This window comes from Cherax quadricarinatus, unplaced genomic scaffold (genome assembly GCF_038502225.1).
Source record: "Cherax quadricarinatus isolate ZL_2023a unplaced genomic scaffold, ASM3850222v1 Contig1289, whole genome shotgun sequence".
Classification (NCBI taxonomy): Eukaryota; Metazoa; Arthropoda; class Malacostraca; order Decapoda; family Parastacidae; genus Cherax; species Cherax quadricarinatus.
Genome location: NW_027196315.1, coordinates 3,908 through 67,500, shown reverse-complemented (window position 1 = coordinate 67,500; position 63,593 = coordinate 3,908). Strand labels below are relative to the sequence as shown.

General features: G+C 42.8%; 1 protein-coding gene across 3 annotated transcripts; it reads left to right on the top strand.

Moving 5' to 3' along the window:
• The first annotated feature begins 5,662 nt into the window (after positions 1-5,662).
• Positions 5,663-31,765, top strand: LOC128704762 (crustacean calcium-binding protein 23). 3 transcript variants are annotated; one of them, XR_011391313.1, is made up of 5 exons: positions 5,663-5,793; positions 16,686-16,863; positions 25,262-25,471; positions 29,352-31,246; positions 31,305-31,765. XR_011391313.1 is itself a non-coding variant. In XM_053799896.2 (4 exons), exons 1-4 carry the CDS (start codon positions 5,669-5,671, stop codon positions 29,451-29,453), a joined length of 615 nt encoding a protein of 204 aa, XP_053655871.2. In that variant the 5' UTR covers positions 5,663-5,668; the 3' UTR covers positions 29,454-31,765. The 3 variants fall into 3 exon arrangements, 1 of the variants encoding a protein (XP_053655871.2); XR_011391312.1 differs by having other exon boundaries at positions 29,352-31,275; positions 31,334-31,765; XM_053799896.2 differs by having other exon boundaries at positions 29,352-31,765.
• Positions 31,766-63,593: the final 31,828 nt, after the last annotated feature.

Below are 63,593 nucleotides of genomic sequence, written 5' to 3'. Positions count from 1 at the left end.
TAGCATATGAGAAGTTTTTACAAAGTAGAAGTGATGCAAGGAGGGAAGAGTATATGGAGAAAAAGAGAGAAGTTAAGAGAGTGGTGAAGCAATGTAAAAAGAGAGCAAATGAGAGAGTGGGTGAGATGTTATCAACAAATTTTGTTGAAAATAAGAAAAAGTTTTGGAGTGAGATTAACAAGTTAAGAAAGCCTAGAGAACAAATGGATTTGTCAGTTAAAAATAGGAGAGGAGAGTTATTAAATGGAGAGTTAGAGGTATTGGGAAGATGGAAGGAATATTTTGAGGAATTGTTAAATGTTGATGAAGATAGGGAAGCTGTGATTTCGTGTATAGGGCAAGGAGGAATAACATCTTGTAGGAGTGAGGAAGAGCCAGTTGTGAGTGTGGGGGAAGTTCGTGAGGCAGTAGGTAAAATGAAAGGGGGTAAGGCAGCCGGGATTGATGGGATAAAGATAGAAATGTTAAAAGCAGGTGGGGATATAGTTTTGGAGTGGTTGGTGCAATTATTTAATAAATGTATGGAAGAGGGTAAGGTACCTAGGGATTGGCAGAGAGCATGCATAGTTCCTTTGTATAAAGGCAAAGGGGATAAAAGAGAGTGCAAAAATTATAGGGGGATAAGTCTGTTGAGTGTACCTGGTAAAGTGTATGGTAGAGTTATAATTGAAAGAATTAAGAGTAAGACGGAGAATAGGATAGCAGATGAACAAGGAGGCTTTAGGAAAGGTAGGGGGTGTGTGGACCAGGTGTTTACAGTGAAACATATAAGTGAACAGTATTTAGATAAGGCTAAAGAGGTCTTTGTGGCATTTATGGATTTGGAAAAGGCGTATGACAGGGTGGATAGGGGGGCAATGTGGCAGATGTTGCAAGTGTATGGTGTAGGAGGTAGGTTACTGAAAGCAGTGAAGAGTTTTTACGAGGATAGTGAGGCTCAAGTTAGAGTATGTAGGAAAGAGGGAAATTTTTTCCCAGTAAAAGTAGGCCTTAGACAAGGATGTGTGATGTCACCGTGGTTGTTTAATATATTTATAGATGGGGTTGTAAGAGAAGTAAATGCGATGGTCTTGGCAAGAGGCGTGGAGTTAAAAGATAAAGAATCACACACAAAGTGGGAGTTGTCACAGCTGCTCTTTGCTGATGACACTGTGCTCTTGGGAGATTCTGAAGAGAAGTTGCAGAGATTAGTGGATGAATTTGGTAGGGTGTGCAAAAGAAGAAAATTAAAGGTGAATACAGGAAAGAGTAAGGTTATGAGGATAACAAAAAGATTAGGTGATGAAAGATTGAATATCAGATTGGAGGGAGAGAGTATGGAGGAGGTGAACGTATTCAGATATTTGGGAGTGGACGTGTCAGCGGATGGGTCTATGAAAGATGAGGTGAATCATAGAATTGATGAGGGAAAAAGAGTGAGTGGTGCACTTAGGAGTCTGTGGAAACAAAGAACTTTGTCCTTGGAGGCAAAGAGGGGAATGTATGAGAGTATAGTTTTACCAACGCTCTTATATGGGTGTGAAGCGTGGGTGATGAATGTTGCAGCGAGGAGAAGGCTGGAGGCAGTGGAGATGTCATGTCTGAGGGCAATGTGTGGTGTGAATATAATGCAGAGAATTCGTAGTTTGGAAGTTAGGAGGAGGTGCAGGATTACCAAAACTGTTGTCCAGAGGGCTGAGGAAGGGTTGTTGAGGTGGTTCGGACATGTAGAGAGAATGGAGCGAAACAGAATGACTTCAAGAGTGTATCAGTCTGTAGTGGAAGGAAGGCGGGGTAGGGGTCGGCCTAGGAAGGGTTGGAGGGAGGGGGTAAAGGAGGTTTTGTGTGCGAGGGGCTTGGACTTCCAGCAGGCATGCGTGAGCGTGTTTGATAGGAGTGAATGGAGACAAATGGTTTTTAATACTTGACGTGCTGTTGGAGTGTGAGCAAAGTAACATTTATGAAGGGGTTCAGGGAAACCGGCAGGCCGGACTTGAGTCCTGGAGATGGGAAGTACAGTGCCTGCACTCTGAAGGAGGGGTGTTAATGTTGCAGTTTAAAAACTGTAGTGTAAAGCACCCTTCTGGCAAGACAGTGATGGAGTGAATGATGGTGAAAGTTTTTCTTTTTCGGGCCACCCTGCCTTGGTGGGCCACCCTGCCTTGGTGGGCCACCCTGCCTTGGTGGGCCACCCTGCCTTGGTGGGCCACCCTGCCTTGGTGGGCCACCCTGCCTTGGTGGGCCACCCTGCCTTGGTGGGCCACCCTGCCTTGGTGGGCCACCCTGCCTTGGTGGGCCACCCTGCCTTGGTGGGCCACCCTGCCATGGTGGGCCACCCTGCCTTGGTGGGCCACCCTGCCTTGGTGGGCCACCCTGCCTTGGTGGCCACCCTGCCTTGGTGGCCACCCTGCCTTGGTGGGAATCGGCCAGTGTGATAATATTATATAATATAATATCTGGAAAAAATTCTTTTGTTGTTAATTAATATCTGGAAAAAATTCTTTTGTTATTAATTAATATCTGGAAAAAATTCTTTTGTTATTAATTAATATCTGGAAAAAATTCTTTTATTAATTAATATCTGGGAATTTTTTTTTATTAATATCTGGGAAAAAATTCTTTTGTTATTAATTAATATTTGGAAAAAAATCTTTTGTTAATATCTAAAAAAAAATATTTTGTTATTAATATCTGAAAAAAAATACTATTTTGTTATTAATATCTGGAAAAAATTCTTTTGTTATTAATTAATATCTGGAAAAAATTCTTTTGTTATTAATTAATATCTGAAAAAAATTCTTTTGTTATTAATTAATATTTGGAAAAAATTCTTTTGTTATTAATTAATATCTGGAAAAAATTCTTTTGTTATTAATTAATATCTGGAAAAAATTCTTTTGTTATTAATTAATATCTGGAAAAAAATCTTTTGTTATTAATTAACATCTGGAAAAAATTCTTTCGTTATTAAGTAATATCTGGAAAAAATTCTTTTGTTATTAATTAATATCTGGAAAAAATTCTTTTGTTATTAATTAATATCTGAAAAAAATTCTTTTGTTATTAATTAATATTTGGAAAAAATTCTTTTGTTATTAATTAATATCTGGAAAAAATTCTTTTGTTATTAATTAATATCTGGAAAAAAATCTTTTGTTATTAATTAACATCTGGAAAAAATTCTTTCGTTATTAAGTAATATCTGGAAAAAAATCTTTTGTTATTAATTAATATCTGGAAAAATTATTAATTAATATCTGGGAAAAAATTCTTTTGTTTTTAATTAATATCTGGAAAAAAATCTTTTGTTATTAAAAATTAAGAAGATATTTTAAGTTTTATTAAGAATGTGAAAGGACAGAATTTTTTCAAGCTTAATTAATGAAGATTTTTTTTAAGATATTAAAAGAATACTTTTCATCAGATATTTATTAAAATAATATTTTTCGTAAGATAGTTATCAACAAGAATATTTTTCGTCAGATATTTATTAACAAAAGAATATTTTTCGTCAGATCTTTATTAACAAAAGAATATTTTTCGTCAGATATTTATTAACAAAAGAATATTTTCCGTCAGATATTTATTAACAAAAGAATATTTTTTGTCAGATATTTATTAACAAAAGAATATTTTTCTTCAGATATTTATTAAAGAATATTTTTCGTCAGATATTTATTAACAAAAGAATATTTTTCGTCAGATATTTATTAACAAAAGAATATTTTTTGTCAGATATTTATTAACAAAAGAATATTTTTCGTCAGATGTTTATTAAAGAATATTTTTCGTCAGATATTTATTAACAAAAGAATATTTTTTGTCAGATATTTATTAACAAAAGAATATTTTTCGTCAGATGTTTATTAAAGAATATTTTTCGTCAGATATTTCTTAACAAAAGAATATTTTTCGTCAGATATTTATTAACGAAAGGATATTTTTCGTCAGATATTTATTAACAAAAGAATATTTTTCGTCAGATATTTATTAACAAAAGAATATTTTTCGTCAGATATTAACAAAAGAATATTTTTCGTCAGATATTTATTAAAAGAATATTTTTCGTCAGATATTTATTAACAAAAGAATATTTTTCGTCAGATGTTAACAAAAGAATATTTTTCGTCAGATATTTATTAACAAAAGAATATTTTTCGTCAGATATTTATTAACAAAAGAATATTTTCCGTCAGATATTTATTAACAAAAGAATATTTTTCGTCAGATATTTATTAAAGAATATTTTTCGTCAGATATTTTTTAAAGAATATTTTTCGTCTGATATTTATTAACAAAAGAATATTTTTCTTCAGATAATAAATATGTGAAGAAAAATATTCTTTTGTTCATAAATATCTGACGAAAAACAGTCAGATATTTATTAACAAAAGAATATTTTTCGTCAGATGTTAACAAAAGAATATTTTTCGTCAGATATTTATTAACAAAAGAATATTTTTCGTCAGTTATTTATTAAAAGAAAAATTTTCGTCCGATATTTATTAACAAGAGAATATTTTTCTTCAGATATTTATTACAAAAGAATAATTTTCGTCAGATATTTCTTAACAAAAGAATATTTTTCGTCAGATATTTATTAATGAAAGAATATTTTTCGTCAGATATTTATTAACAAAAGAATATATTTCGTCAGATATTTATTAACAAAAGAATATTTTTCGTCAGATATTTATTAACAAAAGAATATTTTTCGTCAGATATTAACAAAAGAATATTTTTCATCAGATATTTATTAACAAAAGAATATTTTTCGTTAGATATTTATTAAAAGAATATTTTTCTTCAGATATTAACAAAAGAATATTTTCCGTCAGATATTTATTAACAAAAGAATATTTTTCTTCAGATGTTAACAAAAAAATATTTTTCGTCGGATATTAACAAAAGAATATTTTTCGTCGGATATTTATTAACAAAAGAATATTTTTCGTCGGATATTTATTAACAAAAGAATATTTTTTTTTCAGATATTTATTAACAAAAGAATATTTTTCGTCAGATATTTATTAACAAAAGAATATTTTTCGTCAGATATTAACAAAAGAATATTTTTCGTCAGATATTTATTAATAACAAAAGAATTATATCATTAATAATTTATAAAGTGTGATCCACTGTTTATAACATTTTTATTAAAGTTTGGATCAATTCTTATTAAAGTTTGGATCAATTCTTATTAAAGTTTGGATCAATTCTTATTAAAGTTTGGATCAATTTTTATTGAAGTTTGGATCAATTCTAATTAAAGTTTGGATAAATTCTAATTAAAGTTTGGATCAATTCTTATTAAAGTTTGGATCAATTCCTTCATCATCCAATAAAAATCTGGATTAATATTTTTTTTGTCAATTGTGAAATCTGGGTTAATCTTCCATTATTAGCGATGTCGAGAATATTTCCTTCATTCTTAAGTAAATCTGAACTTATCCTGCTATTCTTAAGAAGGTTTGGACAACTATTTCTTCCACTTATAAGAAATCCTTAACAAACCTTTCTTAAATTTTTTACCAAAATCTGGACTAATTGGTAAATCCTGGACAATTCCTCTTCCTATTCTATATAAATCCTGGACGGATTCTTCTTTCATTCCTAATTCGGGATTAATTATTTTTTCCATTCTTATAATGCGTGGATTTAATCACTCATGAGGATTTATTCTGACAGAATGACTCGGGAAAGTGACATGAAGGAAGCAGCCGAGGCAGCAGCCGGCGAGTCTTCCTCAGCCATGGAGAAGCTTCAGAATCTTCTGTTGACACATGGGTACAACGGTATCATGCGCTTTGGCAGGTGGGTACAGAACCTTCTGTTCGTAGCTACATTTGGCAGGTGGGTACAGAACCTTCTGTTCGTAGCTACATTTGGCAGGTGGGTACAGAACCTTCTGTTCGTAGCTACATTTGGCAGGTGGGTACAGAACCTTCTGTTAGTTCGTAGCTACATTTGGCAGGTGGGCTCAGAACCTTCTGTTAGTTCGTAGCTACATTTGGCAGGTGGGTACAGAACCTTCTGTTAGTTCGTAGCTACATTTGGCAGGTGGGTACAGAACCTTCTGTTAGTTCGTAGCTACATTTGGCAGGTGGGCTCAGAACCTTCTGTTAGTTAAGAACATAAGAACGAAGGAACACTGCAGAAGGCCTACTGGCCCATGCGAGGCAGGTCCAAGTCTCCTACCGGCTTAAGCCAATGCACCCAACCTAGTCAGGTCGTAGCTACATTTGGCAGGTGGGTACAGAACCTTCTGTCAGTTCGTAGCTGCATTTGGCAGGTGGGCTCAGAACCTTCTGTTAGTTAGTAGGTACATCTGGCAGGTGGGTACAGAACCTTGTGTTAGTTCGTAGCTGCATTTGGCAGGTGGGTACAGAACCTTCTGTTAGTTCGTAGCTACATTTGGCAGGTGGGTACAGAACCTTCTGTTAGTTCGTAGGTACATTTGGCAGGTGGGTACAGAACCTTGTGTTAGTTCGTAGCTGCATTTGGCAGGTGGGTACAGAACCTTCTGTCAGTTCGTAGCTGCATTTGGCAGGTGGGCTCAGAACCTTCTGTTAGTTCGAAGGTACACTTGGCAGGTGGGTACAGAACCTTCTGTTAGTTCGAAGGTACATTTGGCAGGTGGGTACAGAACCTTCTGTTTGCAGGTACAACAGTAACAAGCATTTTGGTAGATCTAAAGACAACGTTCTGTTGGCTAGCGGCTACAACACTACCTTGTTCCATGCCAGGTGGGTCTTGAGTTCTGTTGGTTTACAGCCGCAACAGAAGAATTCGTCAGGCAGGTACTGGTGGTAGTAGGTTGGTAGACAGCAACCACCCAGGGAGGTACTACGTTGAAGTCCTGTGGTGCAGTAGGTTGGTAGACACAGTCAACCAACCACAGGGAGGTACTACAGTCCTGTGGTAGTAGGTTGGTAGACAGCAACCACCCAGGGAGGTACTACAGTCCTGTGGTAGTAGGTTGGTAGACAGCAACCACCCAGGGAGGTACTACAGTCCTGTGGTAGTAGGTTGGTAGACAGCAACCACCCAGGGAGGTACTACAGTCCTGTGGTAGTAGGTTGGTAGACAGCAACCACCCAGGGAGGTACTACAGTCCTGTGGTAGTAGGTTGGTAGACAGCAACCACCCAGGGAGGTACTACAGTCCTGTGGTAGTAGGTTGGTAGACAGCAACCACCCAGGGAGGTACTACCGTCCTGTGGTAGTAGGTTGGTAGACAGCAACCACCCAGGGAGGTACTACAGTCCTGTGGTAGTAGGTTGGTAGACAACAACCACCCAGGGAGGTACTACAGTCCTGTGGTAGTAGGTTGGTAGACAGCAACCACCCAGGGAGGTACTACAGTCCTGTGGTAGTAGGTTGGTAGACAACAACCACCCAGGGAGGTACTACAGTCCTGTGGTAGTAGGTTGGTAGACAGCAACCACCCAGGGAGGTACTACAGTCCTGTGGTAGTAGGTTGGTAGACAACAACCACCCAGGGAGGTACTACAGTCCTGTGGTAGTAGGTTGGTAGACAACAACCACCCAGGGAGGTACTACAGTCCTGTGGTAGTAGGTTGGTAGACAACAACCACCCAGGGAGGTACTACAGTCCTGTGGTAGTAGGTTGGTAGACAACAACCACCCAGGGAGGTACTACAGTCCTGTGGTAGTAGGTTGGTAGACAACCACCCAGGGAGGTACTACAGTCCTGTGGTAGTAGGTTGGTAGACAACAACCACCCAGGGAGGTACTACAGTCCTGTGGTAGTAGGTTGGTAGACAACAACCACCCAGGGAGGTACTACCGTCCTGTGGTAGTAGGTTGGTAGACAGCAACCACCCAGGGAGGTACTACAGTCCTGTGGTAGTAGGTTGGTAGACAACAACCACCCAGGGAGGTACTACCATCCTGTGGTAGTAGGTTGGTAGACAGCAACCACCCAGGGAGGTACTACCGTCCTGTGGTAGTAGGTTGGTAGACAGCAACCACCCAGGGAGGTACTACAGTCCTGTGGTAGTAGGTTGGTAGACAACAACCACCCAGGGAGGTACTACCGTCCTGTGGTAGTAGGTTGGTAGACAGCAACCACCCAGGGAGGTACTACAGTCCTGTGGTAGTAGGTTGGTAGACAGCAACCACCCAGGGAGGTACTACAGTCCTGTGGTAGTAGGTTGGTAGACAGCAACCACCCAGGGAGGTACTACCGTCCTGTGGTAGTAGGTTGGTAGACAGCAACCACCCAGGGAGGTACTACCGTCCTGTGGTAGTAGGTTGGTAGACAGCAACCACCCAGGGAGGTACTACCATCCTGTGGTAGTAGGTTGGTAGACAACAACCACCCAGGGAGGTACTACCGTCCTGTGGTAGTAGGTTGGTAGACAGCAACCACCCAGGGAGGTACTACCGTCCTGTGGTAGTAGGTTGGTAGACAACAACCACCCAGGGAGGTACTACCGTCCTGTGGTAGTAGGTTGGTAGACAGCAACCACCCAGGGAGGTACTACCGTCCTGTGGTAGTAGGTTGGTAGACAACAACCACCCAGGGAGGTACTACAGTCCTGTGGTAGTAGGTTGGTAGACAGCAACCACCCAGGGAGGTACTACCATCCTGTGGTAGTAGGTTGGTAGACAGCAACCACCCAGGGAGGTACTACCGTCCTGTGGTAGTAGGTTGGTAGACAGCAACCACCCAGGGAGGTACTACAGTCCTGTGGTAGTAGGTTGGTAGACAGCAACCACCCAGGGAGGTACTACCGTCCTGTGGTAGTAGGTTGGTAGACAGCAACCACCCAGGGAGGTACTACAGTCCTGTGGTAGTAGGTTGGTAGACAACAACCACCCAGGGAGGTACTACAGTCCTGTGGTAGTAGGTTGGTAGACAACAACCACCCAGGGAGGTACTACCGTCCTGTGGTAGTAGGTTGGTAGACAACAACCACCCAGGGAGGTACTACTGTCCTGTGGTAGTAGGTTGGTAGACAGCAACCACCCAGGGAGGTACTACCATCCTGTGGTAGTAGGTTGGTAGACAGCAACCACCCAGGGAGGTACTACAGTCCTGTGGTAGTAGGTTGGTAGACAGCAACCACCCAGGGAGGTACTACCGTCCTGTGGTAGTAGGTTGGTAGACAACAACCACCCAGGGAGGTACTACAGTCCTGTGGTAGTAGGTTGGTAGACAGCAACCACCCAGGGAGGTACTACAGTCCTGTGGTAGTAGGTTGGTAGACAGCAACCACCCAGGGAGGTACTACAGTCCTGTGGTAGTAGGTTGGTAGACAGCAACCACCCAGGGAGGTACTACAGTCCTGTGGTAGTAGGTTGGTAGACAGCAACCACCCAGGGAGGTACTACAGTCCTGTGGTAGTAGGTTGGTAGACAGCAACCACCCAGGGAGGTACTACTGTCCTGTGGTAGTAGGTTGGTAGACAGCAACCACCCAGGGAGGTACTACAGTCCTGTGGTAGTAGGTTGGTAGACAACAACCACCCAGGGAGGTACTACAGTCCTGTGGTAGTAGGTTGGTAGACAGCAACCACCCAGGGAGGTACTACAGTCCTGTGGTAGTAGGTTGGTAGACAGCAACCACCCAGGGAGGTACTACTGTCCTGTGGTAGTAGGTTGGTAGACAACAACCACCCAGGGAGGTACTACAGTCCTGTGGTAGTAGGTTGGTAGACAACAACCACCCAGGGAGGTACTACTGTCCTGTGGTAGTAGGTTGGTAGACAACAACCACCCAGGGAGGTACTACCGTCCTGTGGTAGTAGGTTGGTAGACAACAACCACCCAGGGAGGTACTACCGTCCTGTGGTAGTAGGTTGGTAGACAGCAACCACCCAGGGAGGTACTACTGTCCTGTGGTAGTAGGTTGGTAGACAGCAACCACCCAGGGAGGTACTACCGTCCTGTGGTAGTAGGTTGGTAGACAGCAACCACCCAGGGAGGTACTACCGTCCTGTGGTAGTAGGTTGGTAGACAGCAACCACCCAGGGAGGTACTACTGTCCTGTGGTAGTAGGTTGGTAGACAACAACCACCCAGGGAGGTACTACCGTCCTGTGGTAGTAGGTTGGTAGACAACAACCACCCAGGGAGGTACTACTGTCCTGTGGTAGTAGGTTGGTAGACAACAACCACCCAGGGAGGTACTACAGTCCTGTGGTAGTAGGTTGGTAGACAGCAACCACCCAGGGAGGTACTACTGTCCTGTGGTAGTAGGTTGGTAGACAGCAACCACCCAGGGAGGTACTACTGTCCTGTGGTAGTAGGTTGGTAGACAGCAACCACCCAGGGAGGTACTACTGTCCTGTGGTAGTAGGTTGGTAGACAGCAACCACCCAGGGAGGTACTACTGTCCTGTGGTAGTAGGTTGGTAGACAGCAACCACCCAGGGAGGTACTACCGTCCTGTGGTAGTAGGTTGGTAGACAGCAACCACCCAGGGAGGTACTACTGTCCTGTGGTAGTAGGTTGGTAGACAACAACCACCCAGGGAGGTACTACCGTCCTGTGGTAGTAGGTTGGTAGACAACAACCACCCAGGGAGGTACTACAGTCCTGTGGTAGTAGGTTGGTAGACAACAACCACCCAGGGAGGTACTACAGTCCTGTGGTAGTAGGTTGGTAGACAGCAACCACCCAGGGAGGTACTACCGTCCTGTGGTAGTAGGTTGGTAGACAGCAACCACCCAGGGAGGTACTACTGTCCTGTGGTAGTAGGTTGGTAGACAACAACCACCCAGGGAGGTACTACAGTCCTGTGGTAGTAGGTTGGTAGACAGCAACCACCCAGGGAGGTACTACTGTCCTGTGGTAGTAGGTTGGTAGACAACAACCACCCAGGGAGGTACTACTGTCCTGTGGTAGTAGGTTGGTAGACAGCAACCACCCAGGGAGGTACTACAGTCCTGTGGTAGTAGGTTGGTAGACAACAACCACCCAGGGAGGTACTACTGTCCTGTGGTAGTAGGTTGGTAGACAGCAACCACCCAGGGAGGTACTACAGTCCTGTGGTAGTAGGTTGGTAGACAACAACCACCCAGGGAGGTACTACAGTCCTGTGGTAGTAGGTTGGTAGACAGCAACCACCCAGGGAGGTACTACAGTCCTGTGGTAGTAGGTTGGTAGACAGCAACCACCCAGGGAGGTACTACCGTCCTGTGGAAGTAGGTTGGTAGACAGCAACCGCCCAGGGAGGTACTACAGTCCTGTGGTAGTAGGTTGGTAGACAGCAACCACCCAGGGAGGTACTACCGTCCTGTGGTAGTAGGTTGGTAGACAGCAACCACCCAGGGAGGTACTACAGTCCTGTGGTAGTAGGTTGGTAGACAGCAACCACCCAGGGAGGTACTACAGTCCTGTGGTAGTAGGTTGGTAGACAGCAACCGCCCAGGGAGGTACTACAGTCCTGTGGTAGTAGGTTGGTAGACAGCAACCACCCAGGGAGGTACTACCGTCCTGTGGAAGTAGGTTGGTAGACAGCAACCGCCCAGGGAGGTACTACAGTCCTGTGGTAGTAGGTTGGTAGACAGCAACCGCCCAGGGAGGTACTACAGTCCTGTGGTAGTAGGTTGGTAGACAGCAACCACCCAGGGAGGTACTACAGTCCTGTGGTAGTAGGTTGGTAGACAGCAACCACCCAGGGAGGTACTACAGTCCTGTGGTAGTAGGTTGGTAGACAGCAACCACCCAGGGAGGTACTACAGTCCTGTGGTAGTAGGTTGGTAGACAGCAACCACCCAGGGAGGTACTACTGTCCTGTGGTAGTAGGTTGGTAGACAGCAACCACCCAGGGAGGTACTACAGTCCTGTGGTAGTAGGTTGGTAGACAGCAACCACCCAGGGAGGTACTACAGTCCTGTGGTAGTAGGTTGGTAGACAGCAACCACCCAGGGAGGTACTACAGTCCTGTGGTAGTAGGTTGGTAGACAGCAACCACCCAGGGAGGTACTACAGTCCTGTGGTAGTAGGTTGGTAGACAACAACCACCCAGGGAGGTACTACAGTCCTGTGGTAGTAGGTTGGTAGACAACAACCACCCAGGGAGGTACTACAGTCCTGTGGTAGTAGGTTGGTAGACAGCAACCACCCAGGGAGGTACTACCGTCCTGTGGTAGTAGGTTGGTAGACAGCAACCACCCAGGGAGGTACTACCGTCCTGTGGTAGTAGGTTGGTAGACAGCAACCACCCAGGGAGGTACTACCGTCCTGTGGTAGTAGGTTGGTAGACAGCAACCACCCAGGGAGGTACTACTGTCCTGTGGTAGTAGGTTGGTAGACAGCAACCACCCAGGGAGGTACTACTGTCCTGTGGTAGTAGGTTGGTAGACAGCAACCACCCAGGGAGGTACTACTGTCCTGTGGTAGTAGGTTGGTAGACAGCAACCACCCAGGGAGGTACTACCGTCCTGTGGTAGTAGGTTGGTAGACAACAACCACCCAGGGAGGTACTACAGTCCTGTGGTAGTAGGTTGGTAGACAGCAACCACCCAGGGAGGTACTACTGTCCTGTGGTAGTAGGTTGGTAGACAACAACCACCCAGGGAGGTACTACCGTCCTGTGGTAGTAGGTTGGTAGACAACAACCACCCAGGGAGGTACTACCGTCCTGTGGTAGTAGGTTGGTAGACAGCAACCACCCAGGGAGGTACTACCGTCCTGTGGTAGTAGGTTGGTAGACAACAACCACCCAGGGAGGTACTACCGTCCTGTGGTAGTAGGTTGGTAGACAACAACCACCCAGGGAGGTACTACAGTCCTGTGGTAGTAGGTTGGTAGACAGCAACCACCCAGGGAGGTACTACCGTCCTGTGGTAGTAGGTTGGTAGACAGCAACCACCCAGGGAGGTACTACCGTCCTGTGGTAGTAGGTTGGTAGACAGCAACCACCCAGGGAGGTACTACCATCCTGTGGTAGTAGGTTGGTAGACAGCAACCACCCAGGGAGGTACTACCATCCTGTGGTAGTAGGTTGGTAGACAGCAACCACCCAGGGAGGTACTATAATCCTGTCCTGTGGTAGTAGGTTGGTAGACAGCAACCTTAATAAATCCCAGGGAGGTACTACAGTCCTGTGGTAGTAGGTTGGTAGAAACTGACCCTATGGAGCTAATAATTGGTCTGACTGGATTCCCTGGTTTGTGTGTTTTTATTAGTCCATACATGTAAGGTAAAGATGGATTAGTGGAAGTAAATTGTTTGACTAATTCATCTTTGCCTTTCAGTAGAAGTTTTATTGTTTTATTGAAATTGCTGTTAACGGTTTCTAGGGGATTTTTCCTAAGTTTAGAATAGGTTTCAGTATCATCTAAGAGATTATTCATTTTTTCTTCGTAATCATTTTCTTTCATAATTACTAGTCCCGAGTTCATAGATGAGGAAATATCCAAAATTTATGAAATAGGTAATGATTTAAAATACCCAAGAAATGTAATTGATAAATCTTTTAAAGTTGCTAGAAATACTTTTTACAATCCAAAAAGGGACAACCAGCCTTATTCAACTAAAAATATGTTGGTTCTCCCTTACCATGAAAACTTGGTTGATATGCCTTCTCTTCTTAAGACTTTTAATATTAAAGTTGCATTTAAAAATCTTGATACAGTAAAAAAACTTTTGATAAAGAATTCCCCCGAAAATGCTGATGGATGTGTCTATAAGATTCCTTGTAAAATTTGCGATAAAGTTTATTACGGTCAAACTGGTAAAAATCTCGAACTAAGATTAAAACAACATAAATATAGCATTAGAACTGGACAAGATTCCAATGCTCTATTTGTTCTTATGAGAGATTTTAACCATCCAATTGATTTTCAAAAAGTTGAGAAAGTAGTATCAAGCAAGTCCATGGTCGACAGGAATATAATTGAATCTTGTTTCATAAAAAGCAGTTTTGACAATAATATGAATATTTCCTTTGGTTTATATAAATTAGATCCATTTATAATTAATAAAATTTGGGAAGAATTTTATAATACACTGGACAAATAATAATTTTTAAAATTTTCTTGGGTAGAATAGTTTGTTGGTGGGTTGTGCAAAGGACCTGTCAAGTTGGGCCGGCGCGCGTCAGGTGTTTAACCGTTGTGGGATCTGATAGTGAGGTGCTGGCCAGACCCCTTATATAGCTTCCTTGGATGCTTTACTTTCATAGTTCCTTGATAATGTGAGTAGTCACGAAAGCGCTTGGAATTTCTCTATTCTTTCAGAGTGGTTGTTTTGCATATATATATATATATATATATATATATATATATATATATATATATATATATATATATATATATATATATATATATATAAAGCTCACACACTCATTTGGTTTTCTTCTATTTTCTTAATAGTTCTTATTCTTTATTTTCTCTTATCTCCTGGGAGAATTAGAAAAGAACTCTTCCTCCGTAAGCCATGTTTTCATAAAAGTTGACTAAAATACCGGGAGCAAGGGGCTAGTAACCCCTTTCTAATAAATACCAATTTTAAAGCCAAATCGAAGGGGTATTCTTTAGGTACCCCAAAGATATCCGTGTCCCAAAATCTGCTAGCACATTAAGCCCGAATCATGAAAACCAGTATTTAAGTTCAGATTATTTCATAAATGCAAATTAGGACCTACGTAAACCAAATCAGTCCATATATTCTTCTATGCAAGATTCCCCAGATTTTGTTTCAAAAATAATAAAAAAAATTTAATTTAATAATAATAATAATAATAATAATAATAATAATAATAATAATAATAATAGTAATAATAATAATAATAATAATAATAATAATAATAATAATAATAATAATAATAATAGTAATAATAATAATAATAATAATAATAATAATAATAATAATAATAATAGTAATAATAATAATAATAATAATAATAATAATAATAATACTCTTTATTTCTTTACGGTTACATAATATAATTGATGCAGGAATAGTTGATTTTTTCGACATTATAGGAAATTCCTGGTTATGTGAAGTATTTAGAAGAAATGGTTATATCTATGACTAAAATTTTTCTAAGGGTGGACCAGTAAGCCAGTGGAAGGCCTCGGTCAGGTGACCAAAAGGTCCAACGGCGGGTCATCATCTGAGTCCCACTTCAGGAAACACTTGTCCTGTTTCCTGACAAACCTAACCTAATCTAATCTAACCTAATCTAATCTAATCTAACCTAACCTAACCTAACCTAACCTAACCTAACCTAACCTAACCTAACCTAACCTAACCTAATCTAACCTAACCTAATCTAACCTAACCTAGTCTAATCTAACCTAACCAAATCTAATCTAATCTAATCTAAGCTAAGCTAATCTAATCTAACCTAACCTAACCTAACGTAACCTAACCTAACCTAGTCTAGCCTAATCTAACCTAACCTAACAAACCTTACCTAACCTAACCTAACCTAACCTAACCAAGTCTAATCTAACCTAACCTAATCTAATCTAATCTAATCTAAGCTAATCTAATCTAACCTAACCAAACCTAACCTAATCTAATCTAATCTAATCTAAGCTAATCTAATCTAACCTAACCAAACCTAACCTAACCTAATCTAATCTAACCTAATCTAACCTAACCTAACCTTACCTAATATAACCTAACCTAACCTAACCTTACCTAAAGTATTTATGGCAACCTTAAGATTTCATAAATACAGACATTTGTAAGGTTAAGTTAGTTTAATTGAATGTTAATGTTTATAATCCCTGACATAATTAGTCTATATAGAATTTACATCAGATGAAGATAGTCAATTGTTTATACATAATGGAGAGCAATCAATAAACATTCATAATTGTAGGCTTCCCTAAGACAGTTGGCCCCCACTTATACGGCAGGTTAGGTTCCAGGGTGTTCCACTTTACGGCTATTTCCGCCGTAAAGTGGAACACCCCTTTTTTTTATTAATGTATACAAATGCTAGATAACAAGTTTACACTAACATATTTTAGCAATTGAACTAGCCTGGTTGATCAGGCTTTGATCCACCAGGAGGCCTGGTTACAGACCGGGCCGCTGGGGCGTTGACCCCCGGAACTCTCTCCAGGTAAACTCCAGGTAAGCATTAAAAAACAATAAAAAGAAGTAGAATACACATATAGTACACTCATTACTTACCTTAAAATATTTGTAGTCTTAATGTAGGGTGAGAGGTGAGTAAAGGAGATAAAACGAATTAAAGAGAGAGAGAGAGAGAGAGAGAGAATGAGTAAATAAGAGAGGACAGAGATGTGGAGAATATAAACAGATGTACACGTCTGGTTTTGGCTCATACAGGTTTGTATTATACCATAATACAAACACTCTACATTGTGTACAAGTTGTACACTTATAACGATAAATATTTCCAGAGTACACACTGTATTGGCTCCAGTGAGACATATAAATTATATAATATGCAAATAATTAATTAATGCATCGTACTTTGTATTTAGTTTAATTCTATTAACATGTAAAACTTATCTGAGAAAGTTAGAACCTAGAACTTGTTTAGAGGTAAAGAACGAAAGGTATAATAGTGACTGGAACAATACGCAAATAACCCATTTACAAAGATTTTAGGTCTTGTGTACTATTCCAGTTGTGGTCAGTAGGTAAACGAACGTAATGTTCACTCACAGAATGTGAGGCTGCCTAATCAATCTAAAAACAAATCTAGCTCCTAGTAGGATAAATAACTAATTTGACATGTTTCTAAGGATGTTCCGGATCGCTGATGATGACGGAAGTCGTACTCTGAACCAAGAGGAACTAGGCGAGGCCATTCACAACTTCGGACTGCACTTGGATGATGAGGAAGTGGGTGAGATCTTCTCCACCATGGATGAGGACGGTACTGGAACCATCAACTATGAAGAGTTCCTCGATAAACTTAGGGTAATGTGCTTACTTTAATATAGAAGTAATGCAATTGGTTTATAACCCAGAGTTCCGGGATCCGGAGCTTATCTTCTTGATTTGCCGTTACTCTCCCGGCCCGGGTCTTTTCCATATGGTGACCCGGCCTTGGCTCCCTCTCTTGGGAGTGTCTGAGACCTGTTTGCCATGGGATGAGGTACAAGTACCTCCTCATCTTCTGGGACCAACTGTCCCCAGGCCTAATCCCATTTCCCGTCCTCACAGGGCTCGTAGGGAGAAGCTAGGCCTCTGGTCTGTCATCTTCCCCAAGGGGGCTCGTGGGAGTGACAGTATCGTGAACTGCAGGTGATAACAAGTTGTGTATTAGGTGAGTGTTGTGCACTGCGTCCAGGGGTGTTGTGCACTGCGTCCAGGGGTGTTGTGCACTGCGTCCAGGGGTGCTGTGCACTGCGTCCAGGGGTGTTGTGCACTGCGTCCAGGGGTGTTGTGCACTGCGTCCAGGGAACGATGCAACGTGTTGACAAGTATCCTTAAACTTACTATCGTTATTCAAATAGCAGTAAATTAATCCACTGCCGAGGGTGACATCCAGTGTTGGATGCGACGTATGGATGAGTCTCCGTACACTTGTCCCTGGGGTGAGTTGGCTGTTGTGGGTGACATCCTGGGCAGGGTGAGGCGCATAGAGAAATCTCCTGCTGAGGATTGCATCTTAGGGAAGGGGAGATGAATGGGTAAATCTCCATATACCCTCTACCCGCCCCTGTTCACCTAGCAGTAAATAGGTATCTGGGTGTTAGTTGACTGTTGTACCTGGAGTTTACCTGGAGAGAATTCCGGGGGTCAACGCCCCCGCGGCCCGGCTTGTGATCAGGCCTCATGGTAGATCAGAGCCTGATCAACCAGGCTGTTACTGCTGGCTGCACGCAATCCTGGTCAGGAACCGACTTTAGGTGCTTGTCCAATGCCTGCTTGAAGACTGCCAGAGGTCTGTTGGTAATCACCCTTATGTATGCTGGGAGGCAGTTGAACAGTCTCGGGCCCCTGACACTTATTGTATGGTCTCTTAACGTGCTAGTGACACCCGTGCTTTTCATTTGGGGGATGTTGCATCGTCTGCCAAGTCTTTTGCTTTCGTAGTGAGTGATTTTCGTGTGCAAGTTCGGTACTAGTCCCTCTAGGATTTTACAGGTGTATATAATCATGTATCTCTTCCGCCTGCGTTCCAGGGAATACAGGTTCAGGAACCTCAAGCTCCGTGAAGGTTCTCTGTCAGCAATTTCACCTGCCTTGAATACATGTAAGTCCCCTTACAAGTTTTTTCCCTGTTCATTTTTATAGAGCTATATGACCCTTGTGGGTTTAGCGCTTAACTTGATAAAAAAATTTCCCTGTTTATCATGCGATAATTAGGTACCTGGGTGTTAGTCGAATTATGTGGATAGAATTCTTGCCAGAGTGAAACGTGTGGACAAGTTTCCGTCCACCTACTGTCTCTCTTCACCTAGCAGTAAATAGGTACTAGGGTGTTAAGTGTCTGCTAGGGTGGCATTCTGGGTAGGATGTGAATGAACAAGCCTTCATACACCTACTGCCCCTGCTCACCTCAAAGAAAATAGGCACCAGGGTGTTAGGGGAATGTTGAGGGTGGAATCCCGGAAAGAGTAAGGCGTAGGAGCAGGTCTTTTTGCACCTTATGTCCATCTTCTCCCAGCAGTAAATAGGTAGCGGGGTGTTAGCTGAATATTATGAAGGGTGTCCTGAGCAGGGTGAGACGTATGAACAAATCTCCCAATACCTGTTGGCCCTATTTACCTAGCAGTAAATAGGTACCTGGGTGCTAGTTGACTCTTGAAGGTTGCATCCTGGGCAGTGTTACTTATGAACATGTCTTCTTGCACACACACTGTTCAGGATGAAATATATGGGCAAAATTAATTGTACCTGCTTTCCCTGTTCACCTAGCAGGAAATAGGTACATGGATATTAGTCGTCTATTGTGGGTGGCATCCTAGGCAGAGTTTCCTTACACCTACTTCCCTATACAGATGTTAGTTCACAGATGTGAGATGCATCCTGGACAGAGCGAGACGTAGGAGAAATGTTTCTTACACCTGCTTCCATTCTTCACGTTGCAGTAAATAGGTACCTAGGTATTAGCCGACTGTTCTGTTACCATCATAGGCAAGGTGAGACGAAACAAGTGTTTCCTGACGCTGGACATAGTCATATAATTACCCGCCATTGGAGCTTATGGTCATCTGACCGAGGCCTTCCGCTGGCTCACCTGTCCACCATTCTTCTTATGGCGATAAATGGTATAAAATATTTATACAATGGAAAAATAGATGTATCAATAAAGAAACGCATTACACTGCATTTGTGTCTAAGTTTCCAAGGTGAGAAATATGGATAAGTCTCCCTTTTATCCCTGTTTATCACGCATTAGTTACTTGGATGTTAGTCGATTGCTGTGGATGGCATCCTGGGCAGGCTGAGATGTATGCGTTAGTCTCTTATACACGTGATGTCCTTTACGTAGCTGTAAATAGGTACTGTTGTGGGTGGCATACTGAGTATTGTAAGATGTATCAGCAAGTCTCTACATCTGAGGTCTTTGTTCGTGTTGAGGTAAATAGGTACCTGGGGTTTAGTCAGCAATTGTAGGTGGCATCCCGTGCAGAGTGAGACTAATTAGCAAGTGTCCTCACACCTGATCTTATTCATGTAGCAGTAAATAGGTACTTAACTGCTAGGCAATGGTTTTGGGTGGCATCCTGTAGTGCGTGAGACATTGGTTCAAAATTTCCTTACATCTGCTTTCCCTGATCACAAAGCAGAAAGCAGGTGGCATCCTGGGCATTGTGAGTCATATGGGCAGATGTCATTACATCTGCTGTACCATTTCATATTAAGAACGTGTTAGTTGACTGTTGTTGGTGGCATCCTAGGCACGGTGAGACCAATGTGTACGTCTTCCTTCACCTACTGCCCCTGTTTACCTAGCAATAAACAAGAAAGTGGATAAATATACAGGAATGAACATGGACTCTATAGTCCTGACTGGTAGCAGCAGGTTCAGTGCTGCACCACTGAACCACGAGGCTTCTGAGACATGTTAGAGGTCACTGGCTGTGACCCAAGTGACCTTCCCACAGACCCAGAATAGTACATCTATTCTCATACCCTCCAGTACTTTTCAGTGACCTTCGATACAGAAATACCATGGAAGTGTTGTCTGTAAAGCATTCCTATTGCAAGCCTCTTAGCTCAGTGGTACAGCGCTGGACCTGCTATTTGTCAGGACCATGGTTCGACTCCCGATCCATTATTCAGTTTATTCATTGACAGTCGTTCATTACGACTTTCCTTGAGTTCAGGTACCTAGAATTTTGCTAACAGGTGAGAGTGGTATTCAGTGGATGGTAAGGCATATAGGCAACATTCCTTGCTCATACTGTATACCTTGCAGGAAATAGGTGGCATCCTGGGGGGGTGAGACTTATAAGCAAATCTCTCACGAGCCACCCCTATTCACTTAGCAGTAAATAGGTGCATGAGTGTTAATCGTCGGCAGCAGGTGGCATCCTGAACAAGGCGATACGGCTGGACAAATCTTACATCCGCTGCACCTGTTCACTAAGCATTATTAGGTACTTAGGTGATATGATAAATGGTTTAAAACCGACAAGTTGAAGATTGAGACACATATCCAACATATGGGAATCTTTATTAAGGAAACGTTTCGCCACACAGTGACTTCATCAGTCCAATACAAATCAGGAAGGTGTAAAGAGAGGAGGACTTTGAGATCAGACACTGCGTCATCATGGGATCTTGATACAAAGAATTCTTTAACACTTGTCCAACGTTTGGACGAAGACCAACTTCGACTAGTGGATGGTACTACTATGACCCCGCCTCCTCCTGCTTCACCTCACCTGACTACTTCATGGTACTACTATGACCCCGCCTCCTCCTGCTTCACCTCACCTGACTACTTCGACTAGTGGATGGTACCACTATGACCCCGCCTCCGCCTGCTTCACTTCACCTGACTACTTCGACTAGTGGATGGTACCACTATGACCCCGCCTCCTCCTGCTTCACCTCACCTGACTACTTCGACTAGCGGATGGTACTACTATGACCCCACCTCCTCCTGCTTCACCTCACCTGAATACTTCGACTAGTGGATGGTACCACTATGACCCCACCTCCTCCTGCTTCACCTCACCTGACTACTTCGACTAGTGGATGGTACTACTATGACCCCGCCTCCTCCTGCTTCACCTCACCTGACTACTTCGACTAGTGGATGGTACCACTATGACCCCACCTCCTCCTGCTTCACCTCACCTGAATACTTCGACTAGTGGATGGTGCTACTATGACTCCGCCTCCTCCTGCTTCACCTCACCTGACTACTTCGACTAGTGGATGGTACCACTATGACCCCGCCTCATCCTGCTTCACCTCACCTGACTACTTCGACAAGTGAATGGTACCACTATGACTCTGCCTCCTTCTGCTTCACCTCACCTGAATACTTCGACTAGTTGATAGTACCACTATGACCCCGCCTCATCCTGCTTCACCTCACCTGACTACTTCGACAAGTGAATGGTACCACTATGACTCCGCACCTCACCTGAATACTTCTAGCCACTATCCCCGCCTCATCCTTCACCTCACCTGACTACTTCGACAAGTGAATGGTACCACTATGACTCTGCCTCCTTCTGCTTCACCTCACCTGAATACTTCGACTAGTTGATAGTACCACTATGACCCCGCCTCATCCTGCTTCACCTCACCTGACTACTTCGACAAGTGAATGGTACCACTATGACTCCGCCTCCTCCTGCTTCACCTCACCTGACTACTTCGACTAGTGGATGGTACCACTATGACCCCGCCTCCGCCTGCTTCACCTCACCTGACTATTTCGACTAGTGGATGGTACCACTATGACCCCACCTCCTCCTGCTTCACCTCACCTCACTACTTCGACTAGTGGATGGTACCACTATGACCCCGCCTCCTCCTGCTTCACCTCACCTCACTACTTCGACTAGTGGATGGTACCACTATGACCCCGCCTCCGCCTGCTTCACCTCACCTCACTACAGTATATAAGCCACGTCTACGGCCCTATGCTCTACATTCTACAAGATTGATGGACTGAACACATCGACTCCAGGTTGAGGGACTGATTACCTCAAACTCCTCCTCTCCTTACACATTTCAGATTTTTATTGGACTGATGAAGCCACTGTGTGGCGAAACGTTTCTTCAGTAAAGATTCCAATATGTTGCATAAGTGTCTCAAACTTCAACTTAGTTGAAGGGTAACATCCCGGACCAGGTGAGATAATAGGCAATTCTCCATCCACGTCTTTAATAATTTATCTTATTTTTTGATAAATTTCCAGTGATTCTACACTGTTTATTTCCCAAATCATTCCAGTGGTCGCCCACCTTGTTTACAAAAGAATGTAAGAAAGAAGGAGCACTGCAGCAGGCCTACTGGCCCATGCAAGGCAAGTCCAGTGGTAGTAGTAGTAGTAGTAGTAGTAGTAGTAACAAAAATAATACAATATGGAAGAGCAAACACTGAGTGAACACTGAAACAAGCTGCCTCTTTCCAGTCTATATTTGTCCAACCTATTTTTATGTTACCCAAGTAATAGCTTTTATATCCTTTTACTCATGTACGAATTAATTGCTCTTCCATATTGTATTATTTTTGTTACTACTACTACTACTACTACCACTACTACTACTACTACTACTACTACTACTACTACTACTACTACTACTACTACCACTACTACTACTACTACCACTAGTGAAAATCGAAATGTTACCTCACTAGTATTGCACCTCACTCTGAGCCTTTATATACCCTCTGTGTCCATGTATTGTTTGTAATGGCTTGATAAAGCTCCTGGAGAGCGAAACGTTGCCACAATAAATGTCACATTAGTTGCACTTGTGTCCTTTTACTTTACATATTGTCGGTAATTCTACCAACTTTATTACAAGGCAAGTCCAGTTCTCCTACCGGTTTAAGCTAATGCCTTGACCTTGTCAGGTCAGCCACATTTCGATGATAATCGTTCCAGTGTTCCTTCAGTTCCATTTTTCCTCAGTTCATATTTACTGCAGTTGGTAAGTTATCATATTCATCAATTTTCTAATGTCCCTTCACACCCTTGTACGTGGCTATCATGTCCCTTCGCTCCCTTGTACGTGGTTATCATGCCCCTTCACACCCTTCACGAGGTAATCATGTCCCTTCACAACCTTGTACGTGGCTATCATGTCCCTTCACAACCTTGTACGTGGTTATCATGTCCCTTCACAACCTTGTACGAGGTAATCATGTCCCTTCACAACCTTGTACGTGGTTATCATGTCCCTTCACAACCCTGTACGAGGTTATCATGTCCCTTCACACCCTTTACGAGGTTATCATGTCCCTTCACAACCTTGTACGTGGCTATCATGTCCCTTCACAACCTTGTACGTGGCTACCATGTCCCTTCACAGCCTTGTACGAGGTTATCATGTCCCTTCACAACCTTGTACGTGGTTATCATGTCCCTTCACAACCCTGTACGAGGTTATCATGTCCCTTCACAACCTTGAACGTGGCTATCATGTCCCTTCACAACCTTGTACGTGGCTATCATGTCCCTTCACAACCTTGTACGTGGTTATCATGTATCTTCACAACCTTGTACGAGGTTATCATGTCCCTTCACAACTTTGTACGAGGTTATCATGTCCCTTCACAACCTTGTACGAGGTTATCATGTCCCTTCACAACCTTGTACTTGGCTATCATGTCTCTTCACAACCTTGTACGTGGCTATCATGTACCTTCACAACCTTGTACGTGGCTATCATATCCCTTCACAACCTTGTACGTGGCTATCATGTCCCTTCACAACCTTGTACGTGGCTATCATGTCCCTTCACAGCCTTGTACGTGGTTATCATGTCCCTTCACAACCTTGTACGTGGTTATCATGTCCCTTCACAACCCTTTACGAGGTTATCATGTCCCTTCACAACCTTGTACATGGCTCCCTTCACAACCTTGTACCTGTCCCTTCACAACCTGGCTATCATGTCCCTTCACAACCTTGTACGTGGCTATCATGTCCCTTCACAACCTTGTACGTGGTTATCATGTATCTTCACAACCTTGTACGAGGTTATCATATCCATTTACAACCTTGTACGTGGTTAGCATGTCCCTTCACAACCTTGTACGAGGTTATCATGTCCCTTCACAACCTTGTACGTGGCTATCATGTCCCTTCACAACCTTGTACGTGGCTATCATGTCCCTTCACAACCTTGTACGTGGCTATCATGTCCCTTCACAACCTTGTACGTGGCTATCATGTCCCTTCACAACCTTGTACGTGGCTATCATGTCCCTTCACAACCTTGTACGTGGCTATCATGTCCCTTCACAACCTTGTACGTGGCGTATCATGTCCTCTTGTACGTGGATATCACAACCTTGTACGTGGCTATCATGTCCCTTCACAACCTTGTACGTGGCTATCATGTCCCTCCACAACCTTGTACGTGGCTATCATGTCCCTTCACAACCTTGTACGTGGCTATCATGTCCCTTCACAACCTTGTACGTGGCTATCATGTCCCTTCACAACCTTGTACGTGGCTATCATGTCCCTTCACAACCTTGTACGTGGCTATCATGTCCCTTCACAACCTTGTACGTGGCTATCATGTCCCTTCACAACCTTGTACGTGGCTATCATGTCCCTCCACAACCTTGTACGTGGCTATCATGTCCCTTCACAACCTTGTACGTGGCTATCATGTCCCTTCACAACCTTGTACGTGGCTATCATGTCCCTTCACAACCTTGTACGTGGCTATCATGTCCCTCCACAACCTTGTACGTGGCTATCATGTCCCTTCACAACCTTGTACGTGGATATCATGTCCCTTCACAACCTTGTACGTGGCTATCATGTCCCTCCACAACCTTGTACGTGGCTATCATGTCCCTTCACAACCTTGTACGTGGCTATCATGTCCCTCCACAACCTTGTACGTGGATATCATGTCCCTTCACAACCTTGTACGTGGCTATCATCTCCCTTCACAACCTTGTACGTGGCTATCATGTCCCTCCACAACCTTGTACGTGGCTATCATGTCCCTCCACAACCTTGTACGTGGCTATCATGTCCCTTCACAACCTTGTACGTGGCTATCATGTCCCTCCACAACCTTGTACGTGGATATCGTGTCTCGCCTTTTCCTCCTTCTATTGTGGTCAACTACTCTTTTAAACCTGATGGGGATGATATGTTGAGATGTAGGCACATTAATTTTCACTTCAACTCTGCTCTCTCTCCCACAGCCTGAAATGACGGAGGAACGCAAGGCTGTGGTGGCGGAGGCTTACAGTGTCCTGGATGAGTCTGGAGACGGAGTGGTTACCTTGGAGGATCTTAAAGACAAATACGATGCCTCGGGACATCCTAGCGTCCTGGCTGGAGAAGCTACCGAGGATGATATCCTTCTTAAGTTTCTGGGAAGGTTTGAGGGTAACACCAAGGAAGATGGAAAGGTGAAGTGTGCAAAGAACAGAGAGAGAGAGAGAGAGAGAGAGAGAGAGAGAGAGAGAGAGAGAGAGAGAGAGAGAGAGAGACAGACAGACAGACAGACAGACAGACAGAGGGAGGGAGATACAAACAGACAGAAGACAGACAGACAGACAGAAGACAGACAGAGAGTCTAAGCACTTAACACCCACTCCGCTAGCACCTCCTAGTTCCATACATTTGCGTGAGACTTATCATACCTATTATTAAAGCTATTTATGGATCCTACCTCGACATTTTCGCTGACTAGGTCATTCCTTTTCTTGACTACTCTAAAACTAAAGAAATATTTCCTAAAATCTTTTTGAATCATCTGTGTTTTCAATTTTCAACTGTTTCGCCGAGTGTCTCACACCCGCCTTGAGAAAAGACTCGCCCTGACTACCATGTCAGTTCCTCTCAGTATTTTGTACGTCATAATCATATCACTTCTAGGCCTTCTGTCCTCTGGTAATGTTGGGTTTAGCTCCTCACACCCTTCACCTCTGTAACTAAATTCGATGCAAAGGCGTCCCACTGCGGTATGAAGGAGTATCTGTGATCTTTCACCCTCCCCCTTTTTTCTCTCTCAACTCTCCTGTCCCAGGAAGGATATATGTACGTGTAGTATTTCTGTTCATTTTCCGTACTGTTCCTGAATTGGCATTGTTCTTGATTTTACTGAAAATACCTCCTTGCAAATACTGCTCTGTGTGTGTGTGTGTGTGTGTGTGTGTGTGTGTGTGTGTGTGTGTGTGTGTGTGTGTATACTCACCTAATTGTACTCACCTAATTGTGGCTGCAGGGGTCGAGACTCAGCTCCTGGCCCCGCCTCTTCACTGATCTCCACTAGGTCCTCTCCCTCTCTGCTTCCTGAGCTTTGTCATACCTCTTCTTAAAACTATGTATGGTTCCTGCCTCCACTACTTCACTTGCTAGGCTATTCCACTTGCTGACAACTCTATGACTGAAGAAATACTTCCTAACGTCCCTGTGACTCGTCTGAGTCTTCAGCTTCCATTTGTGACCCCTTGTTTCTGTGTCCCCTCTCTGGAACATCCTATCTCTGTCCACCTTGTCTATTCCCCGCAGTATCTTGTATGTCGTTATCATGTCTCCCCTGACTTTTCTGTCCTCCAGTGTCGTCAGTCCGATTTCCCTCAACCTTTCCTCGTACGACATTCCCTTGAGCTCTGGGACTAGCCTTGTTGCAAACCTTTGTACTTTCTCTAACTTCTTGACGTGCTTGACCAGGTGTGGGTTCCAGACTGGTGCTGCATACTCCAATATGGGCCTAACATACACAGTGTACAGTGTCTTGAACGATTCCTTATTAAGGTATCGGAACGCTATTCTCAGGTTTGCCAAGCACCTGTATGCTGCAGCAGTTATTTGGTTGATGTGTGCCTCCGGTGACGTGCTCGGTGTTATGGTCTCCCCAAGGTCTTTCTCCCTGAGTGAGGTCTGTAGTCTTTGTTCACCTAGCCTATACTCTGTGGTCTTCTTTGCCCCTCCCCAATCTTCATGACTTTGCATTTGGCAGGATTGAATTCGAGAAGCCAGTTTCTGGACCACAAGTCCAGCCTGTCCAGGTCTCTTTGCAGTCCTGCCTCATCCTCATCCGATTTAATTCTTCTCATTAACTTCACATCATCTGCGAATAGGGACACTTCAGAGTCTATTCCTTCCGTCATGTCGTTCGCATATCAAAAATAGCACTGGTCCTAGAACTGACCCCTGTGGGACCCCGCTCGTCACAGGCGCCCACTGTGATACCTCTTCACGTACCATGACTTGTTGCTGCCTCCCTGTCAGGTATTCCCTGATCCATTGCAGTGCCCTCCCTGTTATATGCACCTGATCCTCCAGCTTCTTCACTAATCTCTTGTGGGGAACTGTGTCAAAGACCTTCCTGCAGTCTAGGAAAACGCAATAAACCCACCCCTCTCTCACGTGTCTTACTTCTGTTACCTTGTCATAAAACTCCAGGAGGTTTGTGACACAGGATTTGCCTTCCATGAACCCATGCTGGTTTTCATTTATAATCTTGTTCCTTTCCAGGTGTTCCACCACTCTCCTCCTGATAATCTTCTCCATGACTTTGCACACAATACATGTCAGAGACACAGGTCTGTAGTTTAGTGCCTCGTTTCTGTTTCCTTTCTTATATATGGGGACTACATTTGCTGTCTTCCATTTCTCAGGTAGTTGCCCAGTTTCAAGGGATGTGTTGAAGATTGTGGTTAGGGACACGCACAGCATCTCTGCTCCTTCTCTTAGGATCCATGGGGAGATGTTTTCTGGTCCCATCGCCTTTGAGGTATCAAGGTCACTTAGCAGCTTCTGCACCTCCTCCTCAGTTGTTCGTATGTCCTCCAACACTTGTTGGTATATTCCCTCTTGATGTTCCCTTCTGTGCTGTCTTCCCACAGCCCTTCCTGTCTCTACTATGAAAACTTCCTTAAATCTCCTGTTCAGCTCCTCACATACCTCCTGATCATTTCTTGTGAGTTCTCCACCTTCTGTCCTAAGTCTGATCACCTGGTCTTTGACTGTTGTCTTCCTCCTGATGTGGCTATACAACAGTTTCGGGTCAGTCTTGATTTTTCGATGCTATGTCATTTTCATACTGTCGCTGGGCCTCCCTCATTACCTGTGCCTACTCGTTCCTGACTCTGCGATTGATCTCCCTATTTTCGTGTGCTCTCTGCCTTTTGTACTTTTTCCATTCTCTATTGCACTTTGCTTTTGCCTCCTTACACCGTCGGGTAAACCAGGGGCTCGTTCTGGTCTTCCCATTGTTTCTGTTGCCCATGGGAATAAACCTTTCCACTGCCTCCTTGCATTTTGTTGTTACATATTCCATCATTTCGTTTACTGGCTTTCCTGCCAGTTCTCTGTCCCACTGGACCTCCTGCAGGAAGTTCCTCAACCCTATGTAGTCCCCTCTTTTATAGTCAGGCTTTTCCCATTCTACTCCTGTTATTCTCTCCACTTGCAACTCTACTATGTATTCAAAGCACAGAACCACGTGGTCGCTAGCTCCTAGGGGACTCTCATACTTGATGTCCTCAATGTCTGAACTGCCCAGGGTGAACACAAGGTCCAATCTTGCTGGTTCATCCTCCTCTCTCACTTTGGTAGTGTCCTTAACATGTTGGTGCATGAGGTTTTCCAGCACCACCAACATCCTGGCTCTCCATGTTTAGGTACCCACATGTGGCTCCAGGTTTTCCCAGTCAATCTCCCATTGGTTGAAATCCCCCATAACCAGCAACTTTGCTCTGCTGGAGTGAGCTCTTCTTGCCACCTCAGCAAGTGTGTCCACCATTGCTCTGTTGCTCTCTTCATATTCCTCTCTTGGCCTCCTGCAGTTCTGTGGTGGATTATACATCACTGCAATGACCACTTTGTGTTCCCCAGACTGAAGTGTACCTACTATGTGTGTTTGTGTATGTTTGTGTGTGTGTGTGTGTTTGTGTGTGTTTTGTGTGTTTTGTGTGTGTGTGTGTTTGCGTGTTTTAAACTACATGTGTTTAGCTCTTCTTTACTCTATTGCAGTATTTTATTATCACTGTGTTTCTCCCCATCCCAAAAAATTGTCCGGAAGGGTGATAAAGCATCCTTAGGAATGGCAGGAAATCAGGTATAATGGAAGAGGAGAGAATCTCCAATTGATAAATAACCAAGAACCCTTCAAAAACTTCAAGGCAACCCATTAGAAACAGTAAAAATGGCTCTTGGAGGTAATGAAAATAATGGCTGACTAATTACTTATCCTCTCATTATTATTATTATTAATAATAGTAATAGTTGTATCAATAGTTTGGATGTCTCATAAATCCATAACGTATTTCTTCTTTGCAGCTGACCAAAGAGGAGTTTATGGATTACTACTCCGGGATCAGCAAATCTATAGATGATGACGACTACTTTGTCGAGGTCGTCAAGAAAGCTTGGAAACTATAGACTACCAGTATTATTATTCTGAGGTGTTGGGCAGCCGGGACTGAATATTCAGAAGATTACACTAGCATGGGTCCATGGATATGGGGACCAAGTTCCTGGACCTGTTGTGTTATTGTAAGCTTTTGACTACTGCCCATAGGGTGGGTGTGTGTATGGTGACTACCACCCATGCCATAGGTATGGATGATTATCTCCAACACCATCTTTAAGAGGTACATAATAAGCTTCACAAACTGAACGTATTACTGGCCCTTTAACTAATCGGTCAGTCCACGACAAGTGGCTTCGTGTGTATGCTGAGGTCTGTTCCACCATATTCACGGAGATCCTGAACCATATCAGTAACAGGTTTCTAATTCGTGGCATTAGTGGGGTTTCTAATTAGCAGCATTAGTAAGGTTACTTGTTCATGTTATTAGGTGGGTTAATAATTTGCATAATTAGCAAGGTTCATAATTCATATAATTAAGAGGGTTCCTAATTCATGGAATTAGCGGAGTTGCTAGTTCGTGGTACTAGTGGAGTTAAGTTATGGAAACGGCGGGGTTCCTAATTTATAGAATTAATTGGACTCCTTATTCATAGCATTAGCAAGGTTCCTATTAAGTGGAATCAGCGAGGTTCCTAATTCAGAGTTCTATTGCCAATTCTTCACTAATGGGTAACCCACGAGTAAATGTAAATTCATGGATGTGTCAGAAAGAGAAAATTGCCGTCCCAAGAAGTCTCAGACTGGCACAGATATTCTGTAAATTAATATTTCAATACTTCCATAGTGAAAGCAGATATTTTCGGTAAGTGTTGAGCCCATAAGCACGATACAACACTTGTTATATAGACAGGTTTTGTATCATTCGTAAGACCTCGTGAATTTATGGTGACCTATTGCATTACATTCACTGGAGAAATAAATCAGTCAGTGGGATGGGAGTAAATCAGATTAAGTCCAAGTGAAAAGAAACTCCATTATTTTGGATCAAGAGCCCCTTACCAGGCCTTGATCCACTGTCTCCATGAGGGAACTGTGAAAAATAGTCTTCACAGTTAGAGTAGTAATTAATATTGGAGAACAAGTGCCACTGAGGAAAATACATTACCTAATATCAGAGAGAAAACTAACAACGACCTCTTGGAAAGTTCCCTCAAGTTGTCAATACAAAATTTATTATTTAACTGATGATAAAACAGATAAAGAACAGCATCGTTGTGAAATTCTTCTTTGATTCAAGCATAAATGTCTGTGTGTCACGCGCTTCTTGCTAAACCCACGACATACTGAGACACACTGTTCACAGTACGGGACATACAGTGCCTTCTCAAAGGTCAGCAATAAAAAGTGTTTCTTATTTCAAAGATACACGGAGGATGAGGAACGCAGGAACTGGCTCGGTAAGCTTGGGTATGACATGACTTAAACAACTCAACGAGCAAGAAAGAAGTGTCAGTGAGATCGGAAGTGTCTTCGGCGAGTTTGAGTTTGAAGTTGGGAACGTAATTTTTTACATTACAAAATATAATTCAAGTTTCCAATGATTACCATGAACGAATCTTTCTGGTACACTAGACGCAACTCTGCGTTCGCTAGTTATCAAAAGAAATTTAAATAGGAATATGAGGCCTTATCGATTTTGAGAAACAATGGGTAATAAATTTTTAGGACGTTCGAAATCTTGAGTCGGGATAACTAGAGGCTGTTGGAGGTAGAGTTAATGACTAGTGGCTGCTGAAGACAGAGGTAATGACTACTGGCTGCTGAAGACAGAGGTTATGATTAGTGTTTCCTGAAGACAGAGGTAATGACTAGTGGCTGCTGAAGACAGAGGTAATGACTACTGGCTGCTGAAGACAGAGGTTATGATTAGTGTTTCCTGAAGACAGAGGTTATGATTAGTGTTTCCTGAAGACAGAGGTAATGACTACTGGCTCCTGAAGACAGAGGTTATGACTAGTGGCTGCTGAAGACAGAGGTAATGACTACTGGCTCCTGAAGACAGAGGTTATGATTAGTGTTTCCTGAAGACAGAGGTAATGACTACTGGCTCCTGAAGACAGAGGTTATGACTAGTGGCTGCTGAAGACAGAGGTAATGACTACTGGCTCCTGAAGACAGAGGTTATGATTAGTGTTTCCTGAAGACAGAGGTAATGACTACTGGCTGCTGAAGACAGAGGTAATGACTACTGGCTCCTGAAGACAGAGGTTATGATTAGTGTTTCCTGAAGACAGAGGTAATGACTACTGGCTGCTGAAGACAGAGGTTATGATTAGTGTTTCCTGAAGACAGAGGTAATGACTACTGGCTCCTGAAGACAGAGGTTATGATTAGTGTTTCCTGAAGACAGAGGTAATGACTACTGGCTGCTGAAGACAGAGGTAATGACTACTGGCTGCTGAAGACAGAGGTAATGACTGTTGGCTGCTGAAGACAGAGGTTATGATTAGTGTTTCCTGAAGACAGAGGTAATGACTAGTGGCTGCTGAAGACAGAGGTTATGACTAGTGTTTCCTGAAGACAGAGGTAATGACTACTGGCTCCTGAAGACAGAGGTTATGACTAGTGGCTGCTGAAGACAGAGGTAATGACTACTGGCTGTTGAAGACAGAGGTAATGACTGCTGGCTGCTGAAGACAGAGGTTATGATTAGTGTTTCCTGAAGACAGAGGTAATGACTACTGGCTGCTGAAGACAGAGGTAATGACTACTGGCTGCTGAAGACAGAGGTAATGACTACTGGCTGCTGAAGACAGAGGTTATGATTAGTGTTTCCTGAAGACAGAGGTTATGACTAGTGTTTCCTGAAGACAGAGGTAATGACTACTGGCTGCTGAAGACAGAGGTTATGACTACTGGCTGCTGAAGACAGAGGTTATGACTAGTGTTTCCTGAAGACAGAGGTAATGACTGCTGGCTGCTGAAGACAGAGGTAATGACTAGTGTTTCCTGAAGACAGAGGTAATGATTGCTGGCTGCTGAAGACAGAGGTAATGAGTGCTGGCTGCTGAAGACAGAGGTTATGACTAGTGTCTCCTGAAGACAGAGGTAATGACTAGTGGCTGCTGAAGAAAGAGGTAATGACTACTGGCTGCTGAAGACAGAGGTTATGACTAGTGTCTCCTGAAGACAGAGGTAATGACTGCTGGCTGCTGAAGACAGAGGTTATGACTAGTGTTTCCTGAAGACAGAGGTAATGACTACTGGCTGCTGAAGACAGAGGTTATGACTAGTGTTTCCTGAAGACAGAGGTAATGACTACTGGCTGCTGAAGACAGAGGTTATGACTAGTGTTTCCTGAAGACAGAGGTAATGACTACTGGCTGCTGAAGATAAACGTCATGACTAGTGTCTCCTGAAGACAGAGCAACATTAGTTACCTGAGAAAGAAATATGAATAAAGAAGGTAGACTTAAGCATCCACTTAGCCAACGCAGGTACACCAATCTCAGCTAAGTAGCAAATCAACGCACACGTGGCCACATTATCAGCACATATTAAAGCACCTTGGCGCACGCAAATATTCAACTCGATGCAAACATGTTTAGCAAACACCGACGGTATTACAGTATGCTTCTCTACTGAAGAATTAAGAGGCACGTAACTTTCCCTCTGTCTTCTAATAACGAACTTATTTCTCCACTATAATCTGTCTTGTCTATAATTACTATTGCATTTGCTTTGTTATATACAGTGAAATCCAGGATCTTTCCTTAATTCATGGTATAACTCAACAAATCTTTGATGACATCTCTGTTGGAGGTGATGTGAGAGGTGAGGTGTGAGTGGAGAGGTTTGACCAGAGCTCACATGTCTGTTGGAGGTGATGTGAGAGGTGAGGTGTGAGTGGAGAGGTTTGACCAAAGCTCACATCTCTGTAGGAGGTGATGTGAGAGGTGAGGTGTGAGTGGAGAGGTTTGACCAAAGCTCACATCTCTGTTGGAGGTGATGTGAGAGGTGAGGTGTGAGTGGAGAGGTTTGACCAGAGCTCACATCTCTCCAACACAACTGCCCTCAAAGATTTCTTGTTATACCATGAATTAACGACAGATCCTAGATTTCACCTTACGATACAAAACAAATACGGTACTAATTATGGGCAAGGTAGATTATAGCGGTAAAATTAAGATGATGCTGAAACAGAGAAGAACTTACGTGTTTCTTAACATTTCTGGGACTCCAACTCATCTGAAGAGAAAACAATAAATTTATATGATGAGAGGAATAATATATATATATATATATATATATATATATATATATATATATATATATATATATATATATATATATATATATATATATATATATATATATATATATAATATATATATATATATATATATATATGGAAATTATTCGCTACGAGGATGAGCACCATCGCCGGAAGGCCATAATCAGAATATTTACATAAAAGCGCTAAACCAGTAAGGGTTGTACATCATCTGGGGAATGGCAGGTAACCAGGTTTGATCCGAGGAATGGAAGGGTAGGTCCATTTTTTTTTTATCGTGATTCAAGTTATTCATGTATAAGGTGCCAAGCCAGTGTTGGCCACAGTATGAGGAATGATGGAGGCTCGAGACTCCGTCTACTAACCACAGGAGAGACATGCCCCTCACCAGCATCAAAGCACCTTGGATCAAGAGCCTCTCACCCCCCCCCTTTCCTTAAAGAGTCGAAATTTTAAAACTGAACATATAAACCTCACAAAAACGTTTCCTTGATTGACGTTTGATCCAAGGAATCGAACTTATCCTCTCTGTCCCTATGTACTGTACGACCCTACCGGGTTAGCGCTTCCTCGTGAATATAACAATCAACACAGAATCAGAATGTAACTCTTTCAATGAATTTCAATATTTTATCAATCAGCTCTAAACCCTCACGGGCAATGCGGATCAATGCTTGTATATTGAATGTTACTCTTTGTCATTACAGAGGAAAAAAATGTTCTTTAAGTTATTCGTTTTATTAAACCTCGGTGTCGAGCCTTCCCGAAATATTCTGCTTAACCAAAGGGGCGGAAGGGTAAGCCAGTGGAAGGCTTCGGTCAGGTGACCAAAAGCTCCAGGGGCGGGCCAGCATCTCAGACCGCCTCAGGAAACTGACGAACCTAACCTAAGATGATAATAACCAGAGACTTTTGTTATTAACTCTGTGTTTCTCACCTGATCAGCACTATATGACCCTTGTGGGTTTAGTGCTCATTTATGATGATAATAATAATAATCACCTTATCTTATAATAATTATTTACTGCATTTTCTGCAATTAATTTTCTTTTTCCATTTACTAATTATTACGATTATTATTATTATTATTATTATTATTATTATTATTATTTTATTATTATTATTATTATTATTATTATTATTATTATTATTATTATTATTATTATTATTATTATTATTATTATTATTATTATTATGATTATTATTATGATTATTATTATGATTATTATGATTATTATTATTATTATTATTATTATTATTATTACAATTATTATAATTATTATAGGAGATACTGTGGCCTGGTAGGAGATTCTTCACAAAGGCCCTATCAAGGGAGACACTTTGATGCTGGTGAGGGGCTCTTGATCTAGGGAATTGGATCTGTGCTCCAGTTCTCTGAATTAAGCCTGAATACCTTCCATCCCCAACCCCCTACAGGCGCTGTATAATCCTACGGGTATAGCGCTCCCCCATGATGATAATTCACAGAGGTAACTCCATACATAATCTTCAATTATCACCCCAAATCCACTGAAATTTTAAACTGTGATTATTGGTATTTATAAGCAACAATTAGAGTTGTTTGTAAGATGAACCACTTAACAAAGGCAAGTGGCACCTCTTAAGTGGCTAAGTGAATAAAGTGTTGAAGTCTAAGTGAGATTAAAGTTGATTTTGAAGTAATAATGAGCTAATTATGCAATGAATTACCAGTCTGCTTATTATTGACCAGTTTGGTCATCAAGTGGTATTCTCAGGGGCTCTTGATCCCTCAAGGTAGGTTCCTTGATGTTGGTGAGGGGCTCTTGATTTAGGGAATTGGATCTGTGCTCCAGTTCCCCGAATTAAGTCTGAATGCCTTCCACACCCCCCCCCAGGCGCTGTATAATCTTCCGGGTTTAGCGCTTCCCCCTTGATTATAATAATAATCTAACACCTGCTGTAACACCTGCTGTAACACCTGCTGTAACACCTGCTGTAACACCTGCTGTAACACCTGCTGTAACATCTGCTGTAACACCTGCTGTAACACCTGCTGTAACACCTGCTGTAACACCTGCTGTAACACCTGCTGTAACACCTGCTGTAACACCTGCTGCAACACCTGCTGCAACACCTGCTGCAACACCTGCTGCAACACCTGCTGCAACACCTGCTGCAACACCTGCTGTAACACCTGCTCTGACACCTGTTATAACACCTGCTGTGACACCTGCTGTAACACCTGCTGTGACACCTGCTGTAACACCTGCTGTGACACCTGCTGTAACACCTGCTGTGACACCTGCTGTAACACCTGCTGTAACATCTGCTGCAACATCTGCTGTAACACCTGCTGTAACACCTGCTGCAACACCTGCTGCAACACCTGCTGCAACACCTGCTGCAACACCTGCTGTAACACCTGCTGTAACACCTGCTGTAACACCTGTAACACCTGCTGTAACACCTGCTGTAACACCTGCTGTAACACCTGCTGTAACACCTGCTGTAACATCTGCTGTAACACCTGCTGTAACACCTGCTGTAACACCTGCTGTAACACCTGCTGTAACACCTGCTGCAACACCTGCTGTAACACCTGCTGTAACACCTGCTGTAACACCTGCTGCAACACCTGCTGTAACACCTGCTGTAACACCTGCTGTAACATCTGCTGTAACACCTGCTGTAACACCTGCTGTAACACCTGCTGTAACACCTGCTGTAACATCTGCTGTAACATCTGCTGTAACACCTGCTGTAACACCTGCTGTAACATCTGCTGTAACATCTGCTGCAACATCTGCTGTAACACCTGCTGTAACACCTGCTGTAACACCTGCTGCAACACCTGCTGCAACACCTGCTGCAACACCTGCTGCAACACCTGCTGTAACACCTGCTGTAACACCTGCTGTAACACCTGCTGTAACACCTGCTGTAACACCTGCTGTAACACCTGCTGTAACACCTGCTGTAACATCTGCTGTAACACCTGCTGTAACACCTGCTGTAACACCTGCTGTAACATCTGCTGTAACATCTGCTGCAACATCTGCTGTAACACCTGCTGTAACACCTGCTGTAACACCTGCTGCAACACCTGCTGCAACACCTGCTGTAACACCTGCTGCAACACCTGCTCCCAGCAGGTGTGTAGAGAATTATTTTACCCCAATTTTAGGGATTAAAGTTTTTTGACAAGTAATGAAGAGGTGACATACATGTCACTTGTAAAGTGACATGCAACACGTCATGTGCAGTAATGTCTAAGTTTGTAGACAAATGGTTCAGAGAACCGACAAGTTGATAAATTAGACACATGTGCAACACTTGGGTATCTTAAATGAGGAAACGTTTCGCCACACAGTGGCTTCATCAGTCCATACAAAGGAGAATGGTGAAGAACAGGAGGAGTCTGAGGTAATCAGTCCCTCAACCTTGAGTCGATGTGATCATCTTTCCAAGACTGACTGATCACATCGACTCAAGGCTGAGGGACTGAGTACCTCACACTCCTCCTGTTCATCATTCTCCTATGTATGGACTGATGAAGCCACTGCATGGCGAAAAGTTTCCTCAATAAAGATACCCAAGAGTTGCACATGTGTCTAATTTATCAAGGTTTCGCCAGCTTGTTGCTTTAAGGGGCAATACATGGACATACACGGAACACTGTCTACTGGAATTTTGAGGGTCGTACTGAGCCACGTGAAGAGGAATTTTGAGGGTCGTACTGAGCCACGTGAAGAGGAATTTTGAGGGTCGTACTGAGCCACGTGAAGAGGAATTTTGGGAATTTTGAGGGTCGTACTGAGCCACGTGAAGAGGAATTTTGAGGGTCGTACTGAGCCACGTGAAGAGGAATTTTGAGGGTCGTACTGAGCCACGTGAAGAGGAATTTTGAGGGGTCTGAGCCACGTACTGAGCCACGTGAAGAGGAATTTTGAGGGTCGTACTGAGCCACGTGAAGAGGAATTTTGAGGGTCGTACTGAGCCACGTGAAGAGGAATTTTGAGGGTCGTACTGAGCCACGTGAAGAGGAATTTTGAGGGTCGTACTGAGCCACGTGAAGAGGAATTTTGAGGGTCGTACTGAGCCACGTGAAGAGGAATTTTGAGGGTCGTACTGAGCCACGTGAAGAGGAATTTTGAGGGTCGTACTGAGCCACGTGAAGAGGAATTTTGAGGGTCGTACTGAGCCACGTGAAGAGGAATTTTGAGGGTCGTACTGAGCCACGTGAAGAGGAATTTTGAGGGTCGTACTGAGCCACGTGAAGAGGAATTTTGAGGGTCGTACTGAGCCACGTGAAGAGGAATTTTGAGGGTCGTACTGAGCCACGTGAAGAGGAATTTTGGGGGTCGTACTGAGCCACGTGAAGAGGAATTTTGAGGGTCGTACTGAGCCACGTGAAGAGGAATTTTGAGGGTCGTACTGAGCCACGTGAAGAGGAATTTTGAGGGTCGTACTGAGCCACGTGAAGAGGAATTTTGAGGGTCGTACTGAGCCACGTGAAGAGGAATTTTGAGGGTCGTACTGAGCCACGTGAAGAGGAATTTTGAGGGTCGTACTGAGCCACGTGAAGAGGAATTTTGAGGGTCGTACTGAGCCACGTGAAGAGGAATTTTGAGGGTCGTACTGAGCCACGTGAAGAGGAATTTTGAGGGTCGTACTGAGCCACGTGAAGAGGAATTTTGAGGGTCGTACTGAGCCACGTGAAGAGGAATTTTGAGGGTCGTACTGAGCCACGTGAAGAGGAATTTTGAGGGTCGTACTGAGTCACGTGAAGAGGAATTTTGAGGGTCGTACTGAGCCACGTGAAGAGGAATCGTACTGAGCCACGTGAAGAGGAATTTTGAGGGTCGTACTGAGCCACGTGAAGAGGAATTTTGGGGGTCGTACTGAGCCACGTGAAGAGGAATTTTGAGGGTCGTACTGAGCCACGTGAAGAGGAATTTTCTAAAGGCAATATAACACCTGCAGTGGTATAAACACCTGCAATGTTTCAATGCTGAGGACATAATTGTTAAAATATGTGAAATATCTGACACTGTATACTTTTATTTCACTATTCTAATGTGTGTTTTAAATAAACCATTATAACAAAAGTATCTAGCACATAACGGTATGAATTTTGTTTTCCATGTCTGAAAGATGTGAATTGTGTGCTATTGTTTGTAATTTCAGTACAATAAAAAAAGGGAAATATGATAAACTGACGTAAATCTGAAGTATCCCCAGAATAACATTACCATAAGTTGTCTCTAGTTAGGGAAGGACCTACTTCCACTGGGGAATCCCGCCTACCAGTGACTATGCCCTCGTCTGCTACACCTGACGTTACTATATAAGCGCCAGGATCCTTGCTTCTGCTTCAGAATCTCCACGACTACGGTGCTCTTCGCACCTATTCCTAGGTTGAGGGACTGATTACCTCATCTTCTGTACATAGTTCTACTGTCTTCAAGTTATGTTCTGGAATTTGTATTGATAAAGCCACTGGATGGCGAAACGTCTACAATAAAGATACCCAGATGTTGCACATGTGTCTTAATCTCATCTTGTCGGTAATATATACCATTCGTACACATTTCCATAGCTGCACCATTCATGGTATTGACTAGACGTGAGAAAGTTTTACATCCTAAGATCATCGTATTGTGGAATTGAGTTCTAATGAATCTACTAGTTATTCTAAGCATCATCAGGAATCGATTCAACTGAATGTCAACTCATCCGAACACATACAGTGTTGAAACCAATGTATTATATCTAATGAATTGAGGTGAATCTACGTAATTACATCTAATCACATCATTAGGGCCTGGAGCTCTAACTCAACACTATCAGTGAGAAGCACTTGTGAAACTACAGAAATGGCAAAATGACATTTTTATAAATATAGAATCATATATATGGACTCAATTAAACCATACCACGGGTGGGGCTTGAACCCGCGGCCAGAGACTCTCTGATCGCGGGTTCAAACCCCAACCGTGGTATGGTTTGTTTGCAATCGTGTCATTACGATTTCGTGTGTCATGAACTTAATTATTATAATAATTATGGGGCAGCGCTAAACCCGTAGGATTATACAGCTCATGTCGGTGGGGACGGAAGGTATTTAGGCTCAATTCAGGGAATTGGAGCACAGATCCAATTCCATTGGCTCCTGGAGTTCAACCCCACCAAGTGCAAAGTCATGAAGATTATGGAAGGGCAAAGAAGACTGCAGACGGAGTACAGTCTAAGGGGCCAGATCAAAAGCTCCTCACCAGCATCAACGAACCTCCCTTGAGAGGCATATATATGGACTTAAGCTATCTCGTCATAGTAATTCCAGGAATTATTTGACTGTTGTACAACCAGTAAAAAGGACACTGAAAAAGGCACCAGTATATCCCCGCTTCTATTCGTACGGCTAAAAAAAATTACCCCCTTTATTTTTGTTTTAATATAGGGATGGGGTCCACCTCTGGTGTAAATTATGGGACCCACAGCCTCGGAGAAGTGGATAAAAGGCTTCAAGGAAGAATATTTGGATTTCTTCTTGAAGCCATTTAAATATTCCACTTCCCCTACCACCCCATCTTTTAATTATTTTGTACCAATAGGTATATTTTATTAATTAATATGGTACAAAAGATTTATGAGAGGCCTGGTCACAGACCGGACCGCGGGGGCGTTGACCCCCGGAACTCTCTCCAGGTAAACTCCAGGAAATATAAGAGAGATGTTTATTAACATTTTTTGAGGTATGTATTAACTTGACATTTGTTAAGGAGAGAGGATAAACTAACCTAAAGTAACTTAACAAAACTAACATAACGAGAGGTATGTTAAAAACCCTTGGTGGGAAATCTACGTAGATGTTAACTGTAGTTAAGAGGACGTTGATGGTCTGTATTATTTCTGAAGAGAACGGGAACATGTTAATAAACGTATAGAAACGGGTTCACTCATGGCAGCTGGTCAAGGGTTCACTCATGGCACCTGGTCAAGGGTTCACTCATGGCAGCTGGTCAAGGGTTCACTCATGGCAGCTGGTCAAGGGTTCACTCATGGCAGCTGGTCAAGGGTTCACTCATGGCAGCTGGTCAAGGGTTCACTCATGGCAGCTGGTCAAGGGTTCACTCATGGCAGCTGGTCAAGGGTTCACTCATGGCAGCTGGTCAAGGGTTCACTCATGGCAGCTGGTCAAGGGTTCACTCATGGCAGCTGGTCAAGGGTTCACTCATGGCAGCTGGTCAAGGGTTCACTCATGGCAGCTGGTCAAGGGTTCACTCATGGCAGCTGGTCAAGGGTTCACTCATGGCAGCTGGTCAAGGGTTCACTCATGGCAGCTGGTCAAGGGTTCACTCATGGCAGCTGGTCAAGGGTTCACTCATGGCAGCTGGTCAAGGGTTCACTCATGGCAGCTGGTCAAGGGTTCACTCATGGCAGCTGGTCAAGGGTTCACTCATGGCAGCTGGTCAAGGGTTCACTCATGGCAGCTGGTCAAGGGTTCACTCATGGCAGCTGGTCAAGGGTTCACTCATGGCAGCTGGTCAAGGGTTCACTCATGGCAGCTGGTCAAGGGTTCACTCATGGCAGCTGGTCAAGGGTTCACTCATGACAGCTGGACAAGGGTTCACTCATGGCAGTTGGTCAAGGGTTCACTCATGGCAGGTGGTCAAGGGTTCACTCATGACAGCTGGTCAAGGGTTCACTCATGGCAGTTGGTCAAGGGTTCACTCATGGCAGCTGGTCAAGGGTTTACTCATGGCAGCTGGTCAAGGGTTCACTCATGACAGCTGGTTAAGGGTTCACTCATGGCAGTTGGTCAAGGGTACACTCAGCTGGTCAAGGGTTCACTCGTGGCAGCTGGTCAAGGGTTCACTCATGGCAGCTGGTCAAGGATTCACTCATGGCAGCTGGTCAAGGGTTCGCTCATGACAGCTGGTAAAGGGTTCACTCATGGCAGCTGGTCAAGGGTTCACTCATGACAGCTGGTCAAGGGTTCACTCAGCTGGTCAAGGGTTCACTCATGACAGCTCGTCAAGGGTTCACTCACGACAGCTGGTCAAGGGTTCACTCATGGCAGCTGGTCAAGGGTTCACTCATGGCAGCTGGTCAAGGGTTCACTCATGGCGGCTGGTCAAGGGTTCACTCAGCTGGTCAAGGGTTCACTCAGCTGGTCAAGGGTTCACTCATGGCGGCTGGTCAAGGGTTCACTCATGGCGGCTGGTCAAGGGTTCACTCATGGCGGCTGGTCAAGGGTTCACTCATGGCAGCTGGTCAAGGGTTCACTCATGACAGATGGTCAAGGGTTCACTCATGACAGCTGGTCAAGGGTTCACTGGCTCAAGGGTTCACTCATGACAGCTGGTCAAGGGTTCACTCATGGCAGCTTTCACTCATGACAGCTGAGCACTGGTCAAGGGTTCACTCATGACAGATGGTCAAGGGTTCACTCATGGCAGCTGGTCAAGGGTTCACTCATGGCAGCTGGTCAAGGGTTCACTCAGCTGGTCAAGGGTTCACTCATGGCAGCTGGTCAAGGGTTCACTCATGGCAGCTGGTCAAGGGTTCACTCAGCTGGTCAAGGGTTCACTCATGGCAGCTGGTCAAGGGTTCACTCATGGCAGCTGGTCAAGGGTTCACTCATGGCAGCTGGTCAAGGGTTCACTCATGACAGCTGGTCAAGGGTTCACTCATGACAGCTGGTCAAGGGTTCACTCATGGCGGCTGGTCAAGGGTTCACTCAGCTGGTCAAGGGTTCACTCATGGCAGCTGGTCAAGGGTTCACTCATGGCAGCTGGTCAAGGGTTCACTCATGGTCATGGCAGCTGGTCAAGGGTTCACTCATGACAGCTGGTCAAGGGTTCACTCATGACAGCTGGTCAGGGGTTCACTCATGACAGCTGGTCAAGGGTTCACTCATGACAGCTAGTCAAGGGTTCACTCATGGCAGCTCAAGGGTTCACTCATGGCTGATCAAGCTGGTCAAGGGTTCACTCATGGCTGGTCAAGCAAGGGTTCACTCATGGGTCAAGGGTTCACTCATGGTCAAGGGTTCACTCATGGCAGCTGGTCAAGGGTTCACTCATGGCAACTGGTCAAGTCAAGGGTTCACTCATGACAGCTGATCAAGGATTCACTCAGCTGGTCAAGGGTTCAGACAGCTGGTCAAGGGTTCACTCATGGCTGGTCAATGGTTCACTCAAGGGTTCACTCATGGCAGCTGGTCAAGGGTTCACTCATGGCAACTGGTCTGGTCAAGGGTTCACTCAAAAGTTCACTGCTGGTCAAGGGTTCACTCATGGCAGCTGGTCAAGGGTTCACTCATGGTCAAGGGTTCACTCATGGCAGCTGGTCAAGGGTTCACTCATGACAGCTGGTCAAGGGTTCACTCATGCTGGTCAAGGGTTCACTCATGACAGTTGGTCAAGGGTTCACTCAGCTGGTCAAGGGTTCACTCAGACAGCTGGTCAAGGGTTCACTCATGGCTAGTCAAGGGGTCTGGTCAAGGGTTCACTCAGCTGGTCAAGGGTTCACTCATGACAGTTGGTCAAGGGTTCACTCAGCTGGTCAAGGGTTCACTCATGACAGCTCAAGGGTTCACTCATGACAGCTAGTCAAGGGGTCACTCACGCTGGTCAAGGGTTCACTCATGACAGATGGTCAAGGGTTCACTCATGACAGCTGGTCAAGGGTTCACTCATGGCGGCTGGTCAAGGGTTCACTCATGGCTGCTGGTCAAGGGTTCACTCAGCTGGTCAAGGGTTCACTCAGCTGGTCAAGGGTTCACTCATGACAGCTGGTCAAGGGTTCACTCATGGCGGCTGGTCAAGGGTTCACTCATGACAGCTGGTCAAGGGTTCACTCATGGCAGCAGGTCAAGAGTTCACTCAGCTGATCAAGGGTTCACTCATGGCGGCTGGTCAAGGGTTCACTCATGGCAGCTGGTCAAGGATTCACTCATGGCAGTTGGTCAAGGGTTCACTCATGGCAGCTGGTCAAGGGTTCACTCATGGCAGCTGGTCAAGGGTTCACTCATGGCAGCTGGTCAAGGGTTCACTCATGGCAGCTGGTCAAGGGTTCTGGTCAAGGGTTCACTCATGGCAGCTGGTCAAGGGTTCACTCATGGCAGCTGGTCAAGGGTTCACTCATGGCAGCTGGTCAAGGGTTCACTCATGGCAGCTGGTCAAGGGTTCACTCAGCTGGTCAAGGGTTCACTCATGGCAGCTGGTCAAGGGTTCACTCATGGCAGCTGGTCAAGGGTTCACTCATGGCGGCTGGTCAAGGCAGCTGGTCAAGGGTTCACTTAGCTGGTCAAGGGTTCACTCATGGCAGCTGGTCACACTCAGGTGGTCAAGGGTTCACTCATGGCAGCTGGTCAAGGGTTCACTCATGGCAGCTGGTCAAGGGTTCACTCAGCTGGTCAAGGGTTCACTCATGGTCAAGGGTTCACTCAGCAGGTCAACGGTTCACTCATGGCAGCTGGTCAAGGGTTCACTCATTCACTCATGGCAGCTGGTCAAGGGTTCACTGGTCAAGGGTTCACTCAGCTGGTCAAGGGTTCACTCATGGCGGCTGGTCAAGGGTTCACTCAGCTGGTCAAGGGTTCACTCATGGCAGCTGGTCAAGGGTTCACTCATGGCAGCTGGTCAAGGGTACACTCATGGCAGCTGGTCAAGGGTTCACTCAGCTGGTCAAGGGTTCACTCAGCTGGTCAAGGGTTCACTCAGCTGGTCAAGGGTTCACTCAGCTGGTCAAGGGTTCACTCATGGCAGCTGGTCGAGGGTTCACTGATTCAGGTGGGTAACAAGAGAAGCACCGACGGTCTTGTTTAAAAACATGCTGAAATTCGCAGGTAAATGGCTAAAATAACCACTGAATATTATCTACCTAATTTTCCTTTACAGATATATACAAATGTACAGTTCCTAGCTGCTACTGCACTAATATATATATTATTTAACGTATTTCTTGTAAAGCTGCGGAGACGTCTGTGAGTGTTTGGTAATTATAATAATGTTATTGAGATAACAATGTTCATTATGTTAGTCGTGTTTTACTGTAAGTATGTACCGAGAGGTTCTCGTTTTTCGTCGTGCTTCACTGTAAGTATGTACCGAGAGGTTTTCGTTTTTAGTCGTGCTTCACTGTAAGTATGTACCGAGAGGTTCTCGTTTTTCGTCGTGTTTCACTGTAAGTATGTACCGAGAGGTTTTCGTTTTTCGTCATGCTTCACTGCAAGTATGTACCGAGAGGTTTTCGTTTTTCGTCATGCTTCACTGCAAGTATGTACCGAGAGGTTCTCGTTTTTCGTCGTGCTTCACTGCAAGTATGTACCGAGAGGTTCTCGTTTTAATCTAACTAGTAACAGGTTACTAGTCACTTGGCAGCTTGACAGTGAGGTGAACACTTCTACTGTGATACTCGACTTTCAAGGAGAGACAAGTTGCTTGAGCAGCGGGTTGTGAGGTGAATGGTGTTCCATTTTATGTCTATAATTCTTATTCGCTTCTAGGAGCGTGTCGAGGGGTCTAGTAGAGACGTTTGATAGACAATAAGGGCCTCATCTTTCCCGATAAAATTATTAAATTCGTTCAGTGTCAGGGACTTTTCGGATGGAACTTAATGGGTGTGACTGGACGACAGTTGTAACTGTCAATTACTCTTCTGGACAAACAAGAAAGGAAACACATTATACACATAGCTGATTAAAACTATGTGTCATGTGTCTCTGATGTGTCACCTCATCAAATACAAGTGGCCAAAAGTTATTAATGTGAGTGTAAGAATTACAATCACAATGTTGTTTATATATTATTAAGATTAGGTAGACAGGTAAGGGAGGGAGATGACTGTAGACAGGTGGCCCTTCACATGAGCAACTTGGGATTCCAGGTAGTTTACAGTCAACAAAACCCTCTACATACGACCTTTCCTCTCACTTCAATATTCTTTTCTTACATATAGTTGCTTGTGTTAAAAAAAGAACCGTACCACGGGTGGGGTTTGAACCCGCGGTCAGACAGTTTGTGTTGACGGAGCGGCAGATTAATTTTTTGTCTTCATCCTGGTAGTGATTGTGTATAGTTCTTTATTTTATATTATACAGTGTCCTAATGTATTAAGCATCATATAGTAGCATGTGGATAAACCACATGCTACCATATAAATGATCATGACCACTTAAAACACTGGTGATTTCCACCATTACAATGCCATCCGGACGTAGTTTATAGCGTTTCCACATTGAAACCCAAACTGGGTACCAGCAGCGGGTAACACTTGCTGCTGGTACCCAATTTGCCAGACTGAGGTGCGTGGGGAATCAGAGAATTAGGGTAAAAACAGAGGAAAATGTTCCATGATCCACGAGGGTAAACAATAGAAAGAAATATTTCGCGAATCTGGAAGCTTAGACGATGACGGGATTTAAGTCCTTGGTATTTGTCTTGTCAGTTGTTAATCATGTCTATTGATATCGTCCTGAATATCGAATAAAAACTGATATTAACAGTGCACTCTGAAGGAGGGGTGTTAATGTTGCAGTTATATAACTACAGTGTAAAGCACCCTTGTGGCAAGACAGTGATTGAGTGAATGATGGTGAAAGTTTTTCTTTATCGGGCCACCCTGCCTTGGTGGGAATCGGCCGATGTGTTCATAAATAATTAACAATATGGTCTGTCTTGATATCTTGTTTTAACAAACGTTTCTCCTTTACATCAGGCTTTCTCAATATAATTCAGAGGTGGAAACATAAACACATATGCAGTTTAATGTGATCCTTTATTGACAACGTTTCGCCCACACAGTGGGCTTTTTCAAGTCATGTAATAAAGTTGGTAGAATTACCGACAATATGTAAAGTAAAAGGACACAAGGGCAACTAATGTGACATTTATTGTGGCAACGTTTCGCTCTCCAGGAGCTATATCAAGCCGTAATGGCTTGATAAAGCTCCTGGAGAGCGAAACGTTGCCACAATAAATATCACATTAGTTGCACTTGTGTCCTTTTATTTTTCAAGTCACAAACAGATCTACCTGGGGTGGAAGGTACGGGAGTATTTATAGTCAGGTTCAGAATGTTGAGGTCAGGTGAAGAATGCTGCATCTGATGATCTACCGGGTGGGGTTATAGAGTCTTGGGTAGCTTGGCAGGGGTATTGGACAAGTTGTGAGTAGACCTTCTGCAGTGTTCTATGTTCTTATGTGGGATAGCGATGAAGAAGTTTCTTGGCGAGTGGTTCAGCTATGTTATAGAAGCCATTGTTCTGGTTGAAATTGTTGGTTATAGATATAAGCGATGATTCCAGGATTCTTCGGTATTGAGTGTTGTCTTCTGTGGCGATAAGTCTTGAGTTTCTGTAGTTAATTAAATGGTTGTGTGAATTGCGATGTTGTACACAGGCATTCCTTGTATCGTCAGTCCTGCCTGCGTATTGGTGTTCTGAAATACGTGTTTGGAGGTCTCTTGATGTTTCGCCCACGTATAATTTGTTGCAGTCATTACAAGGGATTATGTATACCCCTGCAGAGGATGGAAGCTTGTCCTGTCTACTACTGGTGATGTCCTTGATGGTCGTAGTTGTGGAGGTAGATACTTGGAATGATGTATTGGAAAAGATGTTGGAAACATGTTTGGCAATGGAGTTGGTGGGGAGGACTATGTATCTCTTCTCGGCAGTGTCTTCTCAGGGTGTGTTGAAGATGTTTAATGCCCGCCGTCTGCAGTCTCTGATGAAGTGACGAGGATAGTGGAGTTTAGAAAATACTTGTTCAATTATAGTGCATTCTTCCTCAAGGAACTCTTTGCTGCAGATTCTGAGTGCGCGCAGGAAGAAGCCTATAATTACACCACGTTTAGTTTTGGTGTCGTTGTGGGAGTAGAAGTGGAAAAGATCGTTTTGGTTGGTTGGTTTTCGATAGACTTTAAAACGAAGTTCATGGTCTTCTGTGGCGATAAGTCTTGAGTTTCTGTAGTTAATTAAATGGTTGTGTGAATTGCGATGTTGTACACAGGCATTCCTTGTATCGTCAGTCCTGCTTGCGTATTGGTGTTCTGAAATACGTGTTTGGAGGTCTCGTCAAGAGACCTCCAAACACGTATTTCACAGCATAGCCTGGCCTCTCTATGAGGAGAGGACCTCTGAGGAGAACCACTTCAGGGTCCCAGGGTACTGGAGGACCCTGGGACCCTGAAGTGGCTCCAGAAATAACAGTGGTGTAACATTGTATTAAAGGGGTTGTAATTAACGAAATTAGAGCCTCGGCTCCAGAGAAGCCAAGATTCGGTAAACACTTAAGGGCCTCGTTAATGTTTCTGAAATACCGTTATTGGTCAGTCTGACTATTGTTTCCTTCAGAGAGGGAGTGGGACAGGGATTCAAACAAAAAGCTCTTGATCCATGGACTTAGAGCTCTTCACCTCTTTCTTGGATCATTTTAATAATAAAAATTAATAATAATATATACTATTGAAAATAATTATACAGACGATACTAATAATAATACAAATAAAACAATACTTATTATTTTTGCAGTATTATTATAATTATTATATAAGATAAATATAATAATAATAATAATAATGATAATAATAATAATAATAATAATAATAGTAATAGTAATAATAATAATAATAATAATAATAATAATAATAATAATAATAATAGTAATAATAATAATAATAATAATAATAATAATAATAATAATAATAATAATAATAGTAGTAATAATAATAATAATAATAATAATAGTAATAATAATAATAATAATAATAATAATAATAATAATAATAATAATAATAATAATATTAATAATAATAATAATAATAATAATAATAATAATAATAGTAATAATAATAATAATAATAATAATAATAATAATAATAATAATAATAATCCAAATTAAACAATTATGCTAAATGCTTATAATACTGCAGAAATAATAATAATAATAATAATAATAATAATAATAATAATAATAATAATAATAATAATAATAATAATAATAATAATAGTAATAACAATATTAATAATAATAGTAATAATAGTAATAATAGTAATAATAATAATAATAATAATAATAATAATAATAATAATAATAGTAATAACAATATTAATAATAATAGTAATAATAGTAATAATAGTAATAATAATAATAATAATAATAATAATAATAATAATAATAATAATAGTAATAACAATATTAATAATAATAGTAATAATAGTAATAATAGTAATAATAATAATAATAATAATAATAATAATAATAATAACAATAATAACAATAATAACAATAATAACAATAATAACAATAATAATAATAATAATAATAATAATAATAATAATAATAATAATCTTGACAGTGTATAATTACAATAGGAAAGTTCTTGATTCACTGTTTAATTAGTGGGTTAAATAAGATGTTGAGAGTGAGGGTCATTAAGGATGGTAATGACAGTAGCATTAGCGGCGTTGAAAGGATCCCAGGAGTAATTATCTGGAGCTGACCAGATAATGGTGCCATATATTCATGTAATCACCAACCATTAGACACTTTATATTGCTTTCTTTGGTCTTCCCGGAGCCATTAAAGCCATTTATTGTGTGGTGAGCGCCGCTAGTCGAAATAAAATGGCAAGTGATGATGCCATACAAGAAATTATCTAATTTGAAATACGTTGGTGAGTGTGAGTTATCCTTGCTGCTGGTTTAATGCTGGTTTAATACTGGTTTAATACTGGTTCTGTCGTTTATCCTCTCTTGGGAGGTTCCTTGATGCTGGTTTAATACTGGTTCTCTCTTTTATCCTCTCAATGGAGGTTCCTTGATGCTGGTTTATTACTGGTTCTTTTATCCTCTCAATGGAGGTTCCTTGATGCTGGTTTATTACTGGTTCTCTCGTTTATCCTCTAAAGGGAGGCTCCTTGATGCTGGTTTAGTACTGGTTTAATACTGGTACTCTCGTTTATCCTCTCTAGGGAGGTTCCTTGATGCTGGTTTATTGCTGGTTCTCTCGTTTATCCTCTCTAGGGAGGTTCCATGATGCTGGTTTAATTCTGGTTCTCTCGTTTATCCTCTCAAGAGAGGTTCCTTGATGCTGGTTTAATTCTGGTTCTCTCGTTTATCCTCTCTAGGGAGGTTCCTTGCTTCTGGTTTAATACTGGTTCTCTCGATTATCCTCTCAAGGGAGGTTCCTTGATGCTGGTTTATTACTGGTTCTCTCTTTTATCCTTTCAATGGAGGTTCCTTGATGCTGGTTTAATTCTGGTTCTCTCGTTTATCCTCTCAAGAGAGGTTCCTTGATGCTGGTTTAATTCTGGTTCTCTCGTTTATCCTCTCTAGGGAGGTTCCTTGCTTCTGGTTTAATACTGGTTCTCTCGATTATCCTCTAAAGGGAGGTTCCTTGATGCTGGTTTATTACCGGTTCTCTCGTTTATCCTCTCAAGGGAGGTTCCTTGATGCTGATTTAATACTGGTTCTCTCGTTTATCCTCTCTAGGGAGGTTCCTTGATGCTGGTTTATTACTGGTTCTCTCGTTTATCCTCTAAAGGGAGGCTCCTTGATGCTGGTTTAGTACTGGTTTAATACTGGTACTCTCGTTTATCCTCTCAATGGAGGTTCCTTGATGCTGGTTTATTGCTGGTTCTCTCGTTTATCCTCTCTAGGGAGGTTCCTTGATGCTGGTTTAATTCTGGTTCTCTCGTTTATCCTCTCAAGAGAGGTTCCTTGATGCTGGTTTAATTCTGGTTCTCTCGTTTATCCTCTCTAGGGAGGTTCCTTGCTTCTGGTTTAATACTGGTTCTCTCGATTATCCTCTCAAGGGAGGTTCCTTGATGCTGGTTTATTACTGGTTCTCTCTTTTATCCTCTCAAGGGAGGTTCCTTGATGCTGGTTTAATTCTGGTTCTCTCGTTTATCCTCTCAAGAGAGGTTCCTTGATGCTGGTTTAATTCTGGTTCTCTCGTTTATCCTCTCTAGGGAGGTTCCTTGCTTCTGGTTTAATACTGGTTCTCTCGATTATCCTCTCAAGGGAGGTTCCTTGATGCTGGTTTATTACCGGTTCTCTCGTTTATCCTCTCAAGGGAGGTTCCTTGATGCTGGTTTAATACTGGTTCTCTCGTTTATCCTCTCTAGGGAGGTTCCTTGATGCTGGTTTATTACTGGTTCTCTCGTTTATCCTCTAAAGGGAGGCTCCTTGATGCTGGTTTAGTACTGGTTTAATACTGGTACTCTCGTTTATCCTATCTAGGGAGGTTCCTTGATGCTGGTTTAAAAATGCCTCTCTCGTTTATCCTCTAAAGGGAGGCTCCTTGATGCTGGTTTAGTACTGGTTTAATACTGGTTCTCTCGTTTATCCTCTCTACGGAGGTTCCTTGATGCTGGTTTATTACTGGTTCTCTCGTTTATCCTCTCTAGGGAGGTTCCTTGATGCTGGTTTATTACTGGTTCTCTCGTTTATCCTCTCTAGGGAGGTTCCTTGATGCTGGTTTATTGCTGGTTCTCTCGTTTATCCTCTCTAGGGAGGTTCCATGATGCTGGTTTAATTCTGGTTCTCTCGTTTATCCTCTCAAGAGAGGTTCCTTGATGCTGGTTTAATTCTGGTTCTCTCGTTTATCCTCTCTAGGGAGGTTCCTTGCTTCTGGTTTAATACTGGTTCTCTCGATTATCCTCTCAAGGGAGGTTCCTTGATGCTGGTTTATTACTGGTTCTCTCTTTTATCCTTTCAATGGAGGTTCCTTGATGCTGGTTTAATTCTGGTTCTCTCGTTTATCCTCTCAAGAGAGGTTCCTTGATGCTGGTTTAATTCTGGTTCTCTCGTTTATCCTCTCTAGGGAGGTTCCTTGCTTCTGGTTTAATACTGGTTCTCTCGATTATCCTCTCAAGGGAGGTTCCTTGATGCTGGTTTATTACCGGTTCTCTCGTTTATCCTCTCAAGGGAGGTTCCTTGATGCTGGTTTAATACTGGTTCTCTCGTTTATCCTCTCTAGGGAGGTTCCTTGATGCTGGTTTATTACTGGTTCTCTCGTTTATCCTCTAAAGGGAGGCTCCTTGATGCTGGTTTAGTACTGGTTTAATACTGGTACTCTCGTTTATCCTCTCAATGGAGGTTCCTTGATGCTGGTTTATTGCTGGTTCTCTCGTTTATCCTCTCTAGGGAGGTTCCTTGATGCTGGTTTAATTCTGGTTCTCTCGTTTATCCTCTCAAGAGAGGTTCCTTGATGCTGGTTTAATTCTGGTTTTCTCGTTTATCCTCTCTAGGGAGGTTCCTTGCTTCTGGTTTAATACTGGTTCTCTCGATTATCCTCTCAAGGGAGGTTCCTTGATGCTGGTTTATTACTGGTTCTCTCTTTTATCCTCTCAAGGGAGGTTCCTTGATGCTGGTTTAATTCTGGTTCTCTCGTTTATCCTCTCAAGAGAGGTTCCTTGATGCTGGTTTAATTCTGGTTCTCTCGTTTATCCTCCCTAGGGAGGTTCCTTGCTTCTGGTTTAATACTGGTTCTCTCGATTATCCTCTCAAGGGAGGTTCCTTGATGCTGGTTTATTACCGGTTCTCTCGTTTATCCTCTCAAGGGAGGTTCCTTGATGCTGGTTTAATACTGGTTCTCTCGTTTATCCTCTCTAGGGAGGTTCCTTGATGCTGGTTTATTACTGGTTCTCTCGTTTATCCTCTAAAGGGAGGCTCCTTGATGCTGGTTTAGTACTGGTTTAATACTGGTACTCTCGTTTATCCTCTCAATGGAGGTTCCTTGATGCTGGTTTATTGCTGGTTCTCTCGTTTATCCTCTCTAGGGAGGTTCCTTGATGCTGGTTTAATTCTGGTTCTCTCGTTTATCCTCTCAAGAGAGGTTCCTTGATGCTGGTTTAATTCTGGTTTTCTCGTTTATCCTCTCTAGGGAGGTTCCTTGCTTCTGGTTTAATACTGGTTCTCTCGATTATCCTCTCAAGGGAGGTTCCTTGATGCTGGTTTATTACTGGTTCTCTCTTTTATCCTCTCAAGGGAGGTTCCTTGATGCTGGTTTAATTCTGGTTCTCTCGTTTATCCTCTCAAGAGAGGTTCCTTGATGCTGGTTTAATTCTGGTTCTATCGTTTATCCTCTCTAGGGAGGTTCCTTGCTTCTGGTTTAATACTGGTTCTCTCGATTATCCTCTCAAGGGAGGTTCCTTGATGCTGGTTTATTACCGGTTCTCTCGTTTATCCTCTCAAGGGAGGTTCCTTGATGCTGGTTTAATACTGGTTCTCTCGTTTATCCTCTCTAGGGAGGTTCCTTGATGCTGGTTTATTACTGGTTCTCTCGTTTATCCTCTAAAGGGAGGCTCCTTGATGCTGGTTTAGTACTGGTTTAATACTGGTACTCTCGTTTATCCTATCTGGGGAGGTTCCTTGATGCTGGTTTAAAAATGCCTCTCTCGTTTATCCTCTAAAGGGAGGCTCCTTGATGCTGGTTTAGTACTGGTTTAATACTGGTTCTCTCGTTTATCCTCTCTAGGGAGGTTCCTTGATGCTGGTTTATTACTGGTTCTCTCGTTTATCATCTCTAGGGAGGTTCCTTGATGCTGGTTTATTACTGGTTCTCTCGTTTATCCTCTAAAGGGAGGCTCCTCGATGCTGGTTTAGTACTGGTTTAATACTGGTACTCTCGTTTATCCTCTCTAGGGAGGTTCCTTGATGCTGGTTTAAAACTGCCTCTATCGTTTATCATCTAAATCGAGGCTCCTTGATGCTGGTTTAGTACTGGTTTAATACTGGTTTTCTCTTTTATCCTCTCAATGGAGGTTCCTTGATGCTGGTTTATTGCTGGTTCTCTCGTTTATCCTCTCTAGGGAGGTTCCTTGATGCTGGTTTAATTCTGGTTCTCTCGTTTAACCTCTCAAGAGAGGTTCCTTGATGCTGGTTTAATTCTGGTTCTCTCGTTTATCCTCTCTAGGGAGGTTCCTTGCTTCTGGTTTAATACTGGTTCTCTCGATTATCCTCTCAAGGGAGGTTCCTTGATGCTGGTTTATTACTGGTTCTCTCTTTTATCCTTTCAATGGAGGTTCCTTGATGCTGGTTTAATTCTGGTTCTCTCGTTTATCCTCTCAAGAGAGGTTCCTTGATGCTGGTTTAATTCTGGTTCTCTCGTTTATCCTTTCTAGGGAGGTTCCTTGCTTCTGGTTTAATACTGGTTCTCTCGATTATCCTCTCAAGGGAGGTTCCTTGATGCTGGTTTATTACCGGTTCTCTCGTTTATCCTCTCAAGGGAGGTTCCTTGATGCTGGTTTAATACTGGTTCTCTCGTTTATCCTCTCTAGGGAGGTTCCTTGATGCTTGTTTATTACTGGTTCTCTCGTTTATCCTCTAAAGGGAGGCTCCTTGATGCTGGTTTAGTACTGGTTTAATACTGGTTCTCTCGTTTATCCTCTCTAGGGAGGTTCCTTGATGCTGGTTTATTACTGGTTCTCTCGTTTATCCTCTAAAGGGAGGCTCCTCGATGCTGGTTTAGTACTGGTTTAATACTGGTTCTCTCTTTTATCCTCTCAATGGAGGTTCCTTGATGCTGGTTTATTGCTGGTTCTCTCGTTTATCCTCTCTAGGGAGGTTCCTTGATGCTGGTTTAATTCTGGTTCTCTCGTTTATCCTCTCAAGAGAGGTTCCTTGATGCTGGTTTAATTCTTGTTCTCTCGTTTATCCTCTCTAGGGAGGTTCCTTGCTTCTGGTTTAATACTGGTTCTCTCGATTTTCCTCTCAAGGGAGGTTCCTTGATGCTGGTTTATTACCGGTTCTCTCGTTTATCCTCTCAAGGGAGGTTCCTTGATGCTGGTTTAATACTGGTTCTCTCGTTTATCCTCTCTAGGGAGGTTCCTTGATGCTGGTTTATTACTGGTTCTCTCGTTTATCCTCTAAAGGGAGGCTCCTTGATGCTGGTTTAGTACTGGTTTAATACTGGTACTCTCGTTTATCCTATCTAGGGAGGTTCCTTGATGCTGGTTTAAAAATGCCTCTCTCGTTTATCCTCTAAAGGGAGGCTCCTTGATGCTGGTTTAGTACTGGTTTAATACTGGTTCTCTCGTTTATCCTCTCTAGGGAGGTTCCTTGATGCTGGTTTATTACTGGTTCTCTCGTTTATCCTCTAAAGGGAGGCTCCTTGATGCTGGTTTAGTACTGGTTTAATACTGGTACTCTCGTTTATCCTATCTAGGGAGGTTCCTTGATGCTGGTTTAAAAATGCCTCTCTCGTTTATCGTCTAAAGGGAGGCTCCTTGATGCTGGTTTAGTACTGGTTTAATACTGGTTCTCTCGTTTATCCTCTCTAGGGAGGTTCCTTGATGCTGGTTTATTACTGGTTCTCTCGTTTATCATCTCTAGGGGGGTTCCTTGATGCTGGTTTATTACTGGTTTAATACTGGTACTCTCGTTTATCCTCTCTAGGGAGGTTCCTTGATGCTGGTTTAAAACTGCCTCTATCGTTTATCATCTAAATGGAGGCTCCTTGATGCTGGTTTATTACTGGTTTAATACTGATTCTCTCGTTTATCCTCTGAAGGGAGGCTCCTTGATGCTGGTTTATTACTGGTTCTCTCGTTTATCATCTCTAGGGAGGTTCCTTGATGCTGGTTTATTACTGGTTTAATACTGGTACTCTCGTTTATCCTCTCTAGGGAGGTTCCTTGATGCTGGTTTAAAACTGCCTCTATCGTTTATCATCTAAATGGAGGCTCCTTGATGCTGGTTTAGTACTGGTTTAATACTGGTTCTCTCTTTTATCCTCTCAATGGAGGTTCCTTGATGCTGGTTTATTGCTGGTTCTCTCGTTTATCCTCTCTAGGAGGTTCCTTGATGCTTGTTTAATTCTGGTTCTCTCGTTTATCCTCTCAAGAGAGGTTCCTTGATGCTGGTTTAATTCTGGTTCTCTCGATTATCCTCTCTAGGGAGGTTCCTTGCTTCTGGTTTAATACTGGTTCTCTCGATTATCCTCTCAAGGGAGGTTCCTTGATGCTGGTTTATTACCGGTTCTCTCGTTTATCCTCTCAAGGGAGGTTCCTTGATGCTGGTTTAATACTGGTTCTCTCGTTTATCCTCTCTAGGGAGGTTCCTTGATGCTGGTTTATTACTGGTTCTCTCGTTTATCCTCTAAAGGGAGGCTCCTTGATGCTGGTTTAGTACTGGTTTAATACTGGTACTCTCGTTTATCCTATCTAGGGAGGTTCCTTGATGCTGGTTTAAAAATGCCTCTCTCGTTTATCCTCTAAAGGGCGGCTCCTTGATGCTGGTTTAGTACTGGTTTAATACTGGTTCTCTCGTTTATCCTCTCTAGGGAGGTTCCTTGATGCTGGTTTAATACTGGTTCTCTCGTTTATCCTCTAAAGGGAGGCTCCTTGATGCTGGTTTAGTACTGGTTTAATACTGGTTCTCTCGTTTATCCTCTAAAGAGAGGTTCCTTGATGCTGGTGAGGGCTCTTGATCAAGGGAATTGGATCTGTGGTCAAGTTCCCTGAATTATGTCCGGGTGCCTTCGACCCCCCCCCCCCACAGGTGCTCTATATATCATACGAGTTTAGCGCTTCCCCATAATAATTATGATTAATCAATAATAATTGTGATAATTGAAGATTGAGACACTTATGCAACATATGTGAATCTTTATTAATAAAGATTCCCATATGTTGCATATGTGTCTAAGTCTTCAATAATAATTGTAATAATTATAGTAATAATAATAATAATAATAATAATAATAATAATAATAATAATAATAATAATAATTGTTCAGGGAAGGTTTGAGCTTGCTACCATCTGCAGCTCACAAGACTGCCATCCCCACGAGCCCCTTTGGGGCGGGGCAGATGACAGACCAGAGGCCTAGCTTCTCCCTACGAGCCCCGTGAGGGCGGGGACTGTGGCTAGGCCTGGGGACACTTGGTCCCAAAGATGAGGGGGTACTTGTACCTCCTCCCATGGGAGACTTAGGTCTCGAGACACTCTCCAGATAGGGAGCCAAGGCCGGGTCACCACTGCTTGGAAAAGACCCGGGCCGGGAGAGTACCGGCGAATAAAAAAAAAATAATAATTAATAATTCTCTCATTTATATAAAGGATTTTGAATATTATTATGTATTATGCAGAGATATAAATTAAGTCGTCAGTCACTACAGGAAGGCTATAGTATTTTGTTAAGGAAATTGTACAATGTTCTCTGACACAGTACTCAAGGGATTGCCTATTGGTGTTTATGTGAATAAGTAGGTAAGTAGGGTAACTATGTATGACAGAAAGTATGTTAGAAAGTATGTATATGAGAAAGTATTTATGTAACATTGTATGTAAAAACGTTAGAAAGTTGAAGAGAAAGTATTTAAGAAAGGAAATGTGTAAGAAAGTTTGAAAATATATACGAATGTTAGAAATTATGTATATAAGGTAGTTTGAAAGTTTATGTAAAGTTAGAAAGTATGTAAATAAGAAAGTTAGAATGTAAATAAGAAAGTTAGAAAGTATGTATTTAGAAAGTTATAACTTAAGTATGTTTATAAGTAAGTAAGTTTGTAAGTAAAGCAAGAAATATGAGTGAGAAAGCAAGTAAGCAAATTACTAAATTTTTCAAATTTGAGAACAAAACATACACGAAATTACAATGTTGTGTAACGAACTTATATTACTGACAAACAATTCACGAAATCGTAACAACAGGGTTGCAAACAAACCACGAAACAGGTGGAGGTTAATCCACGAAGCAGGTGGAGGTTAAACCACGAAACAGGTGGAGGTTAATCCACGAAGCAGGTGGAGGTTAAACCACGAAACAGGTGGAGGTTAATCCACGAAGCAGGTGGAGGTTAAACCACGAAACAGGTGGAGGTTAAACCACAAAACAGGTGGAGGTTAATCCACGAAACAGGTGGAGGTTAAACCACGAAACAGGTGGAGGTTAATCCACGAAACAGGTGGAGGTTAAACCACAAAACTGGTGGAGGTTAAACCACGAAACAGGTGGAGATTAAACCACGAAACAGGTGGAGGTTAATCCACGAAACAGGTGGAGGTTAAACCACGAAACAGGTGGAGGTTAATCCACGAAACAGGTGGAGGTTAAACCACAAAACTGGTGGAGGTTAAACCACGAAACAGGTGGAGATTAAACCACGAAACAGGTGGAGGTTAAACCACGAAACAGGTGGAGGTTAAACCACGAAACAGGTGGAGATTAAACCACGAAACAGGTGGAGGTTAAACCACAAAACAGGTGGAGGTTAAACCACGAAACAGGTGGAGGTTAAACCACGAAACAGGTGGAGGTTAAACCACGAAACAGGTGGAGATTAAACCACGAAACAGGTGGAGGTTAAACCACAAAACAGGTGGAGGTTAAACCACGAAACAGGTGGAGGTTAAACCACGAAACAGGTGAAGGTTAAACCACGAATCAGGTGGAGGCTAAACCACGAAACAGGTGGAGGTTAAACCACGAAACAGGTGGAGGTTAAACCACGAAGCAGGTGGAGGTTAAACCACGAAACAGGTGGAGGTTAATCCACGAAACAGGTGGAGGTTAAACCACGAAACAGGTGGAGGTTAAACCACGAAACAGGTGGAGGTTAAACCACGAAACAGGTGGAGGTTAAACCACGAAACAGGTGGAGGTTAAACCACGAAACAGGTGGAGGTTAAACCACGAAACAGGTGGAGGTAAAACCATGAAATAGGTGGAGGTTAAACCACGAAACAGGTGGGGGTTAAACCACGAAACAGGTGGAGGTTAAACCACGAAACAGGTGAATGCTAAACCACGAAACAGGTGGAGGTTAAACCACGAAACAGGTGAAGGCTAAACCACGAAAAAGGTGGAGGTTAAACCGCGAAACAGGTGTAGGTTAAACCACGAAACAGGTGGGGGTTAAACCATGATACAGGTGGAGGTTAAACCACGAAACAGGTGAAGGTTAAACCACGAAACAAGTGGAGGTTAAACCACGAAAGAGGTGGAGGTTAAACCACGAAACAGGTGGAGGCTAAACCACGAAACAGGTGGAGGTTAAACCACGAAACAGGTGGAAGTTAAACCCACGACCAGTGAGTTCTAGAACTCTTAAAACTCCACCCGTTAAGTGGCTTGACACATAGAAAGTACATGACACATATTTATCCCATGATAACTAAATAAATTACTCAGTTCCATTGGCTAGTTTACCTCGGCTAAGCTATGAACAATATATATATGTATATATCAGAGTAATGTAACTAATGGTTATAACTTTTCAAAGGGGTGGACTGATAAGCCAGAGGAACATAATAACTTAAGGGGGAACACTGCAGCAGGCTTGTTGGCCCTTACTAGGCAGGTCCTTCACAATCCATCTCACTAACAGAATATTGGCCCAACCCAATTTTCAATGCTACCCAATCAAATCGAACCCGTCTCACTCGTGTATTTACCCAACCTAAATTTGAAACTACTCAAGGTTTTAGCATTAATAATCCTACTAGGCAGACTGTTCCACTCATCAACTACCCTATTTCCAAACCAGTACTTTCCTATATCCTTTCTAAATCTAAACTTGTCTAATTTGAGTCCATTGGAGAGATATCCTCAAGACTTTATTTACATACCATTTGTTAATACCCATATTCCACTTGTACACGTCGATCGTCGAGCATTGAAAATTGGATTGGTCAAATTTTTGTTAGTGAGATGAATTGTAAAGGACCTGCCTAGTATGGGCCAACAGGCCTGCTGCAGTGTTCCTCCTTTCTTATGTTCTTATGTTCTTATCATGTCTCTCTCATTCTTCGTCTTACAAGTGAATGTAATTTATGGGTCTTCAAACTTTCTTCATGCGGAAGGTCTCCGTCAGATGACCAAAAGCTCCAATGGGTGGAAACACTTGTCGTGTTTCTTGACAAACCTTACCTAACTTAGGTTATAAATGAGTCACAGGTTGTAGACATACATCAGCGACACATAATCTTGTAGACATGTATCAGTGATATGTAATACTATAGACATATGTCGCTGATACTCGATGCTGTATACACATATCGGTGATACATAATGTTGTAGATGAATGGTTCAGGGAACCGACACATGTCGGTTCCCTGAACTATTCATCTACAATCCTGTCAGATTGTGATGAATGGTTTGAAAAACCGACAAGTTGAAGATTGAGACACTTATGCAGCATATGGGAATCTTTATTCAGGAAACGTTTCGCCACACAGTGGCTTCATCAGTCCAATACAAAGAGGAAGGCGTAAGGAGAGGAGGAGAGTGAGGTAATCAGTCCCTCAACCTGGAGTCGATGTGTTCAGTCCATCAATCTAGTAGAATGTACTTCTTGGGATCTTAATACTTGGGAATTCTTCGCTTGCCTAACCCTTGGGCACGGCCTTGGGCACGACCTTGGGCACGACCTACTTCCACATTGGACAAATGTGACACCACCTACGACTGCTGCACCTCTCCTGCCATACGGTTTATAAGCTCCTTCTCCGCTCATATGCCATATTCTATTCAAGATTGATGGACTGAACACATCGACTCAAGGCTGAGGGACTGATTACCTCATTCTCCTGTTCTTCAAGTTTATCCTTTATATAGACTGATGAAGGCACTGCGTGGCGAAACGTTTCCTCAATAAAGATACGCAAGAGTTACACATGTGTCTAATTTAACATACATAATGTTGTGGATGTTCAATATTATGTATCACCATTATGCTTACAATTTCCCATACACTTACCATACTTAAAACAATTCACAATACCGTGACTGGAACGATACACAAATATCCCGCACATAGAAAAGAGGAGCTTACCACGACGTTTCGTTAGTGTGACTTTGTAAATGGTCCAAGTCGGACCAAAACGTCGTCGTAAGCTCCTCTCTTCTATGTGCGGGTTGTGTATCGTGGCATATTTCTTCGCCTAACGTTAGAGCTTTATAATTATACAACAGACAGAAGAGAAGTAGTGAGTTTAAACAGAGCAATTATAGAGCCTAACAGAAACATATGTATTATTTTCATGATTGTCAAGACAAATATGAGTGAATACAACTATGTATTAAATTATACTTAGATACAGTTGACCCTCGAATTTCGTCATCCCTTTTCTCTATTTAAAACTGTAGTTATTCTCTATAAAATGTATTTATTATAATATTTCCCATAAGAAATAATGTAAATACAATTAGTACATTCCAGACACCCAAAAATATTAAAAAAAAAATACATTTTAAAGAGAATAACTATAGTTTTGCATACAGAAAAGGGATGACGAAATTCGAGGATTTGATCATATCACTACAAGAACTTACGAATATATTCTGGCTCCCTTTCGCTTTTCTTCGTGTGGTTAGTTAATGGTCTGAGTTGGACCGAAACGTCGTTATAAGTTTCAGTCTAATATGTTCGCCTTATTGGTATATTTCGAACATGAATTACAATAAAAAATAAAAATTAATTTACTCCCAAGTTATAATTAATACCATAAATAACAAATGACACGTAAGAAACAGCATTGCACTTCATAAATAAGAAAGAGTTAGTACTTAGCTATGTAAATAAATGCAGTAGGTTGGTAGCCGCCTCCTTGCGGGACTCCGGCCAGCGAATATTATTATTATGTATCGTGAACCCGCATTTGTCTCCCTGTTTTGCGAGTTGTCAGCAGAAACCTGGCGTCTACTGAGTACCTAACTCATTAGATTAGATTTTGCCACTGAAGTGGCTAGTTTATTGTGCTCCCCATATCCAGCCTGTGGACGGTAGCACAAGACCATACGGATACACAAAAGGCCCAGGAACTAGGCCTTAAAAGGATTTAAAGTTCATTTGTATTTATATCTAGAGTTCACGTATCTGTTACAAGCAAATTTGGAAAATTTGCTTAAAATATGTGGTATTTTATTTTCGCTAATATCTGGATATATCACATAGATTATACTGTCTTTCTCTATATTCCTCAATAAGTGGATAAATAAACACATAGTGTTCAAGATAGTACCCATTGGATTGGCCACATACTTGTAACCAAGCCTAAGCCTGGCCATTACAGCATCAAACTGCCAGAAGTACTTGTAACCAAGCCTAAGCCTGGCCACTACAACATCAAACTGCCAGAAGTATTTGTAACCAAGCCTAAGCCTGGCCACTACAACATCAAACTGCCAGAAGTACTTGTAACCAAGCCTAAGCCTGGCCACTACAACATCAAACTGCCAGAAGTACTTGTAACCAAGCCTAAGCCTGGCCACTACAACATCAAACTGCCAGAAGTATTTGTAACCAAGCCTAAGCCAGGCCACTACAACATCAAACTGCCAGAAGTACTTCTAACCAAGCCTAAGCCAGGCCACTACAACATCAAACTGCCAGAAGTACTTGTAACCAAGCCTAAGCCTGGCCACTACAACATCAAACTGCCAGAAGTATTTGTAACCAAGCCTAAGCCTGGCCACTACAACATCAAACTACCAGAAGTACGTGTAACCAAGCCTAAGCCAGGCCACTACAACATCAAACTGCCAGAAGTACTTGTAACCAAGCCTAAGCCTGGCCACTACAACATCAAACTGCCAGAAGTACTTGCAACCAAGCCTAAGCCTGGCCACTACAACATCAAACTGCCAGAAGTACGTGTAACCAAGCCTAAGCCTGGCCACTACAACATCAAACTGCCAGAAGTACTTGTAACCAAGCCTAAGCCTGGCCACTACAACATCAAACTGCCAGAAGTACTTGTAACCAAGCCTAATCCTGGTCACTACAACATCTAACTGCCAGAAGTACGTGTAACCAAGCCTAAGCCTGGCCACTACAACATCAAACTGCCAGAAGTACTTGTAACCAAGACTAAGCCTGGCCACTACAACATCAAACTGCCAGAAGTACTTGTAACCAAGCCTAATCCTGGTCACTACAACATCAAACTGCCAGAAGTACGTGTAACCAAGCCTAAGCCTGGCCACTACAACATCAAACTGCCAGAAGTACTTGTAACCAAGCCTAAGCCTGGCCACTACAACATCAAACTGCCAGAAGTACTTGTAACCAAGCCTAAGCCTGGCCACTACAACATCAAACTGCCAGAAGAACTTGTAACCAAGCCTAATCCTGGTCACTACAACATCAAACTGCCAGAAGTACGTCTAACCAAGCCTAAGCCTGGCCACTACAACATCAAACTGCCAAAAGTACTTGTAACCAAGCCTAAGCCTGGCCACTACAACATCAAACTGCCAGAAGTACGTGTAACCAAGCCTAAGCCTGGCCACTAGAACATCAAAGTGCCAGAAGTACGTGTAACCAAGCCTAAGCCTGGCCACTACAACATCAAACTGCCAGAAGTACGTGTAACCAAGCCTAAGCCTGGCCACTACAACATCAAACTGCCAGAAGTACGTGTAACCAAGCCTAAGCCTGGCCACTACAACATCAAACTGCCAGAAGTACGTGTAACCAAGCCTAAGCCTGGCCACTACAACATCAAACTGCCAGAAGTACGTGTAACCAAGCCTAAGCCTGGCCACTACAACATCAAACTGCCAGAAGTACGTGTAACCAAGCCTAAGCCTGGCCACTACAACATCAAACTGCCAGAAGTACGTGTAACCAAGCCTAAGCCTGGCCACTAGAACATCAAAGTGCCAGAAGTACGTGTAACCAAGCCTAAGCCTGGCCACTACAACATCAAACTGCCAGAAGTACTTGTAACCAAGCCTAAGCCTGGCCACTACAACATCAAACTGCCAGAAGTACTTGTAACCAAGCCTAAGCCTGGCCACTACAACATCAAACTGCCAGAAGAACTTGTAACCAAGCCTAATCCTGGTCACTACAACATCAAACTGCCAGAAGTACGTCTAACCAAGCCTAAGCCTGGCCACTACAACATCAAACTGCCAGAAGTACTTGTAACCAAGCCTAAGCCTGGCCACTACAACATCAAACTGCC

Excerpts from the sequence above, each read along its gene's own strand:
- LOC128704762 (XM_053799896.2), top strand. The coding sequence starts at position 5,669 with ATGACTCGGGAAAGTGACATGAAGGAAGCAGCCGAGGCAGCAGCCGGC. Across the intron at positions 5,794-16,685 it reads GGTATCATGCGCTTTGGCAG|GATGTTCCGGATCGCTGATG; the intron begins GTGGGTACAGAA and ends CATGTTTCTAAG. Across the intron at positions 16,864-25,261 it reads AGTTCCTCGATAAACTTAGG|CCTGAAATGACGGAGGAACG; the intron begins GTAATGTGCTTA and ends TCTCTCCCACAG.